Here is a 72,089-nt window from a genome sequence, read left to right on the forward strand (position 1 = left end):
TGTACAAATCGTATGGGGTTGGCACACTCATCAATCATTTAGTAATTGCAGGAGATGGTGCTAATGTGAAGTTGTTGTCAGAAGTCAAAATTGAATATGGCACTTCACTTGCATGGGTTATACCTTATCTTGGTGACTGGCATGTGTTGAAAAACTTTCAGGAGGTCATCATGACAATTTACTGGGATGCTGGTTTAAAAGAAGTAACTAAGATCAATCATAAGCAGGGAATGCTCCAGCGACTTCAAAGTTGTGCCAGTTTCAAAATGACACATAGATTTTTCATGCAGGTGTATGAGTCAATTTATGCATATCAGTTACAGGTGTTCATGGAACATAGAACTAATCACCACAATACCTCCATGTTTACATTAAGTAACGATGACATCAGAAGTGCCCTACTTCATTTCTGAATTAAAAGATTGTGAGTCCGATTGCACAAGATTTGTTGAGGCAGATCATAATTTAACCACTCTGAGAGTGCAGAACATTTGTAATGTCAAACAAAAATAATTTTATTTTCAGTTTGTTTTCTACATTTGAAACAAAAATTTATTTGTCCTTTTTTTATATCCTTTTTTAAAACTCTAGTTCTACTGTGCACAAGCATGGACACTGAAGATGAAGACGTTCAATAGTTCTGGTGCCTACAAAGAGAAAGAAGTTGCCAAACTTTGACAAGTGCGTAATCTGCCAGACAGAAAGCCACTGCAGTCTTCTGTGCAGACCCTGATTGTTGCATTAGAAATCCGCAACGATTAAGTTTATGAGCGTCTCAAACCTGACATGCAACGTCTATCAGATGATTTAGAGCTTTCACTTCTCTAGCATTCCAAATGGTATGAAATATTCACGAGCAAAGAAAATCTTTGTCTTATTCAAAGACAAAGATGTGCCATTTCACCGACTCCATCAGAAGTTTCCACCACCGGCAGTATTGGTTCAAGTGCAAGTAGCGGAATGTCACGATCATCGAGGTCTAAATCGGTCCCAACTGACTGGACCAAATGCTTATTCTGCAAGAAATTAACACATCAGAAAGTAAAATTGATGTTAACAGCTAATACATTTCAAGTCTGTGAAACCATATTCCAAGCTGCAGAGTGTAAAGGTGATGAAGACCTGCTGCGGGTGTTACATGGTGTAAATAATGATTTAGCAGCTGCTGAAGCCAAGTACCACAAAGCCTGTATTACAGTATTGTAACAGCTCCTCTCTATAACAAGGGATACCAACAGGTTGATTTAGTTTTTGATCAGTACCGAAAGGAATCCATCAAAGGTGGTGAACGCTTGAAGAGAGGTGCAGCTTCAGCTTTAGAAGTAAAGATACACAGTGCTGCAACACCGATCCCAAAACAGTGGTCAAAGTACATCGCAAACCCCACCAACATGATCAACCTCTGCAACTTCATGGTGCAGGCACTTTGTCAGCTCGGCACGGAAAAATTAAAAAGCCGGCCAAAAACTTCTACTAGGCGGTAGGTTCAAAGATGGAGAAAAGACAGTGATGGTCATGAGAGGAAAGATGGAAGATGATCCTACTTTAACTAGTGATCATGAAGAAGCAGACGCCAGACTTCTGCCTCATGCGAGTTACGCCGCTGGAGAGCATAAGGTTCTTGAATCACCGGATACAGATGTGGCGGTTTTGTGTGTTTCACTCTTCAGTCAGTTGGGTTGTCAGGAGTTGTGGTTCAAAACAGGAGTAAAGGACAAGAAATGGTTCATCCCCATTCATACAGCGGCAGAAAAGCTTGGCCCTCAGATGTGTGAAGCACTTCCAGGTTCCCATGCCTTGACAGGGTGCGATTCTACCAGCAGCTTCTTCGGCGTAGGCAAGAAAAAAGGCTCTCAGTAGATTGTCATCTTCTCCGACTTTTCAGGGAGCAATGTCTCGGTTAGGAAATTGTGAACCTGTGGACGTTTATGCTTGCTGTGAACCCTTTGTAATGAGTCTTTACACAATTTCCATTAACAAGATTGCAGTAGGCAATGTCAACGACTTGCGGTATTGGCTTTTCTGCCAAAAGAGGCACAAGAACGAAAAGTTGCCACCGACACAGGACAGTCTGAGTCTGCACGGGAAGCATGCACATTACCAGGCCATGGTATGGAGAAAGGCCCTTGAGAGTCAGCAAAATCTACCACCACCAACTGGAAATGGGTGGGAGGTCAAAGACGGCATCCTTCAGCCAGTGCTGATAACAAAGGATCCAGCACCAACAGGATTAGTTGATCTGACAGTCTGCCATTGCAAGACGAGCAGACTGCTGTTGCCGGGCAGAAGGCCTTGCTTGCACAGAATCCTCTACTTGCATGGGTACTGAAGATTGTCAAAACCCCAACAACGCGATGGAGGACTCCGTGGTTGAGGACGAGAATGAGGATGAGGATGTGGAGGCATAAATGCACAAGATGAAGAGTTAGTCGCCTTCCCTGTTCACTCGAACACTTGCTAATTACAGAAATTCAACTCGAAATCGATAATTTGAGGATGAATTGCTTAGTGGTGCAGACACAACTTCAATGTAAACTAATACATACTTGTGTACATGCACATTTGTGTAACAATAACCAAAAAGGAAAACTAAAAGAATCGGTAACTGTATTAGTGAAAGCTAGAACATATTAAACGACCCCTTTAAAATACAACTGAGGAAAATGCCTTGCTTAAAAGGACACAAAGGCTTAAACCAAGTACTAATGCTAGGCACTTACCAATCCACTGTGTGTGTGTATGCAAACATGGGGCCCCGCCCACGGTAAAAAAATCACTGTAGCTTTTTCACACGTAGCAAAAATCATGAATGAATCGGCACACGCGCAGAGCGATGCTAGCGGTGATTGGTCAATAAATTACCGCTCAACTTGATCCTGACAATTGTAGCTGTCAATCACCGTTTGTTCCAAAGAAATTGACCCAGTATAATCTTTTTTACAAAAGTTTGAAAATTTTCAGTGTTTTAGATCGTTTTTTACATAGCTATAGCAACTCTAGTAGCTTACGAAAGTGTGATTTTCGTCTTTTTTGACTATTAAATATCTACAAACCAATCTCTTCAATAAAATTGAGAGCTCCGAAAACGTCCATTGAAGCGCCGACAAATTATTAGTCAGCAGCCGCAAGCTGCCGACACAGCATCGTCGGCATGGCAGCCATCTTGGATTCCATGAGTAATAGTACACACGTAAGTAATCCAATGCATTACGATTTCAATCCACTACCATCCGAAATTGTAACATCATCATTACTCATAATTCAATGAAAAAATGTTTTTTCGAAGACAAATGGATTATCACAATTTTGTACTTAAAATTTATATTTTTGGTCGAAAATTTCACCCCCAAAAAACATTAAAAAGTGGGACTGTAAAACTTTGGTCGGCCATTTTGTTTTTGTCGTCTGCTAGTCAAAATTAATTACATGTATAAGGAATTTCTAAAAACTAAGTGATGAATAAATTATCTTTCAGAAATCCCTCACAAGAAGTAGGAAATTGATGGTTGAATTCTTGAATGAAGAGTTTCTTCTTCCAACGCCTTCAATATCTGCTTTGAAAGCACAGTCGCATCAAAATGTTCCATCATCTGACCCTGTGGCAACCACTTCTTCATTATTCCTACATCCAGCTGTTCTTCCCTCCAAAAAGTTGAAAACAGATTGTTCAAAGTGTGCGAGCCGCAGGAAAAAAAATCAGAAATTGATGACACAAAAAAACAAGCTGAAGTCTGACATAATGTTCATGAAGACAAAATGTCTGCTAAACCATCATCTCCATCAATCACTGAAAAGAAAATGTAAAGTTGAAGAAAACCTGAGGAAGAAGCGAAGAATACTCAAGCGGGAGTGCTCTCTCAGAGACGCAAAAATATGTCGATTGGAAGAAGAAAATAGCAGATTGAAGGCACAGCAGGAATTAAAGAATTTGAGAAGATCAACTAAGAAACTTAATGAGAATCATAAAAAATACAAACTGCATCATGATGATAAGCTAAAGAAATCAAGAAAAGCAAAATCAGAACTAACGAAAAGGGTTCTAGAGCTAGAATCAATAACTGAAGAACTCCATGCTCAAGTAGAATATAAGGCCGAAGAGATGGAGCTGCCAAAACTAGTGAGCACCAAAATAAATAAGAAGACATACTCTGCATCTTTCAGGAAAGCTGCATACCACTGCTTGAACAACCAAGTTCCTGTTGAAACTATCAGCTGTGTCATAAGCAATATTGTTTCCGAACTGTCTAATGTTACTTTGGATTTTCTACCAGACAAGAAGACAATTAGCCAGTTTGCATATGAACTTGGTGTAATAAGTGACATACAAGTTGGTGAAGTTCTTGTCAACAATGATGCACAACATGTAAATGAAGTGCATATCCATACATCACCATCTCTTTCATCCGGATATGTCCTTCAAGTAAGCAACCTTCCTGGTGGAACAACAGAGGATTATACAGAACATATCAAGAACTGCATCAGTGATGTTGTTCAGACCTATGCTCTTTTTAATGGTGAGGATGAGATTGTCACTAAAGGAAAGGTGATAAGTCATCTTAAAAACACTTTGTCGGATAGAGTTGCAGTAAACCATTGTGTTGTACAGAAAATACAAGATGACTTCCACATCGAATTGTTGAAACTGAAATGCAACGTTCACCCTCTTGATGGCATTGCACACAAATGTAGGAGCAATCTCAAGAAATATGATACAGAACATAACATTAAAGGTGATATATTTGGAAGTGACTGCTGTGCTGCCAATCTCATATACTGTATGGCATTTCAAAGATGAGGTACAAACAGGGAAGGGGAGATCCAGTTGGTTTCAAGCAATTCTTGAGGCAGGAGAACATAAAGCCTGGAACAATTGTGCGCTATGTAGGTAATCGACTTAATGTTTTATTTTACCTCGCTGGTGTGTTTTTTTCTTTGAGGGACGGTCTGTTACGGTACATCAATAACATCTGCCACAACAAGTCTTCCTTCCGGACGGCCCTAAAGAAAGATCTTGAGAATGATAACATTTGTCTTCAGTTACGTGTGATTGGCCTAATTGGAAAGTTGGTAACAGGTCCATGGATGACGAAATTCTACGCAAACACTTCACAACTGTCGAACCTAGAGCTGTCTCCATCTATGAAGAAGTGTTTTTCAATAATCTGCTATAAAGGACATATAATTGAAGAAAATTTTATTGAGTTATCTTTAAAAATAGCGAAGTTATGGGATTTTAAAGAAAATATCGATACCGGAAATGACGCTTTTCGTCACAATTTCTTTCGCAATTGCCTATACATAACATTAGCGAAAGCGTTAAAATTTTACGACAGTAAAATTTAAATATCTTTCGTTCTGGTTGTGCTACAGTGACATACCACCCACCATTGTAAAGCATTTTGTGTGCTTTACAAGAAAGACACAGTTTGAAATGTTTTAGTTTAACTTGAAAAAAATTGGTAAGGGCCTACTAATGCACCATACCACTATTGCTCACGATTCATTTAGGTCTAAAGAAAGATAAAATCAGTCCAATACAAGGAACAAAATAATAATAATTTAAGCAGAATTTACAAAGCGCCCAACATCAAACCAGTCACTGAGCCCTTTACAATAATAGAAAAAGTCAAAAGCATTGTTACACCAACAAGCAACAAATTCCACTACATGTAATCCCTGGGTTTTATTTTTATTTAATTTTTTTATTTTCTTATAATTTTGTTTTAAAGGTTAGCTTTTAACGGGGCGTGGCCACGCCCCAGCATCTCCCGAGACCCTGATTTTCTTTTTTTGCAAATGAGAACATTAATCATAGAAAGAGTCAAAAACATTGTTACTACACCAACTAACAACAAATTGTACTACATCTGTACATGTACAGTCGACTCCCGTTATAACGAGGTCCGCCGGACTGGCCCATTTTCCTCGTATTATCCGAATCTCGTCTTAAACGCAGCGTGCTAAATATAGATACATGTACATACGTCATCATTGTGCATGCACACAACGCGTGTACTTCGAATACATGACATAATGGCCGCACGTGTGTACATAGATGCATGGCAGAGCTGCAATTGACTATACTTCTGTGTCAGCAGTTTATTGCCCATGCAATAAATACATGTAGTCTTGGTTTTCATTGGTAACAACCTGTTTAACGCTGGATGGTTCATTGCTGCTGCGAGATACCGGGGAAATCTTACTGCTGCAATGCATATTGCACACGCTGTGAAAATTTTCAGTCAATAAAATAAAAGCTGGATTTTCATTGGTAACCACTAGTGTAATAGTAGAAGGTTCATTGCTAACGCGAGATACCAGGGAAGATCGTGCTATTCTGTGCATGTGTGTGCATGTGCAATACACTCGTCGCAGCAACAAAAAATAGAATCTTGATTTTCATTGGTAAACACTGTGTCATGTTAGATGGTTCATTGCCAATGTGGGATACCAGGTAAAATCTTGCTTTTGCATTCAATAATATTGATCACGCAACTAGTTTTGATTGTACGTTGTGGGTGTTCTTTTCCTTCTGAAAATTTATAACGCGCTTATAAACTCAGTGGATCAGTATCTTTTCTTAAGATTTCTCCAATGTTTGAACCATGCAAACCTCCTAATCCCACCATTGTTCGGAGTTTGGAATTAACCTTGCTTGCTGACTCGTGACTCCCGATTTCGGATTAGTGTTGCGGTAGCGTCCACTTAACACCTCTATTGTATGTCTTAAAAGCCACAAATATCGACTTTACCAGCTGTACAGGTATTTCCTTTGTTGGTTTTTGAATTGCTCTCGTTATAGAAGGGTTTTAAACAATGTTTTGCTCGTAATGGGTCTCCCAAATTACCTCGTTATAACCGTGTTCTCGCTACTACCGTGCTCGTATAATCAGTATTTTAATGCATTGAAACATGCATGGGGCCGTTTGGGACCAGCAAAAAACCTTGTATCAACCGGAACCTCGTAACATGCGAGCTCGTAATAACGGGAGTCAACTTTAATCCCTGGGTTTTATTTTTATGTTTTTATTTTCTTACAATTTTTTTTTAAGGCCACGTTTTAAAGGTGGCCACGCCCCTTTGTCTCCTGAGAGGTTCCAATCCCAGCTCCCGTTCCCATCACCGAGCAGCGTGCCTGGCCGGCAGGCATTGCCGTTGGAAGCGTTTACCCGCCCAGAAAAAAAAACCCCATCCCCAAAACCATCCACGCCTTCTTTCCAACTGCGAGTGCGGTCCTTCAAACATACCAATGCAATGCTGATCAACATCATGACCAGAGTATAAACAGCAAAAAAACACATTGGCGTCAACATCGAAAAAGTGACCCAAATCAGTACAAAGCGCTCTTGAAGTATGAAGCTATTACAGCCAGAGTTAGACGAGCAGAAAAAGTGGAAGACCTACATCGTCCTGGAAATGAGGCAAAAAAAGAGAGCATTGTTTTCATTTCCTGGCTCTATAAATGCTATACCACACTGAAGAACAAACCTATTGATGTACAAATCATTTTCCCTTTGAGTTTGATATTGATTTAGAAGCATGTCTGTAGAAATCCAGCACTTGTATGCCTACTTTGTTTAATGCTTGATGTTTTCTTTGAATTTCAGGACTCGTGCAGGTGTGCCCCTTATGCACAGCACACACGTGAGATCTGTCTTGCTAACCAGAGAATGCTGAGGCAAATCCTTACTTTACTCAATGCAGACCAGACATGCCAGAGCAGCACAACGTTTTCCGACCATCATGATGAAGAGGCCCACATAGTAGACAATGAGGAGACACCCCCAAAAGAAGTTCCGGAGAATAACTTTGACATGTCGCCGACAAAGATTTTTGCTTTAAGAAAGACAAGCTCATCCATCCCCAACCTGGCACTGCTGCTTGTCCGTCAACTATTCACAGAAGAGGAAACGGCTTCAATTGCCGTGCAGTGAAAGGGAAAAATCAACTGGACGGCACACGAATGAACTTTCTTAAAAAAGCGTATGCCTCAGTTTCACCTGGGTCCTACATGTATGATGTGTATTGGAAAAAACAGTGTGTGGCAGCTATAGATGAAGGTTGTAGGAGGCTGAAGAGATCAAAAGTAAGGTTGAATTTAAGCTAGTTCCCCCTTTTTGTTATATCAACCACACTAATTTTTTTATCACAACTTATCAAATAACACGAGTGTACATGTAGTTGTCAAGGGGAAATCCCAGGCTGAGCAATATTTTGAGAAACACGTGCAGGACGTCACAGACCCTCATTGGGCAACACATTCGGTTGTCACTTTTCATGAATGAAGTGGGCGAGATCAAGTCGTTGAAACATGGGCTGGCTGGCTCGTAATTGTGTAGGCACCAGGTGCAATACAAAGTGTCAACAACACAATTAACTGTAAATCTCCAGTATAAGCAACGCAAGGGAAGCGAGCTGAGAAAATCGCCTCAAAATGTGCTGTGCCAAAACGTCATTTTTGTAAAGAAAATACAAGTGGGGTGTCATGGCCGAGCGGATAAGAGCACCGAACTCAAGCTCTGATGCTTCTGTTCAGCAGAGTGTGGGTTCGAATCCACGTCGTGACACTTGTGTCCCTGAGCAAGACACTTAACTATAATTGCTTCTCTCCACCCAGGGGTAAATGGGTACCTGTGAGGGCAGAGATGGTTCTTGTGATTGGTTTAGCCATGTAGCGCATATAATTGTAACACAGGCGGTATCCTCCCCAGGGAGCTGAGATGGTTTTAGGAATGATTTAAGGCCCAGTGACCAGGGGTAGTAATGTCGGAAGCGCTTTGAGACACCCCGTGAAAAAGCGCTATATAAAAAACCGTGTATTATTATTATTATTACTTTGTTTAATAATGCTTGTTGTTTTCTTTGAATTTCAGGACTCGTGCAGGTGTGCCCCTTATGCACAGCGCACACGTGAGATTTGTCTTGCTAACCAGAGAATGCTGAGGCAAATCCTTACTTTACTCAATGCAGACCAGACATGCCAGAGCAGCACAACGTTTTCCGACCATCATGATGAAGAGGCCCACATAGTAGACAATGAGGAGACACCCCCAAAAGAAGTTCCGGAGAATAACTTTGACATGTCGCCGACAAAGATTTTTGCTTTAAGAAAGACAAGCTCATCCATCCCCAACCTGGCACTGGTGCTTGTCCGTCAACTATTCACAGAAGAGGAAACGGCTTCAATTGCCGTGGAGTGAAAGGGAAAAATCAACTGGACGGCACACGAATGAACTTTGTTAAAAAAGCTATCAGTGCGTATGTCTTGTTACGTTATAATCAGTTGTAGTATCAGTTGTAGTATCAGTTGTAGTATCAGTTTTAGTATCAGTTGTAGTATCAGTTGTAGTATCAGTTGTAGTATCAGTTGTAGTATCAGTTGTAGTATCAGTTGTAGTATCAGTTGTAGTATCAGTTGTAGTATCAGTTGTAGTATCAGTTGTAGTATCAGTTGTAGTATCAGTTGTAGTATCAGTTGTAGTATCAGTTGTAGTATCAGTTGTAGTATCAGTTGTAGTATCAGTTGTAGTATCAGTTGTAGTATCAGTTGTAGTATCAGTTGTAGTATCAGTTGTAGTATCAGTTGTAGTATCAATTTTAGTATCAGTTGTAGCATCAGTTGTAGTATCAGTTGTAGCATCAGTTGTAGTATCAGTTGTAGCATCAGTTGTAGTATCAGTTGTAGTATCAGTTGTAGTATCAGTTGTAGCATCAGTTGTAGTATCAGTTGTAGTATGAGTTGTAGTATCAGTTGTAGCATCAGTTGTAGTATCAGTTGTAGTATCAGTTGTAGCATCAGTTGTAGTATCAGTTGTAGTATCAGTTGTAGCATCAGTTGTAGCATCAGTTGTAGCATCAGTTGTAGCATCAGTTGTAGCATCAGTTGTAGCATCAGTTGTAGCATCAGTTGTAGTATCAGTTATAGTATCAGTTGTAGTATCAGTTGTAGTATCAGTTGTAGTATCAGTTGTAGTATCAGTTGGGGTATCAGTTGGGGTATCAGTTGTAGTATCAGTTGTAGTATCAGTTGTAGTATCGTATGTTATACCACCCTCTTGTGTTAACTTTAAGTGAGAACTGTACAGTTAAGGGTGATACTCAAGTCGCATACACACTTCATGATCACGAGCGGAACAACGAACAAGCTTTATCGACTCACACATGCAAAACGAAGGAGGAGATCTTCAAAGATCACGCTTGTGTTTTCACTGGATTAGGTCACTTGCCAGGAAAAGTGCGTCTACAAATAGAACCGGACTCACAACCTGTGGTAATGCCTCCACGACGTGTTCCCATCGCAATTAAACCTAAGTTAAAGGAAGAACTTGAAAGACTGGAACATCTGGAAGTCATAAAGAAAGTTGAAGGACCAACAGACTGGGTTTCCAGCTTGGTAAATGTTATAAAACCGAGTGGTAAACTGCATGTCTGTATCGTCCCACAACATCTGAATCAAGCACTCAAACGAGAACAATATCCACTGCCAGTCATTGATGATGTCCTGCCCAAGCTAGCAAAGGTTTTATCGATAAAAATAACAGTTAAAATGATTTAATATACCTTGCAGATGTTCTTAACATAAATAAACAACTGTTTGTTATAAAATCCCCGCCGCTGTCGCTCAGAATAAACATGTCAAAACAAACATGTACATGTAGTACATGAACACATGTACACGTAGTCTTGTTCGCCCAATGCCTGAGGGAGATAAAGCCTAGTGGCTCAGAGACACGTGTTTCTATTGGCTGTTGAATTTCCATTTAGCGCTTAATGCATGTTTTCATTGATCGATTTTGCCCTATTGCCAGAGCACTGTGTAAAAGTATTCAATATCACTGAATAAAACGTTAGTCGTCAGCGGTGGTTTCTTATTAATTTAGCATCGTTTTTCTTGCGGGGAAATTGATTAAATATGAAAGCGACTGGAGCATTTAAAAGAGTTGAACACATCACACCTATAATTCGTCAAATACATTGGCTGCCTGTTTCGTACAGGATTCATTTTAAAATCCTGGGTTTTTTTTGTACATGTATTTCATTCTCATACTTGAGTAATTCATACTATACTTTACGTACAGTAGTGTAATAGGAGCTGTTGTATTATTAAGCCATGCAGCGAACTCTTCATGCTGCTACCCAAAACCCCAAATCCACAACCTACTGAAGACTTCGTAGATGCTCATTGTCACATAGATCAGTTATTGAATGTTACACACAACAAAGGGACATTCAGTCAATTCATGAAAACCGAAGGCATCGAGTGCCAAAACCTCCGCGGCTCTGTCGCAGTCTTCTGTGACCAATCCACCTTCAGGGACTACAACAGATGGTTGGAACTTGTTTCTGATGACTTGATCCACGTGGCAGTGGGATACCACCCAAACCAAGCGGCCAATTTCAAACCCAAGTCCGAACAAACAATCCGACACCTAATGAACCACTCGAAAGTGTGCGCATTGGGAGAAATTAGGTTGGACTATTCAATGAGACATATTCGAAACAAAGTAGTTCTCTGGCATTATAAATGTCTCCTGAAGCTTGCCTTAGAACTGAACAAACCATTAGTAGTGCATTGTCGAGACGCCGAAGACGACTGTATGAAATTTGCTGTAGAAATCCTCCCCCAAAATTGAAAAATTCACTTGCATTGTTTTTCTCAAGATTGGGGAAGAGCTCAGAAATGGTTGGCACATTTCCCTAATTTGTTCATAGGATTGACCCTGCTTGTCTCTGGGGAAAATGCGGGCGTGCAGTCAGAGCGCAAACTGTGCTACAATCACGGCTGAGGGCATGTTTTATTTGTTGGAAAAACCTGTCTTACGCTTTTTGGAAATGCGTGAGAAAATCTGCGAGTTGAGGAGGGCCCCTACAAAAACGTTTGGGAAACCCGTAAGGTCACTTTTTTTTTTTGCTTTGAAAAGAACAAATTTTTCAGTTTTTAGTGAGTAAAACAATAGTACATGTGACGTCATAGTCGCGCTAGACCTGTGAGTTTCTCGTATTCTCGCGTGTGTAGAAAAAACGGGGTGACGAAGCATTTTGTTATTAACTGAGTTGTGTGTTTTACCAATTACGTGATAAAATATTTTCAATTTTTTTTTTACTTTTAAGTTTTATGAATATTATGTTGTCCAAATAAACAGAAACAGGGAATTAATGATTTATGATTTATGATTTTAAATTATTTGTCAAGTTTTCACTCATTCTTTGGTGGGTAAAGTATGGGTTGTTTGTTTACATATATGACATTCCATTGACTATGTACCAGTCAAAGCGATCTTCCTTGGTTCAGGGTAAAGGTGATTGGTGATTCACTTACACGGTATCTACCTGACAACATACGTAGTGATGTGGTGGCGAAGCCTGGGTGTACAGTTCCCTGTGCCATAAAGTATTTGAGAAGTTTGGAGCATGGTGCTCATGTACCAAATCATGAACAGCCACATGTTGTCATGTTACATGTTGGGACAAACGACTTGTGCCGCAGTGTTCTTCACAGCTACATAAATTATTGTGAGCACATGATTCACCTTGCCAGAGAGAAATTTCTGGTAGCAAAGCTGGTTATAAGTGCAATTTTGCCTCGTCATGATGACACTGACCTGAACGGCCTGGGTCAAGTTTTCAACATCCATGTATCCATCCTTTGCAAAAAACTTAATGTCAGATTTGTAAACTTCTGCGAGCATTGCGAGAGTAATTCGCTCTTTGCCTTCGATGGACTCCACCTAAACTATGAAGGTAGCGCTAAGTTTGCTCAGACCATCACCGACGAGGCCACCTCACTCCTGGTCCGTACGATTCCTGGGTCTGCTCCTCATGTCGCCAAGCCAAAATGCCCAAAGGAACTGACAATTCTTGTCTGGTACCTGTCTGGTATCTATATAGTATATGTATTGAATGAGAAGGCTGATTCTGCAGAAACTCTGAAGAAAATGCTAGGTTAACTGTACAAATCGTATGGGGTTGGCACACTCATCAATCATTTAGTAATTGCAGGAGATGGTGCTAATGTGAAGTTGTTGTCAGAAGTCAAAATTGAATATGGCACTTCACTTGCATGGGTTATACCTTATCTTGGTGACTGGCATGTGTTGAAAAACTTTCAGGAGGTCATCATGACAATTTACTGGGATGCTGGTTTAAAAGAAGAACCTAAGATCAATCATAAGCAGGAAATGCTCCAGCGACTTCAAAGTTGTGCCAGTTTCAAAATGACACATAGATTTTTCATGCAGGTGTGTGAGTCAATTTATGCATATCAGTTACAGGGCCATTCTCTGAAAAGTGAGCCTGAACCATCAAATTTTTAAACTTCCTGTACATTAATGTTTATTAGTTTCATCATGTGACAAAATGTATGAATTTAATCTTTAAAAAAAAAAAGTAACAAGAAGTGTGATTTAATGCAGAAAACGTCATTTTCTATGAAAACCATTTTTTCCTAAAAATGTTTCCCAAAAATGTTTTTTTTTTCCTCGTGTACATTTTTCTAATTATTATTATTTTTTTTTAATGTATGTAAAAATATTACAATTGAGGGTATTTTGAAGTACTTTTTCAAAACAAAATTGAAAAAAAATAAACGTAGGGGAATGTACAGTTTTTTGTTTTTGTTGCAAAACACATGTCACACACGTAACAAAAACACATCAAAGTTTTAATAATAAAAAACCACAATGAAAGAAAAAATCATACTTCGTATTATAAATAAGTTTAGTAGTCCCTACAATGTTATTAGAAAATTTAAATGAAAAAATCTCAAAATTCAGGAAAACACCAAAAAATAGAGTGGTCACACACGTTACGTTTATGTAACGTGTGTGACTGTCACGTGTGTGACCTATAAAAAGCCCTACTGTTTATGCACAAATCTACCTTCAATGCATGTTAGCACTGTTCATTGAACTTTCATGATGATGACCTAGAAATGTATAACATTGTAGCATTTATAGCATCTTGATCCAGATGAATGCAGGCTGTCTTTTGCAAGTGTGTGTTAAGTGTACTCACTGAGTGTCAGGTTGTGGTTGTACAGCCAGGACAAGCTTGCAATTTCATGCAAGGCTAGAGGTAGAAATTCTGAAAATTAAGGTAAGGATAATTTACTTTTAATGGATGAATCGTTGTTTAGTATTTATACACTTCAATTATTGTTTAAATGTATGTAGTACAGGGTAGTTTAACTATCTACCTGCTTATATAACCTGGCTTAGAGAAACATGTACTTTACATGTAATATTTATTATTAGCAATTCATTGCAAGTTGTAAGATGGTCAATATAAATAAGGTGTGCATTGTAAACCTCTGTGTTTTTGTTGTTGTTGGTTTTTTATTGTTTTTTTTTTTTTTGCATTGTGATTAGGCTTCTTGATTAAGCCGACATCATACATGTTTGCATTTGTAGGTCCTTGGAAATGTTTTTCTGGTCTAGTGAAAAGTCCTCTGACCATCGACCTGATGTCGAGTGATGATACTGTAGGCATACATGTACCTCAAAAACTGCAAGTAAGTCAAGTTACATTTATGTACAGTACATAGATCTACACTGTAAAATAATGCTTGTGTTAAGGTCTTTCACTGTTAAGCACATGGGACTTAAATAGTAGACTATGGTACACTCACATATTAAAGGATGGCTAGTATAAGTAAATGTATAATTAAGAGGGCTTTGTAAGGACTTGCTATATTTTACAATGTTTTGTGATTAAAAATTTAATAATCTGCAGGGGAAAAAGTACAGAGGATAAAGACATCAGCCGAGCGAATGAAAAAATGGAGAGAGAGGAAAGCAAAAAAAGACTCCCATTTCACAAAGAAAGAAAGCGCAAGAGTAGAGAGAGCCAGAAAAAAGAAAGTATCGGCAATGAAACACAAGGAAAAAACAAGATACAGGCAAGCTGCAGCCCTCAGAAAAAGAAAATCAAGAAAAGCACAAAAAGCTGAAAAGAATAACCCAGTTGAAAATCCAAAATCAAAGAAACCATACAAGTGCCCCCAGTCACTTGGGAAAGCAATAAGAAAGTCGATGTTGTCCCTTCCATCATCTCCCCGTAAACAGAAATTAGTGGTAGAAGGTGTTGCAAAAAGAGTTGGGGTCCCAGTGTCTCCTAATAGTCATGGTAGTGACCACAAAGTAGACAATAGAAATTATGGTTTATCCCATGCAACTGTAAAAGCAGTCAAAGACTTTTACTGTGATACTGGTATTGTTTATACTAGTCCAGGGATGAAGGATGAGGTCACTGTGTGGGAAAATGGTGTCAAACACAGAATGCGTAGATACTATCTCACAATGTATCTGAAGGAAGCTTTTGCCTTATTTAAGGAGAAATATCCTGAATGTGTCATTGGATACTCCACATTTGCAAAACTTAGACCAAAGAATGTGTTTCTACTTAAAGATACCCCTGCTGATCAGTGCAAGTGTCGCATACATGAAAACTTCATACTGAAGATAGAAGCACTTGGGATCAAGTACACCAATGAGATTTGGGAAGTTTGTCTGTGTGATCCTAATGATTTGCAAGGCTCATGTTGGAAAGGGTTTTGCGACAACTGTCTTGGAAAGTTTGAGAGTGACCTAAATGAGCTTGACAAAAGTGTTGATGTTGAATGGTATGAATGGAACAAAACTGATACTGGGCGTATTAGAAAAGAGAAAAGGAATGGATGTGTTGGAGAATTGGTGGAAAAACTCATTGAGGGTTTCCCTAACTATCAAGAGCATGTTCGTGTAAAAAGGGTTCAAGCTTACACCTTTGAAAGTGACAAGAATAACACACATGTCATACAGATAGATTTTGCAATGGCATATTCCTGTGAATATCAGAATGAGATTCAGAGCGCCTTATGGTCAAGATCATCAGTTAATCTATTCACTGTGGCTATTTTCAACAAGGGTAAATGTAAAAGCTACCTAATTTGTACAGACAGTTCCGATAAGGGTAAAAACACAGTATGTACCTTTTTATGTTACCTGAATGATTTGATCCCGGCAGACAGTGATGTTATCATATACAGTGATGGGCCAAGTTCAGAGTTCAAAAACAAGTTTGCAATGAAAATTATCAACATCCTATCTGAGCAAAATAACCGCACTGTCTGGTGGAAGTATTTTGCCACCTCCCACGGCAAAGGCATTGTTGACGGCATTGGGGGTAGGGCAAAAAGTATGGTCAGACGGGCAGTAATGAGCAAAGGCCCTAAAGCTCCTGTTGTTCAGTCATCTGCTGACTTTGTAAAAATAGCTGAAAACCTCATGACTGACACAGAAGTGGTTCATGTTTCTCAAGCAGAAATCGACCACAATATTGAGCTGAACCACCCCTGGGATAATGTCCTTCCAATACCAGGAATTCAAAAAATGCATGAAGCAAAAGCAAGTCCAAATGGCAATGTTGAACTGTGGCATACATCAGGGGACCATGTTGAGCCTGAAGTAACAATCACTTATACAAAACATGAACCTGATCAGGAAGCTCCACTAACATGTTCTCTCCCTCCATGCCATCAAGAGGATGACCAGCTATGTAGGTTTAGTGTAGGAGACTGGGTTCTTGTTGAATATGATGGCATTGAGTATCCAGGTAAAGTTGAGTCAATCGTCAATAACAACATTGAGGTTGATGCAATGGAAAAATCTGGGGGGTACTGGAAATGGCCATCAAAGAACAGGGATCTTTTGTTTTACACCCTAGATAAGGTTTTGAGGACAATTTCTCCTCCTGATGTGGCAGGGAGCCGTGGGCAATATAAGTTTGCAGATGTCAGAAGTGAAAAATAATTTGAAAAAATAGTATGTTCTAACTTGAACACGTTTGATGCTGGATACTTGATTCAATGTGAAGTTCCAACCTGAACACTTTTTATTTAATGCTGGATACTTGATTAAATGTGAAGTTCCAACCTGAACACTTTTTAATTAATGCTGGATACTTGATTTAATGTGAATTTCCAACCTAAACACTTTTGAATTAATGCTGGATACTTGATTTAATGTGAAGTTCCAACCTGAACACCTTTTGAATTAATGCTGGATACTTAATTCAAGTTCCAAACTGAACACTTTTTAATTAATGCTGGATACTTGACTTCATAAATGAACATACATTTTTAAAGTTTTACTCTTTTGTCAATTCAAATTTATCTTTCTTTGTAAATGAATTTTTAATGTATTAATGAATGTTTTAACTGAATTCAAATGGATGTTTGTAATTCGTCTTCTGGGCAGTGAGATTTAAATGTTTTTTTATTAACCACAATAGTAGTAATAAATATTATTCAACCTTTCAAAACCTTTCATAGGTCCTTTTGTTTAGACAATTTTATTAACTTTCAAAACCTCTTGGCCCATCCTTTTTAGAGTTCCAACAGTTTTGTAGAACGTTAGTTGCACAGAACAAAGCAGGATTTTAATTAAAATAAAAAAAGTGTTATAAAAAATTGTTTTGAACTACATTTTGTTTCTCAGTGCATTTTGTTTTGGTCTGTAGTTATTCTTGTCCTGTATTTATGACAAAATTCCCACTGAGGAACAAGTGAGCCAATGGTCACACACGTTACGTAGTTTCTGGTCACACACGTAACGACACTATTTTTCGTGCCACATTGAAAAAACAAAAAATGAACTCAGATGACTGTGGCCATACATGTGGCCAATGTCTCTTCTCTCTGTCTATAGGAATGAAAAAAGTTGAAGGTCAGCCAAATCACAGAGTTTAAAGAAAGAAAACGCAGAGCTAGAGCAGAAATTCTTTTCAAAATACTACGCTTCAAAAATGCTTCCAAATGTCACACACGTGACGGGAGAATGGCCCTATTGCAGCCAGAGTTAGACGAGCAGAAAAAATGGAAGACCTACATCGTCCTGGAAATGAGGCAAAAAGAAGAGAGCATTGTTTTCATTTCCTGGCTCTATAAATGCTATACCACACTGAAGAACAAACCTATTGATGTACAAATCATTTTCCCTTTGAGTTTGATATTGATTTAGAAGCATGTCTGTAGAAATCCAGCACTTGTATGCCTACTTTGTTTAATGCTTGATGTTTTCTTTGAATTTCAGGACTCGTGCAGGTGTGCCCCTTATGCACAGCGCACACGTGAGATCTGTCTTGCTAACCAGAGAATGCTGAGGCAAATCCTTACTTTACTCAATGCAGACCAGACATGCCAGAGCAGCACAACGTTTTCCGACCATCATGATGAAGAGGCCCACATAGTAGACAATGAGGAGACACCCCCAAAAGAAGTTCCGGAGAATAACTTTGACATGTCGTCGACAAAGATTTTTGCTTTAAGAAAGACAAGCTCATCCATCCCCAACCTGGCACTGCTGCTTGTCCGTCAACTATTCACAGAAGAGGAAACGGCTTCAATTGCCGTGGAGTGAAAGGGACAAATCAACTGGACGGCACACGAATGAACTTTCTTAAAAAAGCGTATGCCTCAGTTTCACCTGGGTCCTACATGTATGATGTGTATTGGAAAAAACAGTGTGTGGCAGCTATAGATGAAGGTTGTAGGAGGCTGAAGAGATCAAAAGTAAGGTTGAATTTAAGCTAGTTCCCCCTTTTTGTTATATCAACCACACTAATTTTTTTATCACAACTTATCAAATAACACGAGTGTACATGTAGTTGTCAAGGGGAAATCCCAGGCTGAGCAATATTTTGAGAAACACGTGCAGGACGTCACAGACCCTCATTGGGCAACACATTCGGTTGTCACTTTTCATGAATGAAGTGGGCGAGATCAAGTCGTTGAAACATGGGCTGGCTGGCTCGTAATTGTGTAGGCACCAGGTGCAATACAACGTGTCAACAACACAATTAACTGTAAATCTCCAGTATAAGCAACGCAAGGGAAGCGAGCTGAGAAAATCGCCTCAAAATGTGCTGTGCCAAAACGTCATTTTTGTAAAGAAAATATGAATTTCCTGAGTTCATAGAGTGGAAATAATGACACAAGACACAGGTGTGGTATTTTATTAAATATTCATAGTGAAATTTAATTATTTTAGTGAGGTGTATAAACCTCCAAATGATCGACAGCGATGTTTTTGTTATGGTTACAGTACTACATGTACAGCTGTTGTATTGATCAGAACAGTTTTATGCATCAATGATTGCCAAACAAAGGCCCCCGTTGAGCCCACGAAGCTGTTTGCGGGTTGCGGGGGCCATTTGCGAGGCCCCGCCAATCTCTTGCGTGGTCCCTGTTACTTTTCTCGTGGGCCCCCTTACCCCCGCGGGTATTTTGCGAGGGTCCCCGCCACGTACTCGTTGCCCCTCGCGGGTTACCCTCGGGGGCTTGGAATTACTTGCGGCTGGTGCTGTAGCTCAAAATGCAAAGAGACAGAGAGAATACAGAGCAAAGGAAGCAGAAGAGAAAAAGAACTGGGCAGACAAAAGCAAAAGACCTGTGAAAAGGACCAGAGCTGAAATGGATTAAGAAGCAAATTGAAAAGAAATACAAGCTGCAAAGAAGAGAGAGAGCAAAGGGCTAGACTACCAGATGGGAAGAAGCAAGAACAGGTTTTGCAAAAAAGACGTCAGAAGAGAAGCCAAGAAAAAGAAGAGCGTATCAGGCAGCAACAAATGATTCAGGAACACAAGTTTTCTTAAAGGGTGCAAACTTATTGCATTTTAAGAAAGTTATTTTGTAGGCAACTCAGCAATAGTGTGATTGTTTAGTTCGACAGGTACTGCAGCGTATGCAGGAACATGGCATGAAGCTACGACCCGGTAAGTGCTCCCTTTTCCAGCCTCAAGTAAAATACCTTGGACGTATCGTCTCTGAGCATGGCCACTGCATGGATCCTAAAGAAACAGCTGCCCTTCAGGCTCTGAGACAAGAACGCCCATCGACGATTACCGAAGTACAACAGATCCTTGGTCTTCTTGGCTACTATAGACGTTATGTACCTAACTTCTCCAAACAAGCTTGAGTTCTATACGACCTCCTGAAGCAAGACATCTGCATGGTCTACCTTGACGATGTTCTCATCTACAGTACCTCTTTTGAAGATTATGTTGAGAGGGTTCAAAAGGTCCAGCAGCGTATGCAAGAACATGGTGCGAAGCTGCGACCTGCGAACCCCACTAAATTTCAACATGCGAGTGAGTAAGGACTCAGTACGTGACCAGCACATGTAAATACATCTCCCAAGACATCTCTCATTCACAAAATGTCTTCCAAGCTGAGCCAAACTTCCAGAAAGAGCCTTTGCAAGAGTCGATTCCTATTCAAGACAGTTCAAGACAGTAGAAATACCTACAACACCCGGGTCTTCCTCTCACACTGCTGATTTTCCAGGTCCGAATCTCTGCCTTGCGGCAACCGATCACAGTAGAAATACCTACAACACCCGGGTCTTCCTCTCACACTGCTGATTTTCCAGGTCCGAATCTCTGCCTTGCGGCAACCGATCACTGATCGACCGCTGGAAAGACGATTTGAACAAGGTTATCCCGAAATGTCCAAAAGTCAACACAGCAAAGAAACATCTACATCGGTAGACTTTGATTTTGCTAAATCCCTAGCTGCAACCGTGTCAAGACCAAGACACCACCCGCATACATAGTCTCCCAGTCAAGACCATCTAGTTGTCTACGACGAAGATTTCAAGGAAACTTGGAAAAACCTAGAGGCACATGTGGGTCTTGCTTTTGCAAAATTGACCCTTGATCAATACCAGAAGTTCAAATCAGATATCGAGCAACGACTAACAGAGGCCAAGGAAAGTTCCACCTCAAAGCTGGACACACATTTTAAGACCTAGGAAGAACTAACCACAGTGAAGAAGCTGTTTAGTTTCTTTTCGAGACCGAAGCAAGCTCCAGGCAAAGGCCTCAAGCGAAAGAGAGAAAATAGCCACTGACTTTTTAAACAACAAAACCACCAGTCTTTTTCAAGACCAACCCATCTTCCAAAGAGCGATTCAAACCATTGTTTAAACTGTGTCTATAATTAAAATATTTTGCTATTACTTGTGTACATTTTTGGTAGCGCATGATTGTGCTTTCTTTTCAGTCGTTTGAATGCCTCAAAGTAAAAAACGAATCTACATTGTATTTGTGTTTTTGCCTCTTTGGAGCCTATAAACTGCGAATCCCAAAAGTAAAAATAGCCGATAATTTCATTACATAATTTGAAGGTCATTTCTTTACTGTTAAAAGTGTTCTTTGCAGAGATAAAGATTAATTTTATGCCAGGCAGTGTTCATGTCACACGGGTAAAAACAACTTTTGTTAACGACAGTTGTTGTGTCTTACATGGGATTAGTTAACAAATTTGTTTTTCCCCCACCATTTACGGTGTGAAGTTACTGTGTAGATCTACGTAGATTTGTTAGTATACAACGACTTGATGAACTTCATTACTAGCGACCTGTTTCTTAACACATTTGCTTTTTTTCCTGAAGTCTATGAGAGTAAACTGATCGTTACCTTAACTAGTTCTTTTCAGAGCCACCACAACTCCTTGGGGAGAAATGTGACTCTCCATGCAAAAAACAGACACTTCCTGCCAAAAATTATGATTTATTTGCTCAGCATTTAGATTTGTTCACCATTTGTTTTGTTGATATCATATTTGGTGTTAAGCTTCTTTTTTGTACAGCGCCTTTGAGCAACATATTGGAAATTTGGCGCGTTATGAATCCAGGTATTGTTTTTTAGACATTATTATAGATGAGAATAGAAGCTTTATAACACCTACAAGGACTGTCGTCGATTTCACAAAACTCTTCCTAACTTAAGATTAATCTTATGACTTAGGAAGAGTCCCAACCCTGCACTGCAGCATGCAGACACTAAGATTAATCCTAAGTAAGGACGATTTACTCGTCCTCGAGTTAATAAGACGAGTCCCAACTCTTTGTGAAATCGACCCCTGATATCAAAGGTATTCTTTAACATTGAGTGTTTCAGAAATCAAATCACATTGGTATCATGCTTGATGTTTCAAATCTCTTCACTTGCAACGCAATTTCAATATTTCCAAGAAGTGTCTGGTTTTGGCATGGAGCATCCCATTTAAAGAATCTTGCGACAAATTATTCTTTTATAGATTGGGTTCTCAAAAGTTTCAAATGATAAGTTATAAAAAGGGTTGAAGGCACTAAACATGTTTGGTAATTGTCAAAGAACTGTATCTCAACATATGCATAAAATAACAAGCCTGTGAAAATTGGTTATTGAAGTTGCAAGAAAATTATGATAGCAAAAACATCCTTGTACAAAATAGTGTGCTTTCAGATAGGAATAAAAGGCTTCTGGCCAGAAGTCCTGGATTGTTTTAGTGAGAAATGACCTCTTTCTCAAAAACTTTGTTCCTTCAGAGGGAGTCGTTTCTCACAATGTTTTATACTACCAATAGCTCTCCGTTGCTCGTTACCAAGTAAGGTTTTATGCTAATACACACTTTGAGTAATAACCAACTGGTGCAGTGCCTTTAAGAATCATAATTTGTGGTTAACCTCCAATGATGCCCCACATCTCCAATAACTATAATGTCAAGAGTGAACCTCAATGTAACAGCTCAATGTTACATCTGAACATTTTCTGCATCAAAGATGAACAGGGTACCTATTTATTTTCCATCTTCACAGTCCCTCTAGGGTCTTCAGTAATTCCGTTTCCTCTTCTTTGCTGCACTCTTCTGCAATTTCTTACGAAGCTGAAACAAAACACAATCATGTCTTTAAATAACTGTTGGTGTTCATTGACAGAACTATTGCATCGGGGTTAAACATAACACTCTAAAACAGTTGTCTACCCCACAAGACCACTGACCTGAAACAGTGACAAATGCCGAGGGGTTGTGGTTGGGGGGAAGGGGGGAGGTTATTGGCAAGGATGCTGAAGTGTGAACTAAGGAATCAGTAACTGAAGTGTGAATTAAGGAATCGTAACGTTTTGTGGGCTTGATATTTTGCTCTCTGAACGAAAAAGTTGGGGACTTTTGATTGAGTACAAGGGCCGACCTACATGTGCATATGGTATTGACTTTCATTGACTTTTCAGGCTTCTTAAAATAGTTTTGGTGCTGATTTTACATAGGGCTGAAAATCAGAGCGAGTTTAAAGTCAGGAGAATATCACGCCTAGTTTTGTTTACATTTGCAAATACTGTGTTTACTGGATACAGAAACAACAAACACTGAATTGTTGTCTCAGTGCTATCAGGTTGTTAATTGCCTTTGCAAAAGGTCAACATAGGCAAAATTTGTATAAGTTTGAAGCCTGCCCGCTTTAAAGGTAGTGGACACTATTGGTAATTACTCAAAATAATTATCATCATAAAACCTGTCTTGGTTACGAGTAACGGAGAGAGGTTGATAGTATAAAACATTGTGAGAAACAGCTCCCTCTGAAGTGACATAGTTTTCGAGAAAGAAGTAATTTTCCACGAATTTGATTTCGAGACCTAAAGTTTAGAATTTGAGGTCTCGAAATCAAGCATCAGAAAGCACACAACTTCGTGTGACAAGAGTGTTTTTTTCTTTCATTAATATCTCGCAACTTCGACGACCGATTGAGCTCAGATTTTCACAGGTTTGTTATTTTATGCATATGTTGAGATACACCAACTGTGAAGACTAGTCTTTGACAATTACCAATAGTGTCCACTGGCTTTAAACGGCCGTGTTAGAACTCGTCGCTGCCCTTTTATTCCCTGATTTACAAATAATTATAACTGGATTTACCTTGCTTGGTAACTTCCGCCTGAAAAGAAAATGCAAAGAAAAACAGGGCGTTATAAAAGATTCAAATAACCCACTGTGGCTCTCAGTGATATTTGTTATAAACCATGCAAGGATGGGTTTAAATTTCATTGGGCAAATTCATCTGTGAAGAACACATACTGTAACGTGGTGGTGGGTTGGGGGTTATCCTTTATGAAGGGATTTGCCCAGGTGTTCCTGGCTGTGGCTGCTGAATGCGCCGTAGCACCTTGTAAACTCTTATAGGGTGCTACATAATTGGGTCTCAGAATTCCTAACTTTCAATAACCTATCTTTCTGAAAGTTGATATATATTCAGCGCCTTGAGTACCTTGTTGGTAGATACATGCGCTATATAAGACTTTGATATTATTAGTATGGGCAAACAAAGATCCACTCTCTAATAGGAGACTTTTGGGATGCTTGGTGGCAGCAGACTTACCAGGTAAATTTCATTGTTCTCTGTAATTTACGCGTGCTCAGAACTACTTAAACAATGGAAATTTGCCTGGTAAGTCTGCTGCCACCTAGCGTTCCAAAGTTTCCCATTATCTGCCAGCCACAACTCATTGTAGATTTGTTGTCCTTAAATTCTAAATGTTCAATATACGATGCAAAGTAATTTGCCCCCACCCCTTATATCTGCACCTCCCACAAGAAAACCACTTCACATTGGGTCGTTTTACAAACTCACTTCTTCTTGGTGGGCATGTCCTCATGTGACTGATCCAAAATGCTGATGTCATCAAATCGGGTCAGAGACTTCAGACTAGAGGTCGTAGTTAGTCTCCGCTGGGCTTGCTGTAAAGTCAAACACAAAATACAATGTACGTCACAAATAAAACAACAAAACTTGGCAAACTTGGAATAGGTAATTCTACTATTAACCCATGTGTATAACTTGTTTCTACTTTAATATGTAGTTGAGTACTTTGTAGATTTAATTTTGTAATTGATCATTTATCCAGTCTTGGTTTGCCCCTTTGCCCAATAGCTTTGAGATAACATTGTACTGTTTACTTTAGAGAATCATTATAGAATTGGTTTTGCTAGCAAAAACGTTGCTGGCAGTGTAAGCACTTTATGTAATCCACCATATACATAAACTGACAAACCTGCAGAAGTTCGAGATCAATGCATCAATGCCAAAACAAAAATGAATAAAACGCTCACTGAGCAATAAAATCCAAACGCGAAACTAGATTATTTATTTCTTATCAAATATGAAATGTCAGCAACATCATTTCAAGGGATGTTTTCTGCTATCATCATCATTAGACTGAGTAAGTTTTATGTAAATCTGTGATCTTCACAACCTTTGTTTCAAACCAATTCTGTAACGTTCCTTTAAGCTTGTTTCCAAGCAACAGGAAGTAAAAACAGCTAAACTTTGTACCTTTTCCTTCTTGGTTACTTGAAGACGAACAAAGTTCTCCTCTTCATATCTGTGAAATAATAAATGACAGTCATAAAAGATTAACCGTTAGTGCAACATTAAGGCTTGTTCAAAATACACTGGGTATTGTATAAGCTTGGGCGGTTCCAGAAATTTGGGGCTCGGTTCCGGTTCCGAAAAAAAGCTCGGTTCTGAGACATACCCGGTTCCAATTCAATATAAAACATAAGCCGCCCGTCCCGAGCTCACACACACATAATTGAGCCGATCTATTTTAACTGAAAATAACCAAGTTAATCAGACATCGGTCCCGAGCTCACACACACACAATTGGAGCCGATCTATTTTTAACGAAAATACCAGAATACCAACCCCAAGTCAATCAGACATCGTGCCACCGAGCACCTATTCTCCCTGCATTTAACCAAGTCTTTGATTTAGCCGGCAGTCAGTATGTCCGTTGTGTAGCAGTACGTCCGTAGTGCAGTACGTCCGTAGTGCAGTACGTCCGTAGTGCAGTACATCCGTAGTGCAGCACGTCCGTAGTGCATGCAGTGTGTCGTCTCTGTACATACAAGTGTACATGCCTGTACATGCATACAGTACTGTGTGTTTTGTGCATGGATGGGGCAAGCTTTTATAAATATGGATATATCGGCAGCCAATCACAACGTGCTGTCTATTTGGACTTTGGACTCTGTACATGTACATGTATATGCATGAGATATACATGTATAGATGCCTATGCATTGGAGGGGGCTGTGCACTGTGTATGCAGCCACACGTGATAGTTGATACTCATGTCGGCTTGAAGCCTTTGCACACTGTATCTGCGGTCACCGCTTTCAACATCAAGCCTCAATTTCTAGAGCCGGTTCGTCGCAGGATCGGCTCCACAGAGCCTTTTATAGTTGGGACTCGGTCTTTTAAAATCGGAACCGACAAAAGCGGGTACCCGGTTCCACAGAAGAGTGGAACCGCCGGTTCGGTTTTCAATTTGGAACCGGGTAGAACCGGGTAACCGAAGGAACCGCCCAAGCTTAGTATTGTAAACAAAATCTAGAACCAAAGTCTCCAATATGGACCATTTTATATTAATGCAGTTATATTAAACGCTCTTGCATGAGAGTTTTTGGAACAATAGGTGGCAGCAGACATACAAGGTACATCCACTGCCGAGCGATTAAGAACACCGGTTTCAAGCACTGGTGTTTGATCAGCAGGGTGTGGGTTCGGATCACGGTCGTGACACTTGCTACATAAAATTGGGGAGGTAGTGCTTTCTGCTCTACCGGCCAGGCTTCGAATTGATGATACCCAAGCCTACATCCGTATGGACTGTGAAAGGGTAACCCTGTACTGTTTCAGCCCTAGGAGTAGGTGGCAACGGCCTCTGCAATAAATAATTGTCGCCCACACCTTGAAGTGGCCTTTAGGCCTTGTGTGTCAGGCGACTTGCATAAAAATTAAAAAACAACAAAAACAATGGACAATTGCAGCGTATGGCTGCTGCAACCTAGTCTTACATTGGAATGAGAATAAATAAGACTTGCAATTACAACTCAAAGAATAGTTAATCTTTTACAAATCAACAAATAAATAAACAAGTTTTTACATACTCTCGTTTATGTCTGGCTTCATTATCATCTTTCAGTCTGTGTAAATGAGTGCCCTCCTGCAAATGAAAGCAAAGAAATATTAAGTACATCTATGTACAAATAAATAGACACAATCTCTGTAAGGATAGGTGAAGATTTAGGGTGAATTGGGAGAACAATATTTGGCTGTAAGGAAAATTGCAGATTTGAAGTTAAAAGATGAATAACAAACATGTTCCAAATTTTCAAAATTGGCTGACACACTTGACTGTGACTGAAGCCATCATGGTTTAGCGTGTTGTTCACGGACTAACATGCCATGACCAAGATTAATCCTAAGGTAAGACGAGTTACTCGTCCTAACTCGAGATAAGACGAGTCCTAACTCTTTGTGAAACCGACCCCTGGAAGTAAACACAAACTTTAACAACACCAGAAATTAATTTCAGTGCATTAGCACATTTGGCAATGACACAAGACGACCTTCTTGGCATTTTAAAGACTTTTGGCATAACTTTTGTACACCTCAATGCTAAGTATTAGGAAAATTCATGCATAAACCATCAATTTATTCAAGCAAAATGACAATGAAAAAAAAATACTGCGGACTCCAAATAACATAATGCAAGTGATTTGAAACTGTAAATCAAATCAACATTTTGACTCACCCGAACCTCCTCTGGGCCATCAAAGTATTCCTCTGTAATACAAACGAGTTCAATAATGTGAATTTATTATAAGAGCGGTTCATTTTCAGGGAATTTTCTGCCGAATCAGGGACAGTTGGCAGCTCTCTGAAGGGGCACAAAGCAGATGTTCAACTGTACTGAGCCCAATATTATGGCTCTGCTTACCGTAAGCACAGAATCAGCGCTTACGGAAGCAGGGAATTCTGTGCTTACTGCGAGGGTATTTCACGGGTTAGCGTCAAATTTTGGCTTCTGCGCGTGCGGAGTTCACATTACTAGGTATTCTACGCTTACAAGGCTAGTGCAGAAATTTGGTGCTTGCATGTAAGCGAGGAATTGTAAGCGCAGAATTTGGCGGTAAGCAGAGCCATGAAATTTGCGGCCCTGTTCTCGTTGAGAATGCTGCCACAAGTGACCAGTATACCCAGACCCAGCAAACTGCCTGCCCTCTTGGGATGTAACATAAAGAAAATAGGGGTGTGGTTGAAAACCATAGCATCGGGTACAATAAGCAAAGGCAAGGATCCAGGAGGGTAATCTTCTGCACTGCATAAATAATGACTACAACATAGTACAACTGCTTCAAATCTACACTCCATCAAGGTATCTTCGATCAAGTTCCATGATCCTCCTCATTGAACCCAAGTCTCGACACTTATGGGGAGACAGGTCTTTTTCTTCAGCTGCGCCACGCATCTGGAACTCTCTACCACTTAATCTTAGATCTTGTCTTTGTACCACAAAATTCAAATCTCTTCTCAAAACTTATCTTATGTCACAACTACTTATGTCACAACTTATCTTATTTTCAACAACTAATTTTGTTGTGTCTATTTTTCTTTGTTTTGTTTTAGTTTTGTTTTAGTTTTGTTTTTGGTTTTACTGCACCTTGAATACCCAGCATTAGAAGTCTTATTATTATTATTATTATTATTATTACTATTAGAATACCTCTTTATTTTACACTGTTCAGGGCTGTCCACAAACCCAAGATCACTACATATTGAATGAAAGTTTACGATAATTGATACAATTTTTAGTTCTTACGTCTGAGTTCTTGCATGAGAGCACTGCTCAGGGCTCTCTTCTTAGCTTTCTCAAGATGCTTCTCCTGCCTCTGCTTCACCGTCTCATCACCATCTATAGCCAGGAACAAAGATAACGAAGAAATAGTAACATTTAAAAAACTTGTTAACTTTTGGTACAGCTATACAACACTTTTTAAATTGAAGTGTCAGCCACTTCCGATAGGCCTCATAAGTTGGAACCAAAACATTTAGCTAGAATCTGAAATCCTTATTACTAGGCATGGGCGAATTATTCGAATATCCGGTTAATGGCGGATAGGATTTCCTATCCGTAACCGCGAATGCCTTTTTTTTCTTAACCGGATATCCACAATGGGCGCGAATACCTATTTATAGACCGGATAGTTCTGTAATTCCAACCAAGTAACCAGATATTCTTTAATATCCGAATATCCGCGGACGTCAGGCGACAACTGATAGGAATGTTTTGTCTGAATCCTTATGAAACTTCTATTAAGACAGCATAAACAGCATAAATTAAGTATTTAACTATGCTCACCTCCATGAAGAGTTAAAACAATGACATTTCTGACGTAATTTGTTCAAAGATTACGAATGTTTTCCTTCACGTAGAGTCAAACACGATCAAAAGAAAAAGCAAATCGCCATCTTTAAATTAGATCCGGTTATTTTTATGAATGAACCGAGTGACACTGTCTAAAACTAATATCGATCCGCCCATAAGATCTCATTACAAACGAACAGCGCCCTCTAGCGAAAAAAAAATAAATATTTATAATTTTCTTTTTTTAATAGTGCCCTCTAGCGGCGAAAAAAACTAATGAATACCGGTTAATTTCGGATAGTTGGCCAGCGGTATCCGAATATCAAAATTTCACTATTCGCCCAGCACTACTTATTACCAGTTGCAAACCCATTATCCTTCAACAAAAATGAAAACCTACTACTACATAAATGTATTTAGTCAACCCATACTCTAAAGTATATTACTTCAATATAAACCACAAGGGAAACTGACTGGGTAAATTTGTAAATGATTTTTGGGGTTGAACAAAGAATTGACTAGAGTGGGATTCGAACCAACGACCTCCGGATTAACGTGCCGGCGCTCTACCAACTGAGCTATCTAGCCCTATATTGGCGGTGTCCCTATTTTGTCAATATCTTTGTTCGGGGTGCCAGTCAGAAGCCATACAACCGTTTACTGCCGTGTAGCCAGGGATCACACCCAAATTACGATACAACCTGGGAAGCGGCAGCTAGGGGATCACCTTAAGGGGATAGCTCAGTTGGTAGAGCGCCGGCACGTTAATCCGGAGGTCGTTGGTTCGAATCCCACTCTAGTCAATTCTTTGTTCAACCCCAAAAAGTATATTACTTCAACAGAGAATTAGACTTAAACAGTGCATGCATTAGGTCGCATTCCTTTATATCAGCAGAACTTGGCGAGAACGTTTTTTTTTACTTGCAGGGAAAGGCGTTAAATTTAGAATTGCATTTCTTTTTCCGTTTTCATTGACAGTCTGTTCAGCAACTTCAATAAGGATTGTGCAGTGGAGCATTAAATTGTGGACCCTCGTGCAATGGGCTGTATGTTGTACAAGTAAAAAGCTTATACGACTTGGCATTGAATTGAGAAAAGTTTCCGTATGGCGCCACCACTTTTATTTCTCATTCGATATGAAATAAAATAGTACCTTATTTACTTCAATGAGATATCATTTTTGTAAAAATGAATGGAGCTGTCGGCAGGATGCGGAAAGTTATCCTTGAAATGCTCCACTGTGGGCAGTTTGATGATGTTCTGAGGGACTGCAATTACATAGACCTTTTCGCAAATACCAAGCGCAAGTGCAAACTGTCGAGTGAGGTGCATGCTGGTTTAGCTAGTGATCAAATTTGATAGCTAGCTAGACCAGCATGCACCTTATTCCACGTCTATTGTGCGCATACTGAGTATTTGCAATAGGGTCTATGAATGTCACAATGCCCATGAAACAATTTGAATTTCTTTGTTATCACCCACAACTATCATCAATACCGCATCTAGCCTTAAATGCTTCAGAGCACTGACTTACCGTAATGCATGGCAACCACTTTTGGAGGCACATACTTCTTTGGTTTTGCGACTTCATCATCGTCTGAACTGTCTTCTGCATCTTCCTCATCGAGCTGTAAGCAACAAGGCAAATTAAACACATACTTTTGATATGATAGTAAATGGCTGATTGAAGAAAATAACTGGGGAAAAAAAACCTGACCTATCAAAGAAGAGGGCTGTCTAAATTCAATGATGGATTTTTGTTTAATATGTGGTTAGGTGTGTCATCAGTTTTAAGGATCAGGTTGTTCTTGTTTTATTGTCTACCAAGTAAATTGAAATAAATCATGTAATTCTCACCCCCCCCCCCCCCCCCCCCAGTAATGGAGCCCCAAACCAATATTGGCCCCTAGCAAAGTCGGCCACAGTTATATTATGTTTTTTTATCCAAGCTCAAACATACATCTAGGGGCGACTTTGCAAGGGAGCGACATTGCCAGGAGGCAGGCAGCTTTGCTAGGTGGCGTCATTGTTTGGGGCGACATTGTGGGGAGTGGGGGGGGGCACTTTGAAACAACTAGGGTGAGCTGTTGAGGGGGCGACTTTGCAGGAAACGACTTGGTTGGGGGCGCGCTTGCAAAGGGGCAAGATGACCAGCACTCAGGTTAAATATTGTATACTAACCTTGCTAAGCAGATTGCCGGGATTTGGTTTATATCTAAGTGGATCATTTTCAGCGATTGTTCCTGTAGCTGCCGTCTTAACGAGCTTATCAACCTGGTAATGTAGCTTCTGATCAATCGGTCTCATGCGCTCTAGAACTGTTCTGATCTCAACCAGGTGCTCAATGGATGGGTTGCCGCTTAGCTTACGACCCTCAGTCTTCCGCATCATGACGCACGTCACATTCATTAAGTAGCTACAAAGAGTCAACAATCAAAAACAATGATAAACAATCTCGTTACAGGCCTGTATGCTTCTTTTTTTTTTTAAGGGCAAGGGCACCAAGGCAGTTTCTCCTTGGTGAAGGGCATCCTATGGGGAAATTGTAAGTTTCCACTGGAACATTCCAAGGGCACTAAGGCAATGACCAGTGTGCATGGAAGCAATTGCCTTCGCCCTGAAGTATCAGGCGTGTAGTGAACTTTGCCATACAAACGGCCATCAGAAGACCCACTGGGCACCCCTCCAATGTCTGCAACACTGTTTCCTTAGGATGTCATCAGCATGAACAATTATGTCAATTTCAAGACACAGGCTCTGGTAAATTGTTTATTTCTCTCTGCACAAGGATAGTATTTGTTAGCAATGGGATTATAGAGAGGTGATCAAACATATATCCGTCCCCTGAACCTTTAATATTGAGCAATGTTAAACAACTTGTCACTCCCATGACGTCACAAAAACATCATAAGCCAGAATGGAAATGACCGTGAGAGGGTGATGAATAGCACCTTTTAAAAAGTGTTTCTCTCATCTTCTAATTTTGGGCTATGTTGCTGTACCAGTCCCCCCTGAAGATAAAATTGAAGAAATGATAACTAATGATTTACATATTCCTTCTAGTTGTCAGTATTACATTCAAGTCAACCAAGAATAATCTACTTATTTCTGACCTTAGAAGTAGATGGTATTTGACTTCCAGGAAGCTGATTCCTTTGGATGTAGATACTTCTCCATCTTCTACTTTCTTCAGTAGAGTCTGCACACTGGCTGTTACACCTGACACCTGATACGAGGTGAACAAATAAATTTGATATTCAATACACAGTATACTTACACCCAAATGTAATTTTAAAAGTAGGTACAGACAATTTTCACTTGCCCCTGACAGGATTATTTTCTTGATATTGCCAAGTAATTTTTCTTTGAGAGAGCCACTGGCACAAATAAAACGGGATTTGAGAGGGTCACACAAAGGGGCACAGCAATTTTCATTTTGTAATTCTATGAGGAAATGTAAATCAGTCTTGGAACTTTGCAAAGGGCGCCACAGAAAAAGCGTAGGCCTGGTGATGTGATATGTTGGGAAATAACTTTTAACACATGTTGGCCCTTAGTGTTATCAGAAAACTCTAATTCTCATGATCTATTTGATGAGTAAATGAACTCAGTTTTGAGTTTAGCAGGAAGAGCCAAGTTTTGGCATCGAGGGTCCAGTATATAAATGCATCAATGGTAATGAGACAATCTGACCTAGTGTTTACTTACTTGATCTGAGAGTCCTTTTAGAGAGGCGATTAATTTGACAACATCTTGCTCCACCTTCAGAGAGTAAAAAATACAACCATTAGTTGTGATTTTAACTTAAATGATCGGTTGATGGATTGGTTATACAGAAACACATTTAAACTAATGACAATACTATTATAAACTACATTCATAAACACCCCATACAGTTTCTCTACTCCTATGGGTGTAGAGCGCGTCATGTGGGGGTGTTTAAACGATCGATAATGACCAGCTGGAGCTGGCTGTTTATAACCGGCAGGCTTCCGCATGTCGGGTGCGCAAGATTATCACGAGGAACGCAATTCATAGCTATTAGACATGTTGGAGTGCCTCAAGGAACTGTGCTTGGCCCCCTTCTCTTCCTTACATTCATCAACGACATCCCAACTGGCATCACCTCCAAGCTGCGCCTGTTTGCTGACGACTGCCTCATGTATCGGTCAACCTACAGCACGACATTGACCGCCTCCATCAATGGTCACTGGACTGGCAGATGAAATTCAACACCGATAAGTGCCATCTGATGAGGCTTACCCGCCGCCGCAAAATAACCAGCACCCAATAACATCTGGGAGGTGACCAACTCACTTCTGTTGAGGAGTACCCCTACCTAGGCCTCACATTCTCATCCAACATGTCCTGGCAGAACCACATAGAAAAAGTTTCCAACAAAGCAAACAGAATGCTGGGCCTCCTACGCCACAACCTAACATATTGTTCAAGAAAAATCCGTGAGAAAGCATACATAGGCCTCGTCAGACCACACCTAGAATACTGCAGCACAGTTTGGGACCCCCACAGCAAAAAAGACATCACCAGAGTGGAGAGTGTTCAAAGACGTGCTGCCAGATTTGTCCTCCAGAGGTACCAACGTAGAGACAGTGTTTCCTCCATGCTACAACAACAAGAGCTGGCGTGGAAGTCACTTGAATGGAGAAGACAGGCCGCCAGTCTGTCAATGCTCTACAAGATACAGCACAACATCGTCGCCATCAATGCCTCCCATTACCTGTCTCCAATGATTCCTTCCAACAACAGATCATACCACCCTTGCAAACTCCTGACCATCACTAGCCGCACTCAGCTATGGTAGTTCCTACTTTCCAAGAACAGTCAAACTCTGGAACTCGCTCCCAGTTGTGGTGTTGGCCGCCCCAACCTTAGAGTCCTTCAGGGGAGGAGTTGTAACAAGCTTATAAGCAGCAGCCCAGTTTTTACTCGCACTTTGTCTAGCACCAGTTGAGTCCCACTTCCAGTTGTCTCGTCTTCATCACCTTCAGTTTATTCAGTTTTGTTTCTGCACTGCATCAACAATCAAGCACCCTTGGCCTTACGTCCTCACTTAAGGATTCTGCCGAGTATCAACGTAAACGTAAACGTAAACGTAGAAACAGCGTCTATCGTTCTAAGCGTGCACGCGTACACATAATCAACGCGCATCATACAGATTCTTCACAAAGTTTTTGAAAAAACTATATGAAACCTCAAGTTTTCAATTGTCTTAGTGTCTACAATTGTATTTTTTAAACATTTTTTAACAAAAGGGAAAAAATACCCAATCCGTGCTGTGTACAGAACCAGCGCAGCTAGCACCTCATGCCGCAGCAGCATGGCCAGTGGCGCGGCATGGATGCAGCGCGTGCATTTGTTGCAGAAATGAAAAACCAAACCAAATAACTTTCCCAATTATAAATGCATGATGATTAAAAGAGAATGCTTATTTTTCAAGCATCACCTTTGTCTTCAAGAGCCCACGAATCGCTATTAGTATTATAGTTTACATTTCGGGAAAAGAAAATTGCATCAAAAACATAAAATAACGTTTGCTGAATTTTTACTCACGTGTGCTGCCATCTTGCCTTCAGATATTAGTGACCCTTTCATTATAGCTAAAGGGGGATTAATAATTTTCTTTAATATACCTTTAAAAATAAACAACATTTATAAACTATATGAACGGTAATACTATTTAAAAACGTAAATGCAGTAAATGCGTTGGATAATAATAACAACAAAAGTAATCGTAATGATAAGTACGTATAGTAGATTGATTGGGTGAAATCAGAATTGAACAATAACAAGCCTTTTTTGTTCCATCATCAGCTGCTGAGTCCCTGTCCAAAAATGGTATAGTCCAATTCGTACCACATAGTTAAAATGGCGACCGTTCAGGGATCTGTTTCTCGAAACCGGAGGCACAAATGGTCTATAGATTTCACCTCAAGGTAATATGGTCACTCTATTATAGTTTAGTTTACGGTTATAACTATATAAATTGTATTTGATTTTCTAAAAAGCTGATCGGTCATTGCATTCACTTCAAAATTTAAGTTATTTTATCTGCGACAACTCGACCCAAGTAATTTTACACTAACTTGTCACACAGTAGAGCCCCGCTCGGCCCTTTAAACACTCGACCCTTTAATTTAGATAAGATAATTTCTTGGTAAATTGAGGGCACTTTTCCCCTGAAACATGTCCTTAAACCTAATTAATATCAGGTTGGCCTCTTTTTCACTTTTCTGTCCCGTCCGTCACTCCGTGGCAATTGGTTTTTCTTTCTTTATTATTAATAAAGAAAGAAAAAAACACCCTCTGTTTCACATGTTACATGAAGTTGTGTGCTTTCAATGCTTGATTTCGAGACCTCAAATTCTAAATCTGAGGTCTCGAAATCAAATTTGTGGAAAATTACTTCTTTCTTGAAAACTACGTCACTCCAGAGGGAGCGGTTTCTAGCAATGTTTTATACTATCAAACTCTCCCAATTACTTGTTAATGTTACCAAATAAGGTTTTGCTAATAATCATTTTTAGCAATTACCAATACAATAGTGTCCACTGCCTTTAAAGGTCAAAAGTAAGCACAACCAGCTACCAATTCCTCAAAAGGAATATTTTAAAAAGATAGTAAAATAATCAAACAAATCCCTTATTAAAAAGTGGTGGCCGGATGTGGATTTTTTTTTTTAACCTTCCCCATACCACTACCACCAGTAACCATCATCGAGCTTTAATTAATTCATCGGTGTAAGACTGAAGTCACAATCATGGATGATTATTACCCATTTAATTTTATCTAGGATAACTTTCCGTATGGCGCCACCACTTTTTCACTCATTTTTACAAAAAGGGATATATCAATCAGGTAAATAAGTTCCTATATTATTCGAATGAAAAAGTGGTGGCGCTATACGGAAACTTTTCCTTTATCTATTCTGGTAGTGATGACAAGGACTCACAGAAAAGCGAACTTAATAATAACTGCACTAGCAAAGAACCCAATGGAGAGAAGACACCGAGTAGGCCTAATGGAGTTTAAGTTTTAGATGTGGGACTACATGTATGTAGGCTGGTGTAGGGACTGAAAACCCAATCCATGAAGTGCCCTGGCGTTATTTGAACCAAGGTCCTTGAGGTGGAAAGCGAAGTGTGTCAACCCATCTACCTGAAACACTCTGCGATAATCGTAACCCTCCATCCTCCCTTCATCCTTTGACGATTTTTGAAGCTAAATTTCTGTTACTTTTTTCTTGCAGAATCAAAGCTGACAGACAGTATCAATCTGTGCCTGACCTACCAGCTCCTATTGGCTACTCAGAAAGAGCTCTTGCTGATGTGACAACACATGACACAGAATCCAGCTTAGCCGTCAAGGTATAATTGGAAAATCAAAAGATATGACCCTCAAATATTCTGCTCTCCAAAGACATACTTTGCTTTCATTGCTGCGTAGCGTTACCTGTATTTACTTACATTTTTCTGTTTCCATTGTGTATCAACTTCCATACTTTATCATAGATTATAATTTTTTTCGCATCTCTGCATCATAGAGGTTTTGTGATAGAAAAGGCACTGGAGAAAATTTCCACAAAGGGATTAAAGTATTGGAGAAAACTCTTCACAGTATGTGATTGTCACTTGAGTCTAAAGTATCTATTGTCAAAATTAATCTGGGACAGGTAGTCGATGTAAAATGTTGAATTTCCATCGGACTGTATTTCTGTGATGGACATGGTTTTACTCGCTGAAAGGCAAACAGTTCTCCAGTCCCCAGAGACAAGCTCTATGCCAATGCACCCTGCTGAGTGCTTTGTGGTTTGACTGGCTGATTAAATGTAGTATAAAACCCCCTGAAAGTGTGGTTTTTGGAGCCAATCTGGAAAGTTTAGAGGTCAATGTATTGTGTGTTTTTTGTTTTTTGTGTGAGACATGTAGGAGCCCTTTGCTTGTTTTCCAGTAGCAATCTAAGTCTGTGAGGTTTGTAAATAAATGTAGCCCCATGCACTTTGAGCTACTCCCATGTATTTTCAGACACTCAATTTCCAGCAAGGTAAATTAATGATGCGTAAAAAACCTTGTCTTGCAGCGTACTTGTACTGGTTGTCCGGGACTAGTTTTGACAAGATCCCGAGACTATACATGTACCTGCTGTGTAGAGTAGACATTCTACATAACACCAATGGTGAAAAACTCTGCCACATGAGTAGTCGAAATCCTAACTCGAGTTAAGATGAGTAACTAGTCCTAACTTAGGATTAATCTTGAAGTTTATATGTTACAGTGCAAGGCTGGGACTTGTCCTAAGTCCTAAGATTAATCCTAAGTTAGGAAGAGTTTGGTGAAATCGACGGCAGGCAGCAAATGTCATCTTCACTCAGTATACAGCAGATGAGATATTTTCCATTGCCTGAAAACAAAGTAAGAGACCTACAAAGAAAAGTCGTTCTCTAAACTTTCATGATCATGTTTTTTTTTCACCTCCAGAAATATTGGGATGTTGCTCTCGGTCCCCTGAAGCAACTGCCAATGAACCTGTTCATCATGTACATGTCTGGTAACTCAATCTCCATATTCCCTATAATGATGGTTGGAATGATGGTCTGGCGACCTATACAAGCTCTCCTAGCTATTAAAACAAGTAAGTACAATGTGTGCATCTTCAACTTTGAAGTGTCTCTCAAGGTAATTGAAATAATCGTAACCCTTGATCCTTCTGGATGGTCGTAGACAAAAGGGAAGTGAACAAAAGCTATGATTACTACAGCTACTTTCAAATCTGCTTTGCAGCAGGTTTTACTAACAAAATAATGATTCACAAATTAAACCAGGCTATTTTTTATGATAAGTTGCAGTGGAATTAAAAAAAAGGCAACTTTACCTTGAGAAGTCTGTCATTGATGTAATCCTTTCATTGTTACTATTGTAATGTGCTCAGCAGCTGAGCCTAGCACTTGCAGTAAAGATTCTATTTTCTAGATGTTTTCCATTGAGGCACCTGAGTTACTGTCTCTCAAAGGCATGATGCCATTTTAAATTCTACCCTTTCTTCCTTACAGCCGCCAAGATGTTAGAAGCCAGTCCACAGGCCCTTGTTCAGAAAATAGTCTACTTTGTCTCCAATCTGCTGGGCATTGCTTTAGCGTTATACAAATGTTCATCGATGGGTTTATTACCAACGCACTCATCTGATTGGCTGTCATTCCTGGAACCACAACAGGTGAGACCATTTAACCCTAACCCCGGGGGAACAACAAACATCCTTTTACACTTGGATCGCTTTACTCTTAAACAGCCAATAAAGGATGATCTTAAATATATAGATATTACAGTTTTCTAACAGCTGCAGTCCATCCAGGAAACATACAAAATATAACGAGTCTCTTACCTCACGTTAAAACATGGTAAAAATGTGTTCTTACAGAATGCTCCAAGCACATTTTCTGAAAAACGTGGGGTCAAACAAACCTGCGCGACAAAGGAATCGTGGCGTCAGTGGCGGCTATTTGATGTGGAAATGCCATAGCTCGAGAACTGTGTGCAAAACCAATAGGGGAAATTCGTCACTGGCATCCAGGGTCATTATAATAGATAAGCCGTTTTTGACTCTCGCCTGAAAAAGCCGAGCGGTCGGGTGCATTTTTGACTCGAGATGTTTATTATTAAATGCAAATTTTGAGAGTAAAATGGTTATTAACTGGTATCTGCGATGTCTATTTGGCCATAAAAAGGTAATAGTTGACATATTGAGATCATCCTTTATTGGCTCTTTAATCTACCCTGGTAGGTGGGAATACCCGGTGAAAAGCCACCCCTACTCTGGAGTACAAACCATGGGGTATTCTTGAAACGCACAACTGGAACTCCTTGGAATAGGTACCTAGGTAGGGACAGTGTGAAAGTGCGCCGGGGTAACTGTTGGGTAGAAAAACTCCTGGGACCTCCCCAGGGCTGTTCTCCATGGGGGAAACAGATGCAGTGTGAAAAAGGCCAGAAGTATTACTGAGGATTGAAGGCTAAGGTTTAACTATACTTGATACAAATCAGACGTTCACCCTTGCTCTCGATCCGTGGTAAAGTATTTAAAGGGAGGGAGGATGTACCTTTGGTAATTACTTAAAAAAAAATTAATGACCATAAAAACTTACTTCAAAGGAATTTCATTTAAGAGAGAGGGATTCAAAATTATTCAAATCTGAGAAATGTTTCTGCATGAAACGTTTCTCAGATTGTGTCTTCCTTCCAATTATGGATTATTCTTCCTGCAAGGACTGGACATAACCACTCCAGATTTTCCACTAGCTCTGTAGAGTGTGATGGCCGAGTGGCCGAAAAGCATCAAGTTCAATATCTGGTGCTAAGTCACCAGAGTGTGGGTTCGAATCCCGGTCGTGACACTTGTGTCCTTGAGCAAGATGCTTTACTTTCATTACTTCTCTTCACCAAGTGGTATAATTGGGTACTTGCGAGGGTTGAGGTTGATATTGTGAATGAAAATCCTTTGGAGCGATATAAACTGTTGCCCAGGTTGTACACTCCCAAGGGAGCTGAGTAACAAAGAAAAAAAAAAAAAAACCTATGACCAGGGCACTATTGATACGGTTATTGTGAAATGCGCTATAAAAGAATAGTTATTATTATCATTATTAAAAAATGCTTTCACCTTCTGAAATTAAGTTTTTTTTTTAAAGTGTTATAGGCGTGTATATCAACATTTGTAACAGAATTACCAAAGGTATACTTTGCCTTTAAATCAATATTAGAATGGAGGTTGTAGGTATCAAGTGCTTTGTATACTTTTACATGCTTTGTATAACATTTGTAAGCTCACAAATGCCCAGTGAGCAAAATTGATCAACCACATGTAAAGGTTTGACAACAAATCTTGTCTTGATTCTTGATTATTTTAATTAAGGTATCCTGTGCTAAGCTGTGTCAAAGCAGGTTTTAGTTTCTCAACTAAATTATAATTTTTGGTTTTTTTTCTCTTTTTTTTCTCCCTTTTTTTTTTTTTTTTACAGAGAATGGAGTATTCTGGAGGTGGGGTCATTCTCTGAAAACTGGCAAGAGTTTCATCAAATGTACTCTAAAGCTTTTTTCGGATATAGTTATTTAAGCAGAGTTGTGTGGGCATAACTTGTCTAATTGATTAAAGGTAGATTTATACTGATATGTTTATAATGGCTTTTCCTAAAGTTACTTAGAAATATAAATATAACTTAATTGGGTTGTTATTATTATTATTATTATTATTATTTTTTTTTTTGGGGGGGGGTGGAGAATGGTTTCATCCCATTTTTGTTTCCCTTTTTCACAAAATAGTTTTGTAGCTTCAAGGTTGATGCAACGAGTCGGCCAAATGTCTTTGGGCATCTTTATTAGCAAACATTTTGTTTCGGGTGAAAGTTTAGGACCATCAATTTTGAAAAGTGTTTTGTTTCAATTGTATTTTTTAAATTGTCAAATAGTTTCCTGTGTACACTGAACAAGAATCAGTCGATTAGTAATGCCCTTGCTGTTTCAGGTATGTAGGGCTTGTTTAAAACATACGAATGTTCTTGTGTTTGCATCCTCTTGTAAATTGTATTTTGTATTTGATGTTGTTGTTTTGTGAATGGATGTAATAATTCTGAATAAATCAAGGATATGGGTTGAAAGCTTATTTGTACATGTATGTATCATTGATAACTAGGTAATTTGTGTGATTAGCCAATGTTACAAATCATTGGCTGAACAATAATAATCAAACAGTATTTATATAGGTCAATATGAATTGGCATTCCTCAAAGCGCTTAACTTCAAAATGAAAAGCATTACAAGGAAACAAAAACTTATAGGCCAATATTCCCCAATTAAATCCCAAAACAAATAATTATAACATTAGGCCAGACCAGCTGTTACCTACACGTAAATTAAAAGAAACCATTAAAAATACTACAAACAACTAAAGGATCTGAAGTGTCCTTATAAATTGCTTAAAAACGTGTGTTGTAATAAGCGTCAAGTGGACCCTTGTAGGAACAGGGCCTAATTAAATGGCTCTGCTTACCGTGTAAGCACAGAACTGGCGCATATTTCACGGGTTATTTGTCTTCAGCGCGTGCGCACTCAATGTTACTAGGTATTATACGCTGACGCGTAGGTGGGGTGTTGTAATCGTAAGCGCAGAATTTGACGATAAGCAGAGGCTTGAAACTGGACCCTGGCCTCTTCCTGCAATAAATTTACTGTGCAAAAATAAACTTTTAGTGTAAAAGTAAATTGTACTGTTAAAATTGTTTGGACATCATGATATGTTTAAATCAGTAGAAAACCGGAGACATATTTATTTCTCTAATAACTTCACACATAGTCAAACCAAAGTTTTACAGAAAATCAATCGAGTTCTATCATGGGAAGATCATCTAACTATTTCTACTTCAATGACCCAACAAAATTTCAAAATAGTAATCTGTGGATGATCAAAATTGGTATGTAGAGGGCGTGCTTCAAAAACACCGCATGGAATTATTTGTATGGCTCCCAGACTGTGTATCGTGTTCCTCCAAAACACACAATAAAAGGGACCATACTACATTTTGTTTACAACTGGGTAGTGTGCATGTGGGAACTTTGAATATAGATTTGGTATTGTTGTTAACTAAATTCCAGTAAGCAACTTACAGAATGGTTGAATTTGAGTGTCCACAGAGTAAAAGGATCTTTGAAAGTTCGCTTTTCACACATAAGAATTCTAGACACACAGCTTGTATCAGAGATCATTTCTTCAATCATGCGGTAAGTCCTCCGTTGCAAACACTACTGACACTACTGAACAGTGCAATATTTTATAATCTCATACTCCTCACAGAAAACACCTACACTGTCAGTGACAATCTCACTATTCTCAGCCCTGTAAATGTATTTTAGTCTTCACACATCGGCGTGACATTGTGCTCAAATTCAAAAAGCTGGTGTGATGTGTCTTTTTCCTTTTTTGCCCACTTAACAATACAGACAAGGTTTACTTAATTTAGAAAGTACATGATGATCATTTTAGTTGAATTTAAAACAGCCATGGACCGGATGGATGGGAGGCGTAGCAGTAGCACAAGGAAAGGAATCAACCAAGCGTTTATCCGAAACATCGAAATAGGAGATTCTTTACTACAAAACTTAGCCCTGTAATTGTATCTTTAAACTAAGTAAAAGAGTCCAGCCTATTCTCGGTACTTTTATTGTAGTTTCGATGATGGGAAAAGTTTCCGTATGGCGCCACCACTTTTTCATTCGAAATTAAATAATATAGTATCTAATTTACCTGATTGATATATCCCTTTTTGTAAAAATGAGTGAAAAAGTGGTGGCGCCATACAGAAAGTTATCCTCGATGATTCCCTTGATCCTCCTGCTGATGCGTGGAGAACGGTCATCGCAACTACTATTTATGGAGCTTAATATTACAAAACTAAGGCCTACTAAAATTTTAATATTTTAAGGACAATAGAGGCTAGACGCTTTAATATCATATACACTAAAGTGTAATTGGTACATGTACGCTACACTACAGCCTTTATGGTGGTTTAAAGTGTACATTCTTCTCAAAATGTCTGTTGACCAAAACTAAGTCAAAATTACTTCATCCATAATAATGTTTTTTTAGCATATTTTGACAATAATATCTGGCATGCAAGCTCCGAGTGAATACTTGTATGTATTTGTTCCAAGTAATGTTCAAATGTAAACAAAAAATGCATTGAATCTATACAACACGTACAGCAGCTAGTGAGTATGGTCCAGTTTGAAGGACATCGTGAGACTAGGCCAAGTTAGAAGTTAACCGGGAACAATGATTTTAAAATTGATTTCCTTGATAACAGCTGATTGAAACAGTTTCGTGGATGAAGCTTATGATATAACTTTATTTTCTTACAACAGGTGGAGATTTTTCTTCCAGGTCTTGCCTCCGAGCCAGATGGCATTAAAGTGGCGAACCCTGATCATCAAATGTACTACATCATCAAAAAACTTCCCCTTGTAGAGATAGTCAATGAGGAGTTTATCCAAACATTTCTGAAGACAGGTAAAGAAATTCCCAGTGGACTTTCCTAAATCCATCAAACTCTTCATGAAACATCTACATTCAGGGCATTGTTGACTTAAGCCAGGTCATACTTCCTGCGAATGCGGTACAAATTTTAGTGCCAATGGCGTCATGCAATATTTATAGGCACGATATTTTTTCTACTTAATGGCCTGTTTTCCAATTTGTGTTGCCCTAAAATGAATAAAAAAATTGTAATTAAAATTGCCAGAAAACTATATTAATGCCCACACCATGTAATGCCAAAGCTCGAGAACTGTGTGCAAAACCAATAGGGGAAATTCGTCACTGGCATCCAGGGTCATTATAATAGATAAGCCGTTTTTGACTCTCGCCTGAAAAAGCCGAGCGGTCGGGTGCATTTTTGACTCGAGATGTTTATTACTAAATGCAAATTTTGAGAGTAAAATGGTTATTAACTGGTATCTGCGATGTCTATTTGGCCATAAAAAGGTAATAGTTGACATATTGAGATCATCCTTTATTGGCTCTTTAATCTACCCTGGTAGATGGGAATACCCGGTGAAAAGCCACCCCTACTCTGGAGTACAAACCATGGGGTATTCTTGAAACGCACAACTGGAACTCCTTGGAATAGGTACCTAGGTAGGGACAGTGTGAAAGTGCGCCGGGGTAACTGTTGGGTAGAAAAACTCCTGGGACCTCCCCAGGGCTGTTCTCCATGGGGGAAACAGATGCAGTGTGAAAAAGGCCAGAAGTATTACTGAGGATTGAAGGCTAAGGTTTAACTATACTTGATACAAATCAGACGTTCACCCTTGCTCTCGATCCGTGGTAAAGTATTTAAAGGGAGGGAGGATGTACCTTTGGTAATTACTTAAAAAAAAATTAATGACCATAAAAACTTACTTCAAAGGAATTTCATTTAAGAGAGAGGGATTCAAAATTATTCAAATCTGAGAAATGTTTCTGCATGAAACGTTTCTCAGATTGTGTCTTCCTTCCAATTATGGATTATTCTTCCTGCAAGGACTGGACATAACCACTCCAGATTTTCCACTAGCTCTGTAGAGTGTGATGGCCGAGTGGCCGAAAAGCATCAAGTTCAATATCTGGTGCTAAGTCACCAGAGTGTGGGTTCGAATCCCGGTCGTGACACTTGTGTCCTTGAGCAAGATGCTTTACTTTCATTACTTCTCTTCACCAAGTGGTATAATTGGGTACTTGCGAGGGTTGAGGTTGATATTGTGAATGAAAATCCTTTGGAGCGATATAAACTGTTGCCCAGGTTGTACACTCCCAAGGGAGCTGAGTAACAAAGAAAAAAAAAAAAAAACCTATGACCAGGGCACTATTGATACGGTTATTGTGAAATGCGCTATAAAAGAATAGTTATTATTATCATTATTAAAAAATGCTTTCACCTTCTGAAATTAAGTTTTTTTTTTAAAGTGTTATAGGCGTGTATATCAACATTTGTAACAGAATTACCAAAGGTATACTTTGCCTTTAAATCAATATTAGAATGGAGGTTGTAGGTATCAAGTGCTTTGTATACTTTTACATGCTTTGTATAACATTTGTAAGCTCACAAATGCCCAGTGAGCAAAATTGATCAACCACATGTAAAGGTTTGACAACAAATCTTGTCTTGATTCTTGATTATTTTAATTAAGGTATCCTGTGCTAAGCTGTGTCAAAGCAGGTTTTAGTTTCTCAACTAAATTATAATTTTTGGTTTTTTTTCTCTTTTTTTTCTCCCTTTTTTTTTTTTTTTTACAGAGAATGGAGTATTCTGGAGGTGGGGTCATTCTCTGAAAACTGGCAAGAGTTTCATCAAATGTACTCTAAAGCTTTTTTCGGATATAGTTATTTAAGCAGAGTTGTGTGGGCATAACTTGTCTAATTGATTAAAGGTAGATTTATACTGATATGTTTATAATGGCTTTTCCTAAAGTTACTTAGAAATATAAATATAACTTAATTGGGTTGTTATTATTATTATTATTATTATTTTTTTTTTTTTTGGGGGGGGGTGGAGAATGGTTTCATCCCATTTTTGTTTCCCTTTTTCACAAAATAGTTTTGTAGCTTCAAGGTTGATGCAACGAGTCGGCCAAATGTCTTTGGGCATCTTTATTAGCAAACATTTTGTTTCGGGTGAAAGTTTAGGACCATCAATTTTGAAAAGTGTTTTGTTTCAATTGTATTTTTTAAATTGTCAAATAGTTTCCTGTGTACACTGAACAAGAATCAGTCGATTAGTAATGCCCTTGCTGTTTCAGGTATGTAGGGCTTGTTTAAAACATACGAATGTTCTTGTGTTTGCATCCTCTTGTAAATTGTATTTTGTATTTGATGTTGTTGTTTTGTGAATGGATGTAATAATTCTGAATAAATCAAGGATATGGGTTGAAAGCTTATTTGTACATGTATGTATCATTGATAACTAGGTAATTTGTGTGATTAGCCAATGTTACAAATCATTGGCTGAACAATAATAATCAAACAGTATTTATATAGGTCAATATGAATTGGCATTCCTCAAAGCGCTTAACTTCAAAATGAAAAGCATTACAAGGAAACAAAAACTTATAGGCCAATATTCCCCAATTAAATCCCAAAACAAATAATTATAACATTAGGCCAGACCAGCTGTTACCTACACGTAAATTAAAAGAAACCATTAAAAATACTACAAACAACTAAAGGATCTGAAGTGTCCTTATAAATTGCTTAAAAACGTGTGTTGTAATAAGCGTCAAGTGGACCCTTGTAGGAACAGGGCCTAATTAAATGGCTCTGCTTACCGTGTAAGCACAGAACTGGCGCATATTTCACGGGTTATTTGTCTTCAGCGCGTGCGCACTCAATGTTACTAGGTATTATACGCTGACGCGTAGGTGGGGTGTTGTAATCGTAAGCGCAGAATTTGACGATAAGCAGAGGCTTGAAACTGGACCCTGGCCTCTTCCTGCAATAAATTTACTGTGCAAAAATAAACTTTTAGTGTAAAAGTAAATTGTACTGTTAAAATTGTTTGGACATCATGATATGTTTAAATCAGTAGAAAACCGGAGACATATTTATTTCTCTAATAACTTCACACATAGTCAAACCAAAGTTTTACAGAAAATCAATCGAGTTCTATCATGGGAAGATCATCTAACTATTTCTACTTCAATGACCCAACAAAATTTCAAAATAGTAATCTGTGGATGATCAAAATTGGTATGTAGAGGGCGTGCTTCAAAAACACCGCATGGAATTATTTGTATGGCTCCCAGACTGTGTATCGTGTTCCTCCAAAACACACAATAAAAGGGACCATACTACATTTTGTTTACAACTGGGTAGTGTGCATGTGGGAACTTTGAATATAGATTTGGTATTGTTGTTAACTAAATTCCAGTAAGCAACTTACAGAATGGTTGAATTTGAGTGTCCACAGAGTAAAAGGATCTTTGAAAGTTCGCTTTTCACACATAAGAATTCTAGACACACAGCTTGTATCAGAGATCATTTCTTCAATCATGCGGTAAGTCCTCCGTTGCAAACACTACTGACACTACTGAACAGTGCAATATTTTATAATCTCATACTCCTCACAGAAAACACCTACACTGTCAGTGACAATCTCACTATTCTCAGCCCTGTAAATGTATTTTAGTCTTCACACATCGGCGTGACATTGTGCTCAAATTCAAAAAGCTGGTGTGATGTGTCTTTTTCCTTTTTTGCCCACTTAACAATACAGACAAGGTTTACTTAATTTAGAAAGTACATGATGATCATTTTAGTTGAATTTAAAACAGCCATGGACCGGATGGATGGGAGGCGTAGCAGTAGCACAAGGAAAGGAATCAACCAAGCGTTTATCCGAAACATCGAAATAGGAGATTCTTTACTACAAAACTTAGCCCTGTAATTGTATCTTTAAACTAAGTAAAAGAGTCCAGCCTATTCTCGGTACTTTTATTGTAGTTTCGATGATGGGAAAAGTTTCCGTATGGCGCCACCACTTTTTCATTCGAAATTAAATAATATAGTATCTAATTTACCTGATTGATATATCCCTTTTTGTAAAAATGAGTGAAAAAGTGGTGGCGCCATACAGAAAGTTATCCTCGATGATTCCCTTGATCCTCCTGCTGATGCGTGGAGAACGGTCATCGCAACTACTATTTATGGAGCTTAATATTACAAAACTAAGGCCTACTAAAATTTTAATATTTTAAGGACAATAGAGGCTAGACGCTTTAATATCATATACACTAAAGTGTAATTGGTACATGTACGCTACACTACAGCCTTTATGGTGGTTTAAAGTGTACATTCTTCTCAAAATGTCTGTTGACCAAAACTAAGTCAAAATTACTTCATCCATAATAATGTTTTTTTAGCATATTTTGACAATAATATCTGGCATGCAAGCTCCGAGTGAATACTTGTATGTATTTGTTCCAAGTAATGTTCAAATGTAAACAAAAAATGCATTGAATCTATACAACACGTACAGCAGCTAGTGAGTATGGTCCAGTTTGAAGGACATCGTGAGACTAGGCCAAGTTAGAAGTTAACCGGGAACAATGATTTTAAAATTGATTTCCTTGATAACAGCTGATTGAAACAGTTTCGTGGATGAAGCTTATGATATAACTTTATTTTCTTACAACAGGTGGAGATTTTTCTTCCAGGTCTTGCCTCCGAGCCAGATGGCATTAAAGTGGCGAACCCTGATCATCAAATGTACTACATCATCAAAAAACTTCCCCTTGTAGAGATAGTCAATGAGGAGTTTATCCAAACATTTCTGAAGACAGGTAAAGAAATTCCCAGTGGACTTTCCTAAATCCATCAAACTCTTCATGAAACATCTACATTCAGGGCATTGTTGACTTAAGCCAGGTCATACTTCCTGCGAATGCGGTACAAATTTTAGTGCCAATGGCGTCATGCAATATTTATAGGCACGATATTTTTTCTACTTAATGGCCTGTTTTCCAATTTGTGTTGCCCTAAAATGAATAAAAAAATTGTAATTAAAATTGCCAGAAAACTATATTAATGCCCACACCATGTAAGTCAGCCTTTGTACTTGATAAAATGTTCCTACTTTTTTCCAATAACCAAATATCATGCCTGTATTAATAGCACACCAACACCAAAGAAAAGGTCATATGGAATTTTCATGAGCCTCAAATGGTAATTCAGGGATGAGATTGTTCAGACTTTTGGCTGAAGTCAGACTTTTTATGTCGGCCTAGTGAAGAAAAGCTACAAAATATTTTTGTCCACACTTAAAGAAATCCTGCTCTTTGGTCTACTTCTCCAGTGCTTTGGATACTGTTTCCAAAAGTTCCTTGGAATCTATAAACCCAGGGGTTACCAAACGGTAGAATGGCCATCATTTCAATATACCTTTGAATTTGTATCCAAGTTTCAGACTCTTTTGGTAGTAATTACTCTCGCCCCTGGTAATTGATGGTTTTGGTTGCGTCTTTTTGCATCGCAGGTAGTTTTTACGGTCTATCCATAGGTCATATTGACACACATAGTGTTGCTGCCATTCTACCAACAGGTGAGTCAAGCAATAGAACAGCGCACGTATTACGTCACTGTTGTTAAATACCCAGCTGTCAGACAAACATGCCACACCACATACGCGATTACTGCGTCATCGACGCGTCATCTGCACTAGTAGTGCACTTAGTTGCGGGTAAACACAATTTGTACTTTACGCGCACATTAGTGAAATTTTACACTTTTGTCTGAGATCTGGGTACGTACATGTAGCTTCTGTTATTAGCATTTAATAGTGCAGAATGCTATTAACATAAAAATTCTATTATTATGGGCTCTTTGTGACTTGGAAACTTATGCAATATCTTTCCACTTCTTACAACTCTTAGTTTGACGTGGAAGGAAACCAATCAGTATGTTGTATACTGTTGTCTGAATCCCACTGTATCAGATAGAAAAGATTAGGAGATAATAGACCTTATGCAGTATGCACATGATGTCATTTGAGTAAGGCGCCCTCACTTAGAGGTCAAAGGAAGGTGGCTCATTGGCCACCTCTTGTGCGCTGTGCTTACAAATATGTGCGTTGCGATGTTACGTAGTGTTTTACCTCTAAGATGGCGGCTTCATGACGTCAATGCATTTAAGGTCTATACAGACTGTTGCCATATGGGTTAGACCTACAGTGGCATTTAACTGGTTTGTTATTTACATTTTTTTCATATGTTTCACTAGTTTTTTCCTAAACCCCTTTTGTCTGGTTTATGTGAAATTTTGTCTGTTTGTTTGTTTGTTTGTTTGCTTAGATGATCTTCCTGTCAAGAAAGTTGGGCAAACTCCCACAAGGGCCAGGGATAAAGATGTAAAGGCCAAGCCGGCAATAGCCAAATGTTGGTTTAACATCTATGATAACTAATTGCACAAATCAAGAAATTATGATTCAGTAACTAGACGACAATATTTATTCAAGTCAATGTGAAATGAACGATTAGCTCGGGGGATTCCAACTCATAACATTGTAATTGCAAGTCCTGCAGTCTAACCACTGTACCACTGATGCCTTGTTTTACATGATGATTTGCATTTATAATCACATTTCATGTTCACAATGACCACATTGCAAAAGAATTTGTACACTTTCTTCAGCTGTTCTTGCCATGTTGTAATCAATCCTTTACATATCAAACAAAATATTCATTGCCTCATTCACTTCTAAGCCATTCTCCATTTTACTGTTGATTAAAAAAAAACATTTCTAATTTTGTTCAACTCTCAGGTAAATTGATTCTATCGGTCAGCAAAGATTTATACGAGGAGTTGGGCTTGGAAGGAAAGCCTTGCCAATTTGAAAAACCGAGGAAAGTGACGAAATACAGTAAGTCAAACTTGATAATTTAGAGAATAAGTATGAAAAGCTGTTTATTTTGAAATGAAGGTGCAAGATTGGTCTATGAAATGTACTCTGCTATTATGCACTGTCCTAGGGTAAGATAAATAAGCCAAATGCTCGATCGAGGTCCACTTGCCAACCTATGATACAATACAATTCATGGGAAAGGTTAAAGGAACACGTTGCCTTGGACGAGTTGGTCTTTGAAAAGCATTTGTAACTGTTTTTTTTATAAAATGCATATGGGTAGAAAGATGTTGTAAAAGTAGGATACAATGATCCACACAAACATGCCTCGAAAATGCACGGTTTACCTCGTCAACCAACACGGTTGGCCATTTATGGGAGTCAAATTTTTGACTCCCATATAAATGGCCGACATTGATAGTTCGCACAGTAAAAGGAAAACCACGCAATTTCGAGGCAAACTTGTGTGGATAATGGTATTCTACTTTTAAAACATCTTTCCAACCATATGCATTTTATAAAAAACGGTTACAAATGCTTTTTATAGACCAACTCGCCTGATCCAAGGCAACGTGTTCCTTGAAATTTTACAGTAAATGCAATAGTTTGAGATCCGACTCGCTTCGCTTTTGAATTGGTTAACCTTTAATCGCTTTTTATTTAAGATTCTATAACCAACTTTATTTACAGTCAATTTCTTGTAACCCCCTGGTATTTAGTATTATTTTATGCTGATGAGATTTTTATAAACTTGATTTATATTTTATGAGATTTCATGTATTGTTTGACCATTTGCTGGGAAAGTTACTATGAACCAGTCTTCTAATGCTGTTTGGGTATGAACTACTCAGGTATCTTTATGTCTGAATTTCAGGAAAATATTTATGCCATTGAGGCATATTTTCTATACTTCTGACAATTTCTGATCTTTTCTAAAAATTTGTTTGCAGATGTTGAAATTAACTTAACTGCAGAGAGCTTTTGTAAAGGCAAGAAACACTATGAAAGGGTACAGTGGTGTCTGAAAGAGAGGCTGGATATGACCTTCGACATCTTGTTGGCATGGCAACCTAATGGTAACTGCTTTTTCTAAAATTTCTCATATACTTTTGCAAAGCACAAAATCTTTGGCTTGAGCTGAGTGCAAGCACATTCCTTATTTTTTTGGGCCGTGCTAGACCACAGTTTTTCTGTCTATACTATAATATCTAAGGGAGTAGGATTTGATACTTTGCATGGTGGAAATACGATATAGAAAGGTTAGCGGTAACACCATGTAATGACTATCTCTAATGAGTTGGGGTGGTTCTGAAAAGAACTGTTGGTTTTCAACTCTTTAATATCTAAGTAGAAAAACAATTCCGAGCTTAAAGTCAAAAGATTCCGCATTTCATGATAACGGACACAAACATGCAGAGAGTGGGACACAGTGAAAGCAGAAACAATACCTCATTACCGTTGCTTCAAGGGACTGGGTATAAGGATTGTCCTCCCATTGCATTGGTCAGCACAACTGAGCATTACAGAATAGCGCCTCACACTTTTGCTTTAAATACCCGGCTATCAGACAAACGCGCAATCACTGCTTCATCAACCTGCCAAACTGCACTAGTAGTTAAGTTTAATAGTTGCGACTAAACATACAATTTGGATACAAATCGGTGCATTAGTGAAATTTTACTCTTGTATCTGAGATCAGGGTACTTTGCTTCTATTTTTAGCATTTTTGCAATTGCTATTGTAATGATTACAGTCATTTATTGGTCAGTCCTACCTTTAGTTTTCAGGCAATATTCTGTTAAAAACTATAGATATGAATGTGTTGTCACAGGCCACAAGTAGACTTTTTTCCTATTACATGCTCACCCACCTGCATTGTTCAGCCCACTAAAACATTTCATAAACCCCTTTTTGTCAAACAGTTTTTCCATTTGAATTCTGTTGAAACCTTGCATTAAAGAAAGTTGTCTTGAAGGTCAGCCAATTTGACACACACACATAGCACCAAGCAAACCCTGCTAAATGTTCTAGAAAATGTTTTACTTTTTCTTTCAGACACTACGAAAAGTCTGGATCCACTCAGTACATTTTGGAACAATAAGTATGAATGTCATCAAGTTGAACAGAAGCAGCACAGACTCATCATGAGGGACCTGACTATCCCAGTGATTGACAGCTCCATGTTCACAACCAGCCCATCCAAATCAAGCAAGGAACATCTGACAACAAATGGGAGTGGTCAGAGAGATGAAGATTGCCAAATAAGGTCATGTGAGGCCTCAGAAGTTTATGAATGGCTTGGAGCTATTGCCTGTGAATGTAAATGGTAAGTGTTTACTTTTGAGTACAGACGATGTGACCTATGTTTACATTCAAACCGCCCTCTGTTGACAAAACACTGTATACGCCATGTTTCGCCGGGCAAAAAGACGCGCAGTCATGGTAAGATTGCATACACTTTCTAGCTGGCTGCCAAAACATGAAGGTTTTGCCCGGCAATATGCGCGTGAATCATGTTTGGTTTTCGAGTGACGTTAGAGGTCACATCGTCTACACATGCAGTCACATCAAATGAAGGAGTACCTCACCCCTAAGAAACCATATTGGCATCAGGACTCTTGTAATAAAATGGCGCAAACTGCTGCCAAGTTTAAGATAATAGTAGTGACTTCTTAAATAGCATGCATATCCGTCACTCAGTGATGCTCAAGGCGCTTTAACATTCAGTATTTCCTGCCAGGGATGAGGAACTATGTTTGAATTATGAGACCTACTCCTTTTACATAGCACCATGTGAAGGTTTACAGGGTGCTGTGGTGCAATATGCTGCCAATTAAAACCAGGAACACCTTGTCAAATCCCATCTCATTTCGGTAAGCGCACTTACCCTTGGGGTGTACGTCCCATCCGAAGGATGAAACATCATTGTGTGTTATGATTGTGTGTTATTAATATTCCCTGTATTGCATGTATGCATAACGAATTTCCTCCATGGTAGGACCAATAAAAATTGAATTGAATTGAATTGAATCATGTTTAAGTGTCTTGCTTAAGGACACAGGTGTCACAGACTCAAACCCATGCTCTGCTGATCAGAAACATCAGAGTTTTAATCCAGTGCTCTTAACCGCTAGGCCATGACACGCCACATTCTTTGTCAAGGCAAGGGCTTGGTGTGATTATGACAAATAGTCCCTCTTTCATGTATAAACCCTTATTCTCGAAACAAGAAAAAATGTTTGTGATTTGTCCTTATTTCCAGTCACTTTTCACTAAGACCTTAATTCTACTTCGACTCATTCGAAGCCTGTGTTGGAAATATTGAAACTTGTAAATCTGATTCAGATTATTCAATTTTGGTATTTTACCCATATACACTGATGTGTGTTAAAACTGTATACTATCCCGAGTTCTGTGAAAAAAATCACAGGCATATTACTCAGGTGGGATTCAAACCCATTGCCTTTTTCAATTCTACACTCTACAGCAGTGTCATACCAACTAGACCACTGCTTTTGCCCGGTAGCGCGAGGCAGTTCAAATCCCGTTTTAGCAGCGAGTATTGACTCAGATTGTTACTGACGCTACTAGATTCGCAAACAACTCTTATTGTTGATTTGATTCTCAACAAGTGCTTTACCTACTCTGGTGCAGTTCTGACCATGATTTCATTTTTACTTGTGCCACATTTAAAACTAAGATCTCATCAAGCTTTTTGAATGATGCCTCTGGACAATTTGACTGATCCTAGCATCCATTTCATTCGCACCAGAGAGATTTGGAGCAAATCTAGGTTGACCCAAATAAATTTTAGTTTCAAAACATTTACAAAGGTTTGGCTTATGATAAGATTGGCGTCTGAAACCAAGATGCTCGAGAGTCGCTCTGAACGACTGCACCAGGCAATCTTCTTACTTCCATTGCGCTTAGCAGTCCTAACTGTTTTGAAACGTCAAACTTTTATGTACTCAATTCAGAATTTGGTTCGACGCTGCTCTGGAGGGCCTATCTGAAATGGGTATAACATTGCCTGGAAAAAATGGCACTTTCTGTTTAAAAGTGAAGACGACCCAAAATGTTAGAGAGATTTTTCAAGCTGAGAACTGCTTGAGAGGATGCATTTGAAAACTCTTCTCATCTATTTTGTTTATGTCTGAGCAAATTATCAAGTTTTGAGTTTTGTCAGGAAGTGCCTGGTTTGGGAATTAGGTGCACAAAAACTTTAACTTCTTTAATTGTGTTATTCAGTTCAGATTCTTGCGATGGTTTTGTGTCAAACTACGTGTGTCCTACCCCATCTCAGAAAGTGGCTGGTGCTCTTTGTCAAAGATGGACTGGTTTCATTACACCAGATACAATACTCAATATGCTGGATGCACTCAGGTGAGTTCTTTCATTACATCAGATACAATACTCAATATGACGGATGCACTCAGGTGAGTTCTAGTGCGTTCATTCATTACATCAGAAACAATACTCAAAATGCCGGATGCACTAAGTTGAGTTCTAGTGAGTTCTTTCATTACATCATCTACAATACTCAAAATGCTGGATGCACTCAGGTAAGTTCTAGTGAGTTCTTTCATTACATTAGATACAATACTCAATATGCGGGATGCACTCAGGTGAGTTCTAGTGAGTTCTTTCATTACATCAGATACAATACTCAAAATGCTGGATGCACTCGGGTAAGTTCTAGTGAGTTCTTTCATTACATTAGATACAATACTCAATATGCTGGATGCACTCAGGTGAGTTCTAGTGAGTTCTTTCATTACATCAGATACAATACTCAATATGCTGGATGCACTCAGGTGAGTTCTAGTGAGTTCTTTCATTACATCAGATACAATACTCAATATGCTGGATGCACTCAGGTGGGTTCTAGTGAGTTCTTTCATTACATTAGATACAATATTCAATATGCTGTTTGCACTCAGGTGAGTTCTAGTGAGTTATTTCATTACACCAGATACAATACTCAATATGCGGGATGCACTCAGGTAAGTTCTAGTGAGTTCTTTCATTACATCAGATACAATACTCAATATGCTGGATGCACTCAGGTGAGTTCTAGTGAGTTCTTTCATTACATCAGATACAATACTCAATATGCTGGATGCACTCAGGTGGGTTCTAGTGAGTTCTTTCATTACATTAGATACAATATTCAATATGCTGTTTGCACTCAGTTGAGTTCTAGTGAGTTATTTCATTACACCAGATACAATACTCAATATGCTGGATGCACTCAGGTGAGTTCTAGTGAGTTCCTCCTTTACATTAGATACAATACTCAATATAAACGATGCAATGGGTCATCAAAGTTGTGAGAGAATAATGTGAGAACACATGATGCTTTAGATGCATTAGATACAATATTCAATATGCTGTTTGCACTCAGGTGAGTTCTAGTGAGTTATTTCATTACACCAGATACAATACTCAATATGCGGGATGCACTCAGGTAAGTTCTAGTGAGTTCTTTCATTACATCAGATACAATACTCAATATGCTGGATGCACTCAGGTGAGTTCTAGTGAGTTCTTTCATTACATCAGATACAATACTCAATATGCTGGATGCACTCAGGTGGGTTCTAGTGAGTTCTTTCATTACATTAGATACAATATTCAATATGCTGTTTGCACTCAGTTGAGTTCTAGTGAGTTATTTCATTACACCAGATACAATACTCAATATGCTGGATGCACTCAGGTGAGTTCTAGTGAGTTCCTCCTTTACATTAGATACAATACTCAATATAAACGATGCAATGGGTCATCAAAGTTGTGAGAGAATAATGTGAGAACACATGATGCTTTCAGATGCTTGAATTTGAGACCGCACAACCTCGTAATCAAATTCCTGAACAATTACTTCTTTCTCGAAAGCTACATTACTTCCGAGGGAGCCGTTTCTAACAGTGTTTTATACTATCAATAGCTCTCCATTACTTGTTACCAAGTAAGTTTTTATGTTAAACATGATTTTGAGTAATTACCAATAGTGTCCACTGACTTTAAACTCAGACAATAGGATGGGATGGGCCTACACCATGCCACATCTCGTGCACCAAATGTCTTTTCTTTCGTTGTCTTGTTCTATGTTCCAACTTTCTGATAACAATTCATTACATTGATTATTACCAGAACAATGTTGAGTTCTTTGCCCAGCCTCAAGAATTTGTCACATCTATAGTTGGGTCATGTGGATGGGGAAAGGTACACTACGCCTATTTGAGGAGCAGAAAATCTTATATCACATTTAAACACATAAAATATGGCCGTCCGGGTATTACAGAAATAATATTGATAAAAAACGTAAATTTATTGATTTGGTTTTCAGATTTTATAGCCAATTTAAAATGGTGCATCGAATGGCTTGCGTTTGGGCAATCATTAAAGACAGTGGACACTATTGGTAATTGTCAAAGACCAGTCTTCTCACTTGGTGTATCTCAACATAAGCATAAAATAACAAACCTGTGAACAATTGAGCTCAATTGGTCATCGAAGTTGCGAGATAATAATGAAAGAAAAAACACACTTGTGTGAAGTGTGTGACAAGTTGTGTACTTTCAGATGCTTGATTTCGAGACCTCAAATTCTAAACTTGAGGTCTCGAAATCAAATTTGTGGAAAATTACTTCTTTCTCCAAAACTACTTTATTTCAGAGGGAACCGTTTCTCAAAATGTTTTATACTACCAACGTCTCCCCGTTACTCGTTACCAAGTAAGGTTTTATGCTAATAATTATTTTGAATAATTACCAATAGTGTCCACTGACTTTAAACTCTTGTTTCTATTTTCTCTGTATTTCTCTACAGGATTGAGATAGAAAGGGGTTTCATGCCATGGGCTTCTCTCACTGTACACGGCTTTCAAGATTCTCCCGTTTCGTGGTCAACCAAAGAGCATGGTTTCCATAAGTTTGGAGACAACTTGTATACATTTTTCATCTTTCCCAATGAGCAGAGATATTGGTTACTCATGAATATTGGAGGTCATGATATCTGTCCTTAACACAGAAGGGTTTTCACTTCTATGCATTTTTTATCGGTGAGTTATTAGTTTGAAAATACTAGTATATTTTATAAATTCACAGCACTTGATAAATCAAATATACTCAAAGACAGTGGACACTATTGGTAATTGTCAAAGACTAGCCTTCACAGTTTGTGTATCTCAACATATGCATAAAATAACAAACCTGTGAAAATTTGAGCTCAATCGGTCTTCGAATTTGTGAGATAATAATGAAAGATAAAAACACCCTTGTCACACGAAGGTGTGTGCTTTCTGATGCTTGATTTCGAGACCTCAAATTCTAAACTTGAGGTCTCGAAATCAAATTCGTGGAAAATTACTTCTTTCTCGAAAACTACTCAATTCCAGAGGGAGCTGTTTCTCACAATGTTTTAAACTATCAACCTCTCCCTGTTTTATACTATCAACCTCGCAAAATCAAGAACGGTTTTATGATAATTTTTTTTTTTTAGTAATTACCAACAGTGTCCACTGCCTTTAAAACATTTCTCGATTTCCCTCGGTTATCTTGAAACCAAACGGTAAGTCTCATCAAAGTTGTCATGGGCCGAATTTGAGGGGGGGGGGGGGCGACCCACAAGATCAAGGTCTATGTCCACAGCATTGATATGTTGAACTTCATCAGACAACGCCCTCATTTGACCTTATCATTTTGTATCTTGATCTGTGAATACATGTTCTGCACACTTTCGGCAAGCCAAGTGTTTTGTATAATGATGTGCCCATTTGACTGCTGGTGCTGCACATTACTAGGAGTTGCTTATTACTAAGGAGTTGACATGGTTGCTAAATGCCTGATTAACATGAGTATCAAAGTTGCTTTGAGAGGCATACATGTCCTTGACTTGAAAAGGTGCATGTAAAATACAAAGAACTTTTAATCTTAAATTGTCCATTTGTGTGTAAGTTTATTCCTGTTGATATGATGCAGCCCTTAACATGCTACATATACTCAAGGTTTTCTCACTTGTTTAAAATCTTCACTAAAAGATGCTGAACAGGCTTCAACAAGTAGCAAAATAGATGTACACGTAAATGTAGAGCATGCTTTATTTTGTTAAAGGCAGTGGACACTATTGGTAGTTACTCAATGTAATTATTAGCATAAAACCTCACTTGGTAACGAGTAATGGGGAGAGGTTGATAGTATAAAACATTGTGAGAAACGGCTCACTCTGAAGTGACATAGTTTTCGAGAAAGAAGTAATTTTCTAAGAATTTGATTTTGAAACCTCAGATTTAGAATTTGAGGTCACGAAATCAAGCATCTGAAAGCACACAACTTCGTGTGACAAGGGTGTTTTGTCTTTCAATCCAAGAATTTGATTTTGAAACCTCAGATTTAGAATTTGAGGTCACGAAATCAAGCATCTGAAAGCACACAACTTCGTGTGACAAGGGTGTTTTTTCTTTCAATCCAAGAATTTGATTTTGAAACCTCAGATTTAGAATTTGAGGTCACGAAATCAAGCATCTGAAAGCACACAACTTCGTGTGACAAGGGTGTTTTTTCTTTCATTATTATCTCGCAACTTCGACAACCAATTGAGCTCAAGTTGACACAGGTTTGTTATTTTATGCATATGTTAAGATACACCAAGTGAGAAGACTGGTCTTTGACTATTACCAATAGTGTCTACTGTCTTTAAACATAAAGAAAAAATAACAACATTATTTTGTATTTAATCTTGGAAGATAATGTCTACTGATTACTTGAATACAATGATAAATCCTACAAGTCATCTGTCACTGTACACAAACAACATAGCAGTTTGTTTGCTAACAATTATTTTTTTAGCAATTACCAATAGTGTCCAGGGGTCGATTTCACAAAGAGTTAGGACTAGTCCTAACTTAGGACTAGTCCTAGGATATATACAAATTACATGGATAGGCCTAAGTTAGGACGAGTAACTGGTCCTAACTCGAGATAAGACTAGTCCTAACTCTTTGTGAAATCCACCCCAGTGTCTTTAAGTAGAAGCCAAGCTGTTCTTTAAATGATTACTGTAGTACTGTATTAATAGTGTTCCACTCCTATGCATCCAAAAAGAGTAAAATACATTTTCACTATAAAGTCTTTTTTTAGAACAAAAAAAATACAAATTCTTGCAGCTCATTATTGGATGATCAATTAAATGGTTTGCAGCCATTTTGAATTTGGCTGTCATCTTTAGAAGTAATGTTCTTGTGTCTGTATCTTTTCTTCCAGAAGTCAAGCTTTTACTTGACAATATTTATTCCAGTAAATGGGCAGTATGTTCAGCAGTGTGCGGACTATTGCTCATAAAATGATACCTGGCCTACTTCTCATCGTATTTCTCAGTAGATCAGGCACCAGATTATTATTTTGTTAACAAGATTTTTTCATAGGATGGTGTGGCAGTAAGTAAGAGCAAGCAATGTCATTAAGAACTTAGCCGGTCATCAAATAAGTCATTAGGTGTTAACATTATTGGGAAATTGACATAGTAATTTTAGAAATATATAGTTGTATTGTGTTGCAGAAACGTGACCTTTTCGGTCTTTGGGATAAACTTGGGGTGTTTTCACATCCACGAAATGTTAGCTAATGAGGGAAATAAATCAATTACTGAAAAACTAATACTTTACATTCTTTAATAATTTGATGGTGTACTGGTTCCTTCATGGATTTTGCGTATAAATTACACTCTTACGCATTTGAGGGTTTTAATGATGAAAGTGTCATCATTTTTGGTGTCAGAAAGTGAAACACGATAATAAGGCTGTTTGAGGTGTGGTGGCCACTAAAGGAGTGCACTGTTTGGTTTTGGGTGTATCAGAAAAATTACCCAAGCCATAGTATGTCCGCCATAATCTCAAAATGGCCTCTTCCGATGCGGACTGTTCATTTCCATTCGTGGTTTCAATGAAAACAAAGACGTTATACCTCACCCGACTGAGTGAGCATAACAACCAATCATTTATTATAAGAAACAAGAGATTATACCATAGTCGTAACATGTTTACCCGTGCATAAAACAAATGAGGTTGCTTATTTTGCTCCCGCTGAGTTCATGATGGATGTTCCAGGTTATTAGTGCTTAAGTTGTTGTTGTTTTTTTCATCTTAGCAAATTATATCATTTCTAAGAAGATATCGAAAGCTTGGATTGAAAAAAAGCCGTACAAACAAACCAGCGCGGATTGATATAACGACATGATACAGGAATATAGTCGAGTGTCAGAAGTACATTTATTCGCTCTAAGTTATTTTTCTTGCATGAGGTATTTTCTGTTTCGAGTACTTGTGCTGAATATTTGAATATTTGTGCTGAATATTTGAATATTTGTGCTGAATATTTGAATATTTGTGCTGTGTATTTGAATATTTGTGCTGAATATTTTAATATTTGTGCTGTATATTTGAATGTTTGTGGTGTATATTTTAATCATGTTAAAGACATGGTAGGCCCGAAGAATTTGTTTTAACCACAGAAGTGAAAACATAAATGCTGGACTTTAAACTGATCTTAGTTAGCATAATATGTTGTCGGTACTGTACCAGTAAACCCCAGTAAACTTATCTGAAATAATCTCATTTTTCTTAAACTACCTGTGCCTGATTTTTACAAAGAAATTATACACCAATCTTGAGATGAACTTTTTAATATTTTACTAATGTTTTACTTTAAGAATGATATAAGAATATGCTGTTTAACCATGCTCAATACGAACGAACACATGGAGTCTTTATGTCGATAACAATAAATTGCAAAACAGTATGATGAATTCAAATCATTTTAATTTAAGTTGGTTTGAATATAATTTGGCGAGGACTTTGCATACTATTGATATATTGATAATATCTCAAACGACGGCTCAACCCAGATGTGATACCTCCCAAATAGTTGCGGGCGGTATTTGAGGCAGGTTGAGATAACATAACCAATGTTGTCAATATACTTAAATAATCTTATAGTACCGCGCATTAATGTATTATGTTGCTTTCAATATTTGATTTAAGAGCAAATAAATCCCCAAGGGATGGACTTTAAAGACATGGTAAGCCTTAAGAATTGGTTATAATCAAATAAATGAATAATATAAATTGCTGGATTGTAAACTTATCTTAGGTAGCATAAACAGTCACATCTTAAAGTCACTGGACACTATTGGTAATTGTCAAAGACCAGTCTTCTCACTTGGTGTATCTCAACATATGCATAAAATAACAAACATGTGAACATTTGAGCTCAAATGGTCATCGAAGTTGCGAGATAACAATGAAAGAAAAAACACCCCTGTCACACGAAGTTGTGTGCTTTCAGATGCTTGATTTCGAGACCTCAAATTCTAAACTTGAGGTCTCGAAATCAAATTCGTGGAAAAATACTTCTTTCTCGAAAACTACATCACTTCAGAGGGAGCCGTTTCTCACAATGTTTTATACTGTCAACCTCTCCCCATTACTCGTCACCAAGTAAGGTTTTATGCCAATAATTATTTTGAGTAATTACCAATAGTGTCCACTGCCTTTAAACAATGTCACCTTTGCAAAATTTAGGTTATACCTGTGCCTGATTTTACAAAATATAGCAGGTTAGCATTGATATATATTTTATTCACTTGTCTCATTGATACATGTATGAGATTAATGTACACTGTTTTTAATACACTGGGCCAGGGGGCGATTTTTTTCCCCTTAACCTTTCGGGCAGTCTACGTGGAGTTTAGCCAATCAGAGCGCGAGGTTGTGTTGATGACGTCACTGCGGACTTGGCTCAGCGTCCGTTCAATAACAAAAAGTGGTCGAAAAAGAAAGAACCGTGAGTTCGAGTCCCCCTGTGGAATTTTTTTCTTCTTCACTTTTTGAAGGTCTAAGTAGTTATTTTCGAAGTACACCATGAACTGAAAATCGTTATTATAGGTTATGTTAACTCCCCCCCCCCCACTTTTCCCCCCGTCTAAGTAGTTATTTTCGAAGTCAGGGCCGGGTGTATGTATGCCATGTACTTAATGGCAGTGGACACTATTGGTAATTACTCAAAATAGTTGTTAGCATAAAAACGTACTTGGTAACAACAATGGAGAGCTGTTGATAGTATAAAGCATTGTGAGAAACGGCTCCCTCTGAAGTAAGGTAGTTTTCGAGACAGAAGTAATTTTTCACTGAAATATTTGAATTTGATTTCGAGACCGCAGAATTTGATTTTGGGGTCCCGAAATCAAGCATCTGAAAGCACACAACTTCGTGTGACAAGGGTGTTTTTTATTCCATTATTATCTCGCAACTTCGACGACCAATTGAACTCAAATTTTCACACGTTTGTTATTTTATGATGTTGAGATATGGCCTACACCAAGTGAGAAGACCTGTCTTTGACAATTGCCAATAGTCCAATAATAGTGTCCAGTGTCTTTAAAAGGGAATTTATTAACCAATGATGCATGTTTGTTGTGCCTTGCACCCAGTATTGATCCCATTTCTAATTTTTATTTTAATGGATCTTTTACGAAATTAACGGGTTTACAAATTAAAAAAAAACTTGTGTTTAAAATTGGGTGTGTTTCAAATTATTTAAAGTCAGGTAAAAGAGAGATTTCATTTTAGGGCTGTTTATTTTACAACCATAACCACACCCAATCCAAAGTAAACATTGCCAAGTTATATATTATATGTAATAACTTTAATACAGCCACAACATAAATCTGATTTGTATAGAAATACTCAAAGCTGACAAGCTGCTATATGGTTATAAGGAACAACTCTTGCCATAGTTAATTATTATGCGTATATTATTATTGCTTTTCCCCCTTTGCTTATGATATACCCACAGGCCTATCTTTTCTTGGCCGATTATATCAATCTGCGATATAAATGGATCAATGTTTAAAGGCATTGACACTTTTGGTAGTTACTCAAAACAGTTGTTAGCAATACAAACTGACTTGGTAACGAGCAATGGAGAGCTGTTGATAGTATTACACATTGTAAGAAACGGAACCTTCTGAAGTAACGTAGTTTCTGAGATAGAGGTATTTTTTCGTTCAGCAGGCCTGAAGCCTTTTACTAGGCATCTGAAAACACATAAGTTAGTGCAACAAGAGTGTTTTTCTTTCATTGTTTTTTTGCAACTTCGATGACTAATTATTGAGTCAAACTTTTAACAGCTTTGTTATTTTATGCACATGTTGGATACACCAAGTTAGAATACTGGGCCCAATGTCATGGCTCTGCTTACCGTAAGCACAGAATCGGCGCTTACGGAAGCAGGGGATTCTGGGCTTACGTATTTCACGGGTTATCGGCGAATTTTGCTTCTGCGCGTGCGTACTCCACGTTACTATAGGCATTCTACGCTTACAAGAATAGCACAGAAATTCGGCGCTTGCACGTAAGCGGGGAATCGTGATCGTAAGCGCAGAATTTGGCAGTAAGCAGAGCCATGAAATTTGGCCCTGGTCTTTTACAATTACCAAACGTGTCCAGTGCCTTTAAATGGAGATACAAATCAGCGTACTGAATGTGTCTGGTCGACTTCATGACTTGCTACCAGGGGCAAGAAAACAGTTTTGATGCCTGATATTAGTATGGTTTGCTTTCAATGAAGTGTGATGTGCACAGTTTTGCTTTGAAAATACAAGAAGATTTGGATTCTAAAATGTTTTACTGTCTTTTATCAAATGGTATCGAAAAGATTCATTCGCATTTATAGAGTTTTAGGCCTACACCAATGTCAAAATTCCATCATCAAGATTGAGTCCAACAACAGTCCGCCGACTTCCAACACGGTGAAAATCGTTCCTTTTAAAATATGGCCTATGTAGGCTAAAACAACAGAATAACCGACCTCATGTTTGTTGGGGTGGTTGTTTGTTTGGTTATTTTTGTGTCTGTTAATTGATCGCCCAATCAGGTGAATTCGGCAACACACGTGGGCCATAACGAGGCCCAACGCGTTACAACGCCTCAGACCGATGCTGCGATCACTGTTTCAAGACGAGAGATTTTTTCCTGATGCACACAACACCCATCCTAAACAGTCAGATTGACGCATGGCTTGTGTATTAGCTGCTGGATAAGAAGCCATCTCCCTGATCATTTCTAGGTCAACGCTAAGGCACTGTAGCCAAAACCCTACAGTCCACTTCACCTATAGGTGTGTTGATCATGATCAGTTTAGCCAGAGTACACATAATTGCCCCTTGTTCATGTCTGGGATACGGATAGCCATCCACAGCTCCCAGCTTTGATTCACACGAGTCAAATAAAAACATAGACAACAGACATAAAAAATTGCAAAGCACTTCTTTCCCACACTCCTGCACATTGAAGAGGACCATACCCTCGGGCCCAAATTTCAACCTTCATTTGGCGCCTTTTTTCCCTTCGTTCCAGGACAGATTTTTAACCAGTCTCCTCGCCTCCCCTGGTTGGCATGGCAACGGCTAGCTCCATTGACGTCATACGGGAGGCGAGCTCGGCAAAGAGTTGGGCAGATGGATAATATGATCACGTGACGCAGTTAAAGAAGATTTTAGGGTGTAATATGCCAATTGGGAGCGTGTAATCTGCGCTATGGGTATTGTGCTCTATATTGAAATAGCTAGAACTGGTCTATATAGCGCAGAGTAAATTTCAATCGAATGTTGCGTGTGTAAGACGCAGGTTTATTGTACATTTTCTCATATAAACTGTAGGCCGGTCAATGAGCCAGCATATAATTTCAAAGGTCGTGTATACCATGCAAAGTACACCATAATGCATAAACGTAGCACGAGGGAGACTAGTCTTATCAGTTCAAAGTGGAGACTGTACTGGGTGCGTTCGTTTAGCTTCCCTGGGTCGACCCCGGTGCGTGGCGGTTTTTTCTTCCAGGACGATAGTGGGTAATTATATGCACACGTTCGTCCTGGGAAAAAAAACCGTCACACACCGGGGTCGACCCAGGGAAGCTAAACGAACGCACACATTGAACACTATCAGAACTAAAAAATTTTTTTACTGGAAATCCCTCATTTTGATTTGTTTTAAAGATGGAACCGCAGTAGCATGCACATTTTGAGATAGTCAATACAGAGGCATGCTAGTAAACGCAGTATGGCGTAGACCACCTAACACAACTTGTAACAAGCAAAAAACAAACTGTACCACATGGTTTTTTTTGTACTGCTATCAAGTAGCCCACATGCACTATTTGGAGGTAGAGTTGGTGAGGAACTGTCCTTACAATATTTTCTTATAGCTGTTACGGGAGTACGTATCAACTGATATCCATTTTGAAATAATCAAAATACATTGGACTGAAACTAGAACTGTGTTTTACGCTATAAGAACGGAAATTGGATTGTCCGCATTAATAATTAAAGTTATGGGAACCATTTTACAATATAAGATTTTTCAATGAAAATGTACATTTTACATGTGCTTCTGAGGTTTTATCTTTTAAAGACAGTGGACACCTTTGGTAATTGTCAAAGACCAGTCTTCTCACTTGGTGTACCTGAAGATATGCATAAAACAATAAACCTGTGCAAATTCTAGCTCAATTGGTCGTCGAAGTTCTGAGATATGAATGAAATAAAAAAAACACCCTTGTCACACGAAGTTGTGTGCTTGCAGATGCTTGATTTCGAGACCTCAAGTTCTAAATCTGAGGTCTCGAAATCAAATTCGTGTAAAATTACTTCTTTCTTGAAAACTACATTACTTCAGACGGAACCGTTTTTCACAATGTTTTATACTATCAACAGCTCTCCATTACTAATTACCGAGTAAGTTTTTAAGCTAACCATTATTTTGTATTTAAGCTAATAATTATTTTGAGTAATTACCACTGCCTTTAACAAAAATCTAGAAGGGTGAATTTAAAGACTACATTTTTAGTTGTGATAGTGTTGCTGGTCGTTTCGACCCTCGCAGAGTATTTCAAAGGTTAAACGAATACAACAAATAGAGGTATTACACTGGTTTAACTAAGAGCAGTCAAGTGAATGCCCGTATGAAACAATGCATTTCACAGTCTTTAGTTTAAAGGCATTGAACACGTTTGGTAATTGTCCAAAACCAGTTTTCTCACTTGGTGTATCTCAAAATAAGCATAAAATAACAAGACTGTGAAAATTTGAGCCCAATTGGTCATCGAAGTTGCGAGAAAATGATAAAAGAAAGAAAAACACCCTTATTGTGTGCTTTCAGATTTCTTATTTTAGTGAGAAATTACCTCTTTCTCAAAATCTATGCTACTGCAGAGGGAGCCGTTTCTCATGTTTTATACAGCCCTCCAATGCTCGTTACCAAGTCAGTTTTTCAGGTAATCTTTGTTTTGAGTAGTTACCAAACGTGTACCATCCGTTTGGTAATTACTAACAAATATTAACTTAAAAACTGACTTGGTAACGAGCATTGGAGAGCTGTTGATAGTATAAAACATTGTGGGAAACGACTCCCTCTGAAATATCGTAGTTTTTGTGAGAGAGGTAATTTCTCACTAAAATAATAAAAGACTTCTAGCTATAGAAGTCTTTTATTCTTATCTGAAAGCACACAAATTCGTCTAAAAAGGGTGTTTTTTGTTTCATCATTTTCTCGCAACTTCGATGACCAATTGAGCCCAAATTTTCACAGGCTTGTTATTTTATGCTTATGATGGGAAACACCAAGTGAGAAGACTGGTCTTTGACAATTACCAAACCTGTACCTTCCCTTTAAAGGACGGTTAAGGCATAAGTTACAATAAAGTACAGACATTCCAACTATGGCTTCCTTCAGATAGTGTTCATACTTCGATAAAACGTTGCGTGAAGATAATAGGTTCGGCCCCATCGTTTATAACCACACCTCAATCAACGTTATCTGAGGAGTTTGTTTCCCAAAATAAGCATACAATAATATAGCCCTGGCCTAAGCAAGCGTATTGCCGCCACACGAAAGAAAAACGTGCACACTATAAGTCCAAAACTTATCATGTACGTGCACGATAAATTATCGTGTACACGATACGAGAGAGATTTGTTGTAATGTTTATATGTAGTTACTGGGCATCCTGGAAAACAGCGTTTTACTGAGAGGTTTCCCCAGGGTAAAGAAGAAATATATAAAGGGTGCGTTCGTTTAGCTTCTTTTTCCAGGACGAACGTGCATGGGTAATTATCTGCACGCGTTCGTCCTGAAAAAAAAAACCGCCGTCGACCCGGGGAAGCTTAATGAACGCACCCATTATACGCTTCAGTGTACAATAGAGCAGGGAACAGCTAACCATGCCTTGTAGTAGATTCATTGAATCATAGAGCATAGAGTAAGGACTCTTATATTCCTTACTCTATGATTCAATATTTACAATGATTCCCATGATTCCGTACTCCATGATTTACTGTTTCCAATGATTTCAATACATAGTACTTACCAGCTTAAGGTTGGCCTCCAAACCTGTACTCCATAATGTTGAACTCGTGTCGTTGGTGCACTGTAACAAGTGGCGTGCAACGTTGAAAATTATAAATGTCCCGCCTTAGTAGAGAGTGAAATGAACTAGGCACAGGGGTGAGACGGCAGACATATTACGTAATGAAGAATGGAGGAGAGTTTCAAACCTTTGTACTTATTGGTCAAGACAGTTCACACCAGGATCACACCACTACTAGCACGTACGCCAACATTTTCTTAAACAATTAATTTGACATACACCGCAACCCGGTTCAATGTGTACGAAGGAGAAACTATACTCACACAATTGTATGGTTCTACATTCAAAACTTTCGGGATTTGAACTAATCAATATCTGTAATTGAGAACTTGTTTTTTCTCGTATGAAATCATGAGCAAGTGAATCATTTGTTACTTAAACAAAAATTGTAAGACCAACCATCTCTATAGACCAACTAATGTTGGGTGGAGATGGTTGATTAGTGCCACTCTTATCGTTAGAGGACTACACGTGTCGATTTCACAAAGATAGTCCTACCTTAGGACAATAGTTCTAGTGTATTAAAAAATGTTTAAGACAAGTTCTAAGTTAGGACGAGTAACTCGTCCTAAAGGGGAAGATAAGACTGGTGAAATCATCCCTTGGTTTCGAAATTGGGGATGACAAAGGGTATCACTCAAATCCAATCATTGCTTTATAATAAGGAATTAAAGAGGGGAGTGAGAACCTTTTACAACATTCAGCCTATAACTCTTTTCGAATTAAATCAACGATTAACCCAAGCACTTTGTCCCCATAGTTCGTTTTAATGTCAACGGCATCAATGACAGTCAATAAAACAATATACAAACATGACAAAAAGTAAGGTTGTTAACCACTTAAATACATCTCAATAACGTCATCATCACGTCACCTTTGAAAAAGGAAACAACAGTCGCAGCTACAATCAATTCCGTGATATCCGTTAAAATACACTGAGTTTCCTTGTTTTGTGTTACGTCATAAACGTTTGTTTAAATATAAACAGTCTTATAGTAAAACACGCCACTTACGGCAGTCATCAGACAGGTTTGAAATTTACAAGTCACGTGCCAAAACATTTGTTTACAACACAGTTTTCACAAAGCCTGACGTCACGTCCTGCCCGTATGGAAATTACATTTTAGTTATACGGTGTTTACACCCCACTCCAACCCAAGTGAATAATATGTTTATATACCAATTAGTTAATGGTAGTAACACCATTGGAAGACTTTGAAACGCTAGGTGGCAGCAGACTTACCAGGTAAGTTTTCATTGTTTACGTTGTTCTGAGCACGCGCACTATAACCAAGAACATGGATGTACCTGGTAAGTTTGCTGCCACCTAGAGTCCCAAAAGCCCCTCATTTCTTGCTTATGGCTTTTGTTCTATGTCGACACGTTTCAAGAAAGAAAAAAGGAAAATGGCGATCTTAAAAAGCAAAGTGAACTCTAGTTTGAATAGCAGTTCTTATAGTGAACATAAAACATTTGAGATGTTTTTTTTCGTCATCTGCAATGTCCATTTACACTCACTGAAATCGGAGTGTATTTTGGGGTATTAAAAGAGATGACCAATGCAATTTGTACACGTGTAATGTCTACCGACAGTGTTGATTACGAAACAAGATGTTGCCAATCAGTTTCAAAAAGTACAGGTAACTGAAATTCTTTTGGGTTAGTGGTGTTTCCTAAGCAAATGTGGAGTACTTTAAAGTCCCTCAAATGTGGCCACTAATACAAATAAAGTTGTAAATTGTCAACATGAATATTCTGGAACAAGGGCCTTGAAAGATATAGTCTCCCTGTCAGTGTACACAATTTAGGCTAAAACGTACGTCAAGCATCTAATATACATGAACCAGCATCAAAAAAGTGATATAAAAATGTCACGCAATTTACCGTTAGTGATTCTCTTTAGATATTACAAAAAACGAACGATAACAATCTTTAAAATAATATACAGTACGTTCCAGCCTTGATCATTAACTAGTCGTGACACTGCCGCTTTGCAATGTACACTCAAAGTTTAAAACGTTTATTCAGTGTGACTTTAAATAGTAAAATATATGATAAACTGTTAGTTATTTATTAACTTCTAAAATAGTACTTTTGGGTAGATGTTATTTTGTTTCCCCCGAATGCAGTGCAAAAGTATTAAACCAGAGCTGTGTTAGGTCTATCCTGCAGTCAGGCCTTTACTGGGACCCCTATTTTGAAATGTCCATTCAAACATTAATTTAACGATTAGCACCTTTAATCCAAAATAAATAATAATAATCCAAAGTTAATCAAAATGTTTGACTCCTCAGGTAAACTTTTACTCTACATTGTTGCGTGCCTTAAAGCCAGTGGACACTAATGGTAATTGTCAGAGACACGTCTTCTTACTTGGTGTATCTCAACAAATGCATAAAATAACAAAACTGGGAAATATTGAGCTCAATTATTGGTTGTCAAAGTTGCGAGATAATAATGAAAGAAAAAACAGCCTTGTCACACGAAGTTGTGTGCTTTTAGATGCTTGATTTCGAGACCCAAAATTCTTGATCTGAGTTCTCGAAATCAAATTCGTGGAAAATTACTTCTTTCTCGAAAACTACGTTACTTCAGAGGGATCCGTTTCTCAGAATGTTTTATATATCAACCGCTCCCCATTACTCGTTACCAAGTAAGGTTTTATGCTATTATTTTGAGTAATTACCAATAGTGTCCACTGCCTTTAAGAGTGATTTGCAGTTATGATCAATCTTAGCTTTCAAATTTTGTGAAACCGAGTCTTGGGCTCTGTTATGCCACTTACTTTTGTGATTAGTAAAAATTTAATAAAATTAATTGGTGATGAAAACACATCCTAAGATCAAAGGTATTGCATAATTGCAAGGCCCCTCTTGTGTTTGACGGCAAGTATTGCCACGTATGCTTGGATCACAACAATATCTGGCATGACGTCATGGTGACGGTGATGAAAACAAACGGTGATGAAAACACACCGTGCGTCCAATTGATACTGATTACAAATCATGATGAACTATTTGGTTTTATAATCCAACATAGTTTGGTCACACTGCAGATATAAACCAACTATAGATTGATCACACTGCAGAAATAACCCAAACTATAGATTGATCACACAGCAGAAATAATCCAACTATAGATTGATCACACATCAGATATAATCAAACTATAGATTGATCCCACTGCAGATATAACCAAACTATAGATTGGTCACACTGCAGATATTATCAAACTATAGATTGGTTACACTGCAGATACAATCCAACTATAGATTGGTCACACTGTAGATATCACCAACTATAGATTGATCACACTGCAGAAATAACCCAAACTATAGATTGATCACACAGCAGATATAATCCAACTATAGACTGATCACACTGTAGATATAAACCAACTTTAGATTGGTCACACTGCAGATATAAACCAACCATAGATTGGTCACACTGCAAATATCACCAAACTATAGATTGGTTACACTGCAGATACAATCCAACTATAGATTGGTCACACTGCAGATATCACCAAACTATTGATTGGTCACACAGCAGATATAATCCAACTATAGATTGGTCACACTGCAGATATACTCCAAGTATAGATTGATCACACTGCAGATATAATCCGACTATAGATTGGTCACACTGCAGATATCACCAAACTATAGATTGGTCACACTGCAGATATAATCCAAGTATAGATTGGTCACACTGCAGGTTGGTGGTAAGGAAACTATAACTTAAATTATATGTGCCCCTCTTTAACGTTTGTGTATGAAACGTAATGTGTTATCATTCAACGTTGAAACTCTAAGTTTTTGGATACACTATAATATAGATACTAGTATGTAAATGTCTATAACATAGACTTGCCATTTGGACAACCCGACCATTTCATTCTCTATACATTATGACATAATAGTCATTTATAACTTTCATAGTGCATTGGAAGTATATATGTTTCTCTTTTATGTCGGTGGAAGTATACATAACACGGTCCTAAGTTTAGTACTTTTATCATTTTGTCAAATATTTTCGTCGAGTTCATTCACGTGAAAGTTACACTTTGTCACTGCATATTTTCATCAGATTCATATAACTACAAGAACTAGGCCTATGTCGGTATCATAAAGTGATCCTTGTCAACAGACGGAAACCTTTAAATTGAATAATTATACAATGACGTCATTATTAAGGGCCTTTACGTCATCTTTCATCACTATGGCAAACAAAATCGCAGCACTGTTTAATATAGTTTTAAGGTGAAAAAGTAAAAATTTGTAAAGATGTATCTTTAATAATGCATGAAAAAATGTACCCCTTGCTGCACCAACAGACTGCAGCGGTGTGTCACCTTCAGTAAGTGACGTTATTAATATCAATATATACATACTCTTGAATAATTAAAAGTCTTTTTGTTTAAAGCACATACACAACACGATAGGAATGGTCACGTAGCATTCTGCTTCAAATCGCCGTCGGTCCAAATATTTCAGACACATCCACGTCACTACTTAATTTGTCTGATTTGAATCTCAGAAAAAAAATATATAAAAAAATTGCACAATTTTCATAAAATGAAACGGCACATTATTATGTCACAGAGTACAGCGGGATTGGGCGTCCATACTATAGCAGCGTTCGAACATAGCAACTTTTGTCACGTCTATA

General features: G+C 38.4%; 3 protein-coding genes across 3 annotated transcripts; 2 read left to right on the forward strand and 1 right to left on the reverse strand.

The window, feature by feature from the left end:
• Positions 1–22,605: 22,605 nt before the first annotated feature.
• On the reverse strand, positions 22,606–34,595 carry LOC117289106 (neuroguidin-like). The gene is made up of 12 exons (XM_033770075.1): positions 34,579–34,595; positions 32,716–32,769; positions 32,121–32,233; positions 31,189–31,423; positions 30,542–30,635; positions 28,462–28,554; positions 27,394–27,425; positions 26,747–26,802; positions 25,128–25,176; positions 24,426–24,532; positions 23,714–23,732; positions 22,606–22,684 (listed from the first exon to the last, which is right to left on the reverse strand). Exons 1-12 carry the CDS (start codon positions 34,588–34,590, stop codon positions 22,631–22,633), a joined length of 918 nt encoding a protein of 305 aa, XP_033625966.1. The 5' UTR covers positions 34,591–34,595; the 3' UTR covers positions 22,606–22,630.
• Positions 34,596–34,868: 273 nt separating this feature from the next.
• Positions 34,869–40,677, forward strand: LOC117289323 (ER membrane protein complex subunit 4-like). The gene is made up of 5 exons (XM_033770398.1): positions 34,869–34,961; positions 36,275–36,392; positions 37,503–37,656; positions 38,075–38,235; positions 40,037–40,677. The coding sequence occupies exons 1-5, from the start codon at positions 34,894–34,896 to the stop codon at positions 40,070–40,072; spliced, it is 537 nt and encodes a 178-aa protein (XP_033626289.1). The 5' UTR covers positions 34,869–34,893; the 3' UTR covers positions 40,073–40,677.
• Positions 40,678–46,414: 5,737 nt separating this feature from the next.
• On the forward strand, positions 46,415–57,135 carry LOC117289569 (ribonuclease P protein subunit p40-like). Its single transcript, XM_033770726.1, has 8 exons — positions 46,415–46,597; positions 47,738–47,882; positions 48,575–48,640; positions 49,859–49,957; positions 50,890–51,015; positions 51,995–52,265; positions 54,188–54,322; positions 56,771–57,135. The coding sequence occupies exons 1-8, from the start codon at positions 46,487–46,489 to the stop codon at positions 56,964–56,966; spliced, it is 1,149 nt and encodes a 382-aa protein (XP_033626617.1). The 5' UTR covers positions 46,415–46,486; the 3' UTR covers positions 56,967–57,135.
• The last annotated feature ends 14,954 nt before the right edge of the window (positions 57,136–72,089 follow it).

This window comes from Asterias rubens, chromosome 4, assembly GCF_902459465.1.
Source record: "Asterias rubens chromosome 4, eAstRub1.3, whole genome shotgun sequence".
NCBI classification, from domain to species: Eukaryota; Metazoa; Echinodermata; class Asteroidea; order Forcipulatida; family Asteriidae; genus Asterias; species Asterias rubens.

What these genes read in the sequence shown, in the direction of transcription:
- LOC117289106 (XM_033770075.1), bottom strand. An exon ending in CCGGCAATCTGCTTAGCAAG is followed by an intron (nt 30,636 to 31,188) that starts GTTAGTATACAA and finishes TGTTGCTTACAG; the next exon opens with CTCGATGAGGAAGATGCAGA. An exon ending in ATGGCCCAGAGGAGGTTCGG is followed by an intron (nt 26,803 to 27,393) that starts GTGAGTCAAAAT and finishes TTTCATTTGCAG; the next exon opens with GAGGGCACTCATTTACACAG.
- LOC117289323 (XM_033770398.1), top strand. Translation starts at nt 34,894, where the DNA reads ATGGCGACCGTTCAGGGATCTGTTTCTCGAAACCGGAGGCACAAATGG. An exon ending in TCTATAGATTTCACCTCAAG is followed by an intron (nt 34,962 to 36,274) that starts GTAATATGGTCA and finishes TTTTTCTTGCAG; the next exon opens with AATCAAAGCTGACAGACAGT. An exon ending in CATTCCTGGAACCACAACAG is followed by an intron (nt 38,236 to 40,036) that starts GTGAGACCATTT and finishes TTTTTTTTACAG; the next exon opens with AGAATGGAGTATTCTGGAGG.
- LOC117289569 (XM_033770726.1), top strand. Translation starts at nt 46,487, where the DNA reads ATGGTTGAATTTGAGTGTCCACAGAGTAAAAGGATCTTTGAAAGTTCG. An exon ending in CCAAACATTTCTGAAGACAG is followed by an intron (nt 47,883 to 48,574) that starts GTAAAGAAATTC and finishes TTTGCATCGCAG; the next exon opens with GTAGTTTTTACGGTCTATCC. An exon ending in GTTGGCATGGCAACCTAATG is followed by an intron (nt 51,016 to 51,994) that starts GTAACTGCTTTT and finishes TTTTTCTTTCAG; the next exon opens with ACACTACGAAAAGTCTGGAT.